At 48.5% G+C, this 71,604-nt stretch overlaps 2 protein-coding genes and 2 pseudogenes across 2 annotated transcripts; 3 read left to right on the forward strand and 1 right to left on the reverse strand.

The window, feature by feature from the left end:
* The first annotated feature begins 2,423 nt into the window (after positions 1-2,423).
* On the forward strand, positions 2,424-5,740 carry LOC149326216 (G2/mitotic-specific cyclin-B1-like). Its single transcript, XM_089564501.1, has 2 exons — positions 2,424-2,660; positions 5,537-5,740. Exons 1-2 carry the CDS (start codon positions 2,424-2,426, stop codon positions 5,738-5,740), a joined length of 441 nt encoding a protein of 146 aa, XP_089420627.1.
* Positions 5,741-12,028: 6,288 nt separating this feature from the next.
* Positions 12,029-22,090, forward strand: LOC149326217 (G2/mitotic-specific cyclin-B2-like). The gene is made up of 4 exons (XM_089564502.1): positions 12,029-12,250; positions 13,564-13,706; positions 21,518-21,626; positions 21,986-22,090. The coding sequence occupies exons 1-4, from the start codon at positions 12,029-12,031 to the stop codon at positions 22,088-22,090; spliced, it is 579 nt and encodes a 192-aa protein (XP_089420628.1).
* A 16,051-nt stretch (positions 22,091-38,141) lies between these two features.
* Positions 38,142-38,739, forward strand: LOC149326218 (uncharacterized; annotated as a pseudogene).
* Positions 38,740-40,189: 1,450 nt separating this feature from the next.
* On the reverse strand, positions 40,190-43,533 carry LOC149326219 (uncharacterized; annotated as a pseudogene).
* Between the last annotated feature and the right edge of the window lie 28,071 nt (positions 43,534-71,604).

Here is a 71,604-nt window from a genome sequence, read left to right on the forward strand (position 1 = left end):
GCCCTCCGCATCCTCCAGTCCAGCCGCCCAGACCTGCTGTCCCCGGCGGCCGAAGAGCTTTGGAGGGCGCTGCCGGCAGGGCCCCCAGCGGAGCCAGGCGCCTCGCTCCCCCAGGCGGCTCGTGAGGAGCCCGTCCAGCCAGCGGTGAGCGGCCCCCCGGCGAGCACCCCTCCCCCCTGCGACGACTCTATGGACCCGGACCCGGAGGTCATCGAACGCCTACTGGCGGACCCCGGGACGGATGTTTGAGGGGGGGGGGGAGATGTAGGGTCTGCTCGCGAGCAAGTCAAATCTCGCGCCGCTCACCGCGGATAGCCTCGGACCCCTTCTTCCCGAGTGGGGGGGGCGGGGGGAGCGAGGCTGGGAGAAAGCCTTTATAAGGCGAGACCGGGAAGGCTCGCGCTCTCTCGCTCTTGGACGAGCCCTGCCAAAGGACCACCTGACCCAGCTGCCACGACGACGACCGGCCCCCCTGATGTGAGAATAAACCGTTTGTACAAAGTCCTGCCTCGAGTGACTGCCTGTGCGTCCCCGCGCAGAGGAATTGCCCACAACGTTTGGGTAATAAATTATGGGAGCGCATTTACGCGAGGGCGTAAGTTATGCGAGTTAATAGGGTAAGATGGCCCCCTCCTTTATAATTTGGCTGCGGCAGTTTTCTGAATTTTAAAATCCACTGGTTGGCGGGCATTGATTCTTTTTTCTGATGCTGACATAGTATATTCGAGATTTTGCTTCACTATTTGACGGCTTGGTTATGGCTATTAAAAAGCTACGCAGAACTGAAAGGCTTTAAAGTTTACTGAGCAAGTACTGTCGCTGGAATTCTCGGCGCAGTGTTATGTGACAGGATCGGGCGAACAGTGGAAGTCATTTTTCTTTATAGTTCTCACTGCAATGATGCGATTGAGTAGGACAAATTTTGGTATTAAACCTGTTTGTATACTTGTTTATGTGGTGAGCGAAGAGACACTTGTTGCTGGTCTTGTTTTTAATGTTTAACTGCAAGGTCTTTGCATTTTATACGGCAGTAGCTAGTTCTAGTCCTCTTTGTTTCTATTCATTATTTTTACTGCAAGCCAATTACCACCTGTGATCTATTTTTTATTCTTTTCTCTTACACATCCAGGAGTAAACCAGTCTGAAACAGTTAACATTAATCGTCTCGGCTAATGCTTTACCACTAGTGTTATAGTCATGTATGTGGTGTTTTTGCAGTGAAGTGCTCTGGGTTTGCTTAATAGAAATAAAACGGTCCCCATAGCGTTGTTTCTTTTTTTTTTCTGATCACTTTGTTTCTCGCAATGTTTTGAAGAAACAGGACGGGTGGCGCATTGCAAAAACGCAGTGAGGCTGACAGCCGTCGTTTGCAGGACGTTCGTCGAAAGAACGAGAGGGTGGTGTCACATGTAAGGATGTAAGCGAAATTACGTTCAAAAGAATATCGGAATACTTTAACTGGAATCGAACCCATGACCTCTGGGTTTCTAGTCAGACTTGCTACCACTGAGGCACGTTTGCACGACTTGGTTAAAGGAGACCGCGTGTGTCTTGTGGTGCATTGTGCGTACGGATGTATACTAGTGACTGTAAGTGGAAAGATGCAAGGAAAGAAGTAGCTACTGGCTTTTAACCTGTCATGCATTCGTTTCAGGCGGAGCTTAACTGTTTCCGAATCTTTTATAGTCTTTCCAGCAGGCTATTTCAAAGATAACCTTGAACTCTGTAGCTGAACCAGGGCCCTTTTGTAATTGGGGCATTTCCGCCATTTGACAATTTGTCTGCGTTACTGTTTGGAGGTGTCGTAGACGTGTTTTTACTTTGGTAGCCTGAAAATATGTAAAAATTTGTCACTATCCTCAATTTTTTCGCTTCACGTCCATATTCCAAAGTTTAATTTTTGTGTAGGGGCCTAAATGATTATATTTGAATGTTTTTACCCCCCTCCGTGCACATGTTACGAAAACCTGTTTATGGAGGTCGGCGTCGTACATCGAAGCCGGCTACCCTTATGCATTTCAATATAATCTCATTCTGAGGGGAACTAAGTTCAATTGCATGCCGTAAAGCACTGGCTGAACACTGGTTCGTAATTTTTTAACAACTGCATCACAGAAAAGATCGAGCAGCGAATATTTATTGTCGACGTCGTATATAACCACTCTCAGCTAATTCAGTTCTGTATGATTGTAAGAAAAACAGGGTGCCTAAATTTTCGCTTATGCTTTTGTTTTAGTGTATCGCTCATTTCACAAATGCTTTAGTTAAGTGCATCTGGCCGCCGAACGATGAGTAGCAAGTCGGCCTCTGTAAAGCTGATGAGGTTAGCAGAATGCGCCTTGAATCAAGTACAATGAAGAGATTGTTGTGTTACGCAGATTACTAACTCCGCATGTGCTGCGGTTTTTCTTTATCCTCTCACAATGCAGTGGGGTTCAAAATATGGCGACTCAATATCGAAAACGGTGCACCCGAACCCAAGGGAGGAACACATCACCGTGGAGCAGAAACCGTCCAAGCATCCTGTCACTTCACGCGGGAGGATCGCGACATCCACACTGCCTCCGGGGGTGCCGGATATTGATGCTGATGGCGACGAGGAGCCTCTATTTAGCACTGAATATGGGAAAGACATCTCCTACAACATGTTCATGCAAGAGGTACGCATCGTTCAGTATTTTCAAGGAGCATTGCTAACGCACTGCAGCAGGCTAGAAGCACCAACAACTGTAGAAACACAGGAAGGAAAACTGTGCGCTCTAATATTTGGTCGTTCGTATGGTGATTAGTCAGGATCTTAAAACACTTGCAACCCTTTTGCCACGGGCGTCAGTGTCAAGTAAACCCTTCCTTATCTCGTAAGTCTTTGTTTTCCGATAGTGGCACAAGAAAAAGATTTGGGCATGTAGTGTATCTTAGTGACACTTCAACACCAGCAAAATGCTATTTGATGGGTGAAATTTTGTGACATGGGTAATTCGCGTGTATGCACGCGAATTGCGGGGACTTCAAAATTAAAATAAGCGGGAGCAAGAGGCAGCGGTGTTCGGAAAAGCTAGCCACCGGACATTACTCTGGTGTCAATTGTGCGTGAAAATATAACGCGTTTTAAACAAAACAGCAATCGGAGTTCGAAAGGGATCAAGCTGAGGTGACAAAAAGAGTGCTAGTGATATTTGCTCCGTCACTCGTCATCCTGCCGCACAGTTTTTGAGCTAGCTTTATTAAAACCGAAGTTATTGACGATTAAAAACTGCTCCTTCCGCCCACTTGAAGTCATGCACGCCGAAGCGCCAGAAAAAAAATGACGCCTTTTAGCGCATCCTCTTTCCCCTCCCTCCGCGCACCTTTCCACCCCGCCCACGCCACCTAGGCCCTCCCACTGAGAAGCTTCGCCGAGGGAGGGGAAGAAGGATGCGCGATGAGGCGTCGCCATAGTAGATTTCGAGCTACTATGGTCGGGTACACCTCGAGGGTGCAATGGTGTGCGCTTTTCCCCGTCAGAGGAACCCCTTCCAGCCAATGGCGTCGGCTGGTTCCCATGAACCTGCTACAGTGTCTATAAAGGGAGCTGGGCCACAATGGAGAGAACTCTCTATCCCTGGACCACATAGGGAAGAGATTTTCCCCTTCATCTAACACTCGCTGCTTTGTCACAATAGCAGCGTCATGAGAATCGTCCGATGGCGTTGGCTCGAAGGAGGCCCTTTAACCGGGAAAAGCAGCGGACTTCTCAAATTGCATCCGAGTATATGAGCAGTAATTTTCAAAAAATTATTTGTCAACTCAAAACGCTCAAGCAGAGCTTTTAAATTTGACTTGAATGTTAGCAAAGACCACCTCTACAGATGTGTTGTACTACGCAACATGGCTATCAAAACTTACTTCAGGGTCCCTGTCAGTCTGCATTAGAATGGTATATGAGCTCCAACCTCACGTGCGGGAGGCGCGGGTTTCGGTCCCAAGTGTCGCCGGGTGCCCACATCTAATTCGATGGGTACAAGCTTTCCCCTGCGTGGTGTTCGGCTGATCCAGGGTGAAATGCTTGTGATATGGGTCTTTGAGCCCACCCTGTCAACTACATTGTGCCATTTCACTGTTTGCTAAAAGCTCCCCTGCGACAAAAAAAAACAACTATCACTATCATCAAAACTGCATTGTAATGTCATCACTGCCTCCGAATGAGGGAAGACTTACAAAAACAAGGCCACTTTTGGTCCCTGTTCTCGGAACTTGGATACAAGATTCATCAAAAGATTGCCGCCCTCTGCGGTTCTCCGGCATTTCCTCCCGAGAACGACATATTGCTCCCTACGGTCACGAATGAGATTGGGGCTAGGAACAAACCAGAAAAGGTCTTGAGAGATTGCGATTAGGCGCTCACGGGAATAACACAAATTGGGGGGTGGATGGAATGAACGTTCTTTGAATCGCAGAGTAAAATATTGTACAGCTAAAGAGGATATGTGAAAACGGGTGGCAGCAAAGAAACAGCGTTCGCTCACAATTGGAGGCAAAATCTGTAAGTGCAGCTAGTACATATGAAGGACACGATTGAGTATACCGTGTAGAAAAAAGCATTCTGTGATCATTGCAAGTTGCAGAGGATGTGAGCTGTATGAGTTCAGCAGATAAGAAGCCAACCGTGGAGAAGTAGCTTCGACAGAAAAGGGTAGTGAGAAAAGACTGGTTTTATCATACCCCGAGTGGCAGCGCCCTGTTCTTTTAATCTGATAATGCACCATTATTAGAAGTACACCACAAGATTATCACTGAAGTCCTCCAGTGTGTCGTAAATCTGAAGGGATAGTTTACCACAATCTTATAGACCGCAGCACTATATGTCGAGATGTTGCAGGCCCAGTCGGCATCCGTGAGGTCCAAACGTTCTGGGATAACATAGATAATGCTAACTAATCAGCGGACTTGAGATACCGAGTTGCTCTAGACTACAGGTTACTCGAATTTCGTTTTCCAAAATGAACTTCTATATAACGTGCTTCTCTATTCAATAATTTTTCATTTATGGTTCGGAAATGAAGAAAAGAAGTATTTTTCAAGGTAGGCATTGATTGTTACAAAAATATAAGCTAAAAGTATTTCACCAGGTGATGCCTTAATGTGTTTTAGGGGGCGCTCTTATCATCCATGCATCATATGAAGATCAAATCATCGATATGTCCTTATTATTAATGGTGACCAAACCGTCGTGCTTGTTTTTGTCTTGTCTTTATAATGTCCTGCTTGTTCTCGCGCTGAGGTGCTAGATTTCAATGTTGTCCAATTATATATTCCTCACACTCACAACATGATCTGGCGGAAACTGATATTGAAAATACGGGTCAAGCTATCAATACTTATACGTGCAACTTGGTCAGGAAGAGCATTTTAGCCTTCAAGCATTGCAAGCACTCGTTTAGCTCTGAGCTGGAACCTAGCTAAACGTTGCTTGTACGTACACGCATGCGACGTGCCATTGCCTACTTGAATATTGATGCTTGTAGTTCGTGCTTTAGAATGTCCTCTTTCATTACAGGTCAACTGGCCCATCCGACCTATGTTTTTGAGATCGCAAGTAGAGGTGAATGCCTCGATACGGGCCCGGCATATTGACGGCCTGATTGCTACCCACAACGTCCTGTACTTCTTGCCAGAGACGCTGTTTCTGGCTGTGTCACTTGTGGACCACTATTTGCAGGTTGGTGATGCTCCTACCGTTACCTTTCTGGCTTGTCGCTGAGCAGCGCCTAAAGCGATACTGTAGTGCTATAAAATAGAACTTCAGAATTAACGTGGCCAAAGTGGCAAGACCATGCGAAACTGATGTACATACATATCACCTCAGCCACTATTGGGCGTTTTCTTGCGAGTTCAAAACACGTCCAACATTCTCGGAGCAAAATTTCAAAAAGTGGAAATTTGCAAGATACAGTAATGGAAATATTGAAGCTCCATTCCTTTGATATGGGAGAAAATCTTTCTTTTAACTTGCTTGCATCGATCTTATCGGGCAGTAGGACTGCCATAGAAAACCAATGCGGAAGGCTTTTGACGATAGCAAAAACGTTAATGGCAAAAAAATAACGAAAGACTGCCGTTGGCTGGTCTGGGGATATATCTATTGTTATACTAATATTTTACATTTTATTAAAAATATATGCGCTTCTAAATTAATTCAGACTCAGCAATACTTTCGCTTGACCGGACTTACTACGTCCGCCGCTATGAACGAAGGTGGCGCTGGTGAGCACTGTATAGGTTAGGTTACACGGACGTAAGTGCCGCCAAGTATAGATTAGACATCTTCTGCCGTAGACCTGTTGATGGGGCACTTTACGCGAAACTGAGAGGTCGCGGGATGGGATCCCACCATCGGCATGCAGTGGTTTCTTTCCTGTGCATTGCATTAATTATTTTTGAGCCAAAAATAATTGCACTATTGCTTTCCCGCCGTATGACACCACTAATTAAAAATAAAAAATCTATACGTATTCCTCTATGCTTTGATTAGTTTCGGTCACTGTTGGTTTCCTTGACATCTTTCTCATAATGCGCCCCTCATTTCCCTAACCTTGTTTGCTTAATAGCTTAACAGCCTCGGTTATGGCATTCTTGATGCCGGAGGCAGCATAGGAGGTTTACCGGACAGCTTTCACCCTTACTTTTAGATCACGTCGACGTTACACTCCCGGTAATAAAACACCTACATGTGCTACTACAACCGCCCCTATGGATGTGGGTGGCGGTGGTGAACACTGAAGAACATGACTGAATAGCTGCCGCTGTTGATCAGTCGGTAGAGCACCGTACGCGAAATTCAATTAAACAATTCTCTAGGGTGGAAACCAAGAGGCAGTTGACTGTTTGTTGCTGCAGCCTTGGGCTCATAATGACAGCTCACACTGCAAGCTGCGATTACAGTGGGAAAAGTGCTTTAGTCTGCTCATGCAGTAGGTAGACTGCACTATCGATGCAGTTCCACCACGAGTTGAGCAATCGCTCGTCTTAATTATGTACAGACATCAGCATGATGAAAAGCGAGCTTTTTGAGAAAACTAACGTTCTATCTTAGAACTCAACTTTAGCTCGTACCATTTCGTCGGCCATTCAGTAGCACATCGTGGTTTGTTGAGTGTAATCTCGAATAACCAATTAAGGACTTCGTGCGGCAACACAGGGCCACCATCTTCAGCTTCACACACTTGTACACCTGAGCATCGAGTAACTTGATATTGTAACGTACTTGTTGACGAAGGGGGGCTTTAATAACAAGTGCGAAGACAGACAAGGCCACGCAAGCTGGGGCAGCAAGGGCGACAGATTCCACACGGCGCGAGCCCTTCTTCGTCTTCGTCAGCAGCTATGCGCCACCTGGCAATGCTAGGTGGCATTATTCCCCCCCTTATGAAAAAAGAGCGCTGTCGACGAAACAAAAAATAAACAAGAAACGGGCAAAGTTCCGCAAGTGAACCGTTCCAAGACATCAACACGTCTGCGTCACCGAGTATAGTACGGCTTAAGCCTTACAACGTGCACAATGTCAGAGCTGGGCTGTCGGCGTCGGGGTTGCGCAACACCGTCCGGAACCACTTCATAGTTTACGTCACTCACACGCCGGATCACTCTGTAAGGGCCAAAATAGCGGCAGAGCAGTTTCTCGCACAAGCCTTGGCGACGGACAGGAGTCCATACCCAGACTTGGTCACCGGGTTTGTAGTCAACCTGTCGGTGGCGAAGGTTGTAACGGCGCGCGTCGGTGCTCTGCTGTTGCCCGATGTGCACACGGGCCAGCTGACGGGCTTCTTCAGCACGTTGGGCAAATTGTTGGGCGTCTGGGTCGAGTTGGTCATCCTCTGGGCACGGGAGCATGGCATCAAGCATGTTCTGAACTTCACGTCCGTACACAAGGCGGAACGGTGTAAAGCGCGTAGTTTCCTGCAGGGCGGTGTTATAGGCGAAGGTGACATACGGCAGGACCTCATCCCAAGTTTTGTGCTGGACATCTACGTACATGGACAACATGTCCGAGAGGGTCCTGTTCAATCTTTCGGTCAAGCCATTGCTCTGCGGATGGTAGGCTGTGGTCTTGCGGTGCGTTGTGCAGCTCAGCCGAAAGATGTGGTCGATTAGCTGCGCTGTAAACGCCGTCCCCCTGTCGGTAATGACGTGCGATGGGGCGCCGTGTCGCAAGACGATGTTGTGCATGAAAAACTCCGCGACTTCGGAAGCTGTGCCACGAGGGATCGCCTTGGTCTCGGCGTAGCGAGTCAAATAGTCGGTAGCAACTATGATCCACTTATTGCCGGCGTGCGACAAAGGGAAAGGGCCGAGGAGGTCCATACCGATCTGGTCGAACGGAGCGCGAGGGGCTGTAACGGGCTTGAGAAAACCCGCCGGCTTAAGTGGTGGCGTTTTCCGGCGCTGGCATTCTCGGCAGCTTTTAACGTAGCGTTTGACATCATCAGAAAGTCCAGGCCAGTAGTACATGTTCCGCACTCTGGCGAGCGTACGTGAAAAGCCCAAGTGGCCAGATGTGGGCTCATCGTGGCAGGCGAAAAGAACGTCAGCTCGGAGATCGGCTGGAATGACCAGAAGGTAAGGTCTATCGTTGCCTCTCGAGTTCTTCTTGTACAAGAGGCCTTGCAGCAAACAGAAGGAGCCAAGACGTCGAGAGAAGTGGCGAGGTATAGCCGTATCGCTACCTTCAAGGCCGTCAATGAGAGGGCGAAGTTCCGAGTCCGCCCTCTGCCGGGTCAGTAGGTCGGAGGCGGTGAGCGTACCAAGGAATCCGCTGTCGTCATCGGGCGCTGCGTCGCCAGGATCAACTGGTGCGCGCGACAGTGTGTCGGCATCTTCGTGTCTGCGGCCGGACTTGTAGACAATAGTGATGTCAAATTCCTGGAGCCGTATGCTCCAGCGTGCCAGGCGTCCAGATGGGTCTCGCAAATTTGCCAGCCAGCATAGGCAGTGGTGATCGGTTACGACTTTGAATGGGCGGCCGTATAGATAAGGGCGAAACTTCATGGTGGCCCACACCACCGCAAGACATTCTTTTTCAGACGTGGAGTAATTGCTCTCGGCGCGGGAGAGAGTACGGCTAGCATAGGCGATAACCCTCTCAAGGCCCTCTTGGTGTTGAACAAGGACAGCTCCAAGACCGATGTTACTGGCGTCGGTGTGAACCTCGGTATCGGCATCTTCGTCGAAGTGCGCAAGAACGGGAGATGTTTGAAGGCGCTGGCGGAGCGTAGAGAAAGCGGTCTGTTGCTCAGAGGTCCAGACAAAGGAGGTGGTATTCCTGGTGAGACGCGTCAACGGCTCGGCAATCGTAGAAAAGTCCGCAATAAAGCGCCGATAGTACGCACAGAGACCCAGGAAGCGCTGGACCCATGCAAGAGACCCCTCTAGGCAGCCGTCGCGCCAGCCCTGTACCACTCGACACCCCGGTACACCGCTTCAGTCGGAGGATCCAGGGACTGCCTCCGGAGGTAGGACTAGTAGAGAGCGGCGCCATGGAGACAGCCGCTCCTCCTCTGCAAACTGCCGCTGCCGCGCCATCTCACTACACCCTGCAGACTCCGCGGATTCCCAAGACGTTCCGTGGGGAACTTTTTGAGGATGTGGAGGACTGGCTCCTTCATTTTGAGCGCGTAGCTGCGTTTAACCAATGGGACGACGCAGCCAAACTCCGGAACGTTTACTTCAGCCTCGAGGATGGTGCTCGCACCTGGTTTGAGAACCGAGAGGACGTTTTAATCTCGTGGCATGAGTTCCGTCGTCGGCTGCTGGAGGCCTACACAAGCGCTGATCGTCGTGAACGAGCTGAGCGTGCACTACAATCTCGCATCCAGCTGCCGAACGAAACTGTCCAGATGTACGTCGAGGACATGACGCGCCTATTCAGAAGAGCTGACCCGGCCATGCCGGAAGACAAGAAACTCCGGCATTTGATGCGTGGCGTCAAAGAGCAGCTTTTCGCAGGCCTCGTGCGCAGCCCACCATCGACCGTTGCTGCATTCCTTACAGAGGCCACAACGATGGAAAAGGTGCTGCAACAACGTTCTGCGACCTACGACCGGCCCGTGCATGCTGCTGCTGTCACCGCATCGTTTGCTACCTCCGGGAGCCACCCTGACGATCTGCGTGAACTGATTCGCACCATCGTGCGTGAAGAGGTCCTGAAATTTTGCAGCCCTTCGCAGCCAGCGCTAGGTTCGATTTCTGCTCTTGTTCGCGAGGAAGTGCAACAGGCGTTCAGGGCTCCTGCTGTCGAAACACCTCCTCTACCAGGAGAATGTCACCGCCCCACCTATGCTGAAATTGCGAGGCGCCCGGCTGCGGTTTCGCCACCACCGTTTCCGGTAACGCCTCCTGAGCCGCGGTCCTCCGTGCCACCAGTGCAGTATTTCGACGATCGCCGAGCGCCCTTGCGGAAGGCCGATATCTGGCGCACACCTGATAACCGGCCACTCTGCTTTCACTGCGGAGAACCAGGACATCTCTACCGTAACTGCTCTTATCGACGTCTCGGTCTGCAGGGCTTTCGAGCCGATTCACCCAGACCCCGGTTTGGCCATCGGCCCCCTGCCATTGAAGATTTCCTAGCGGAACAGCGAATTTCAGCCCGCACGCCGCATCAGCCGCGCTCATCGTCTCCGAGGCGCTCTTCCCCGAACCCCCACAGCTCCTCGCGAGCACCACAGGGTCGCTCGCCCAGCCCTCGTCGGGAAAACTGAGACCGGCGACCTTCGGGGGCGAGGTCGCTGGGAGTCGCTGCGCTGAAGACCTCCCGTCGCCGCCGCTACGTTCCGACCGTGAACAGATGGCACCGTCATCCGACCTAGACAGCCCCGTTTCTTTGGACATACCTGTTCTTCTCGACGGTCACAGAGTCAGTGCATTAGTGGACACCGGGGCCGACTATTCAATTATCAGTGATAAATTGGCGACTCTTCTGAAAAAAGTGCTTACTCCATGTTCTGTGGTGCATCTTCGTACAGCCGGTGGTCATCTCGTTACCCCAAAGGGCATTTGCACGGCTCGCGTTCAGATTCATGGATCTACGTTCGTCATCAGTTGTGTAGTTCTGTGCAATTGCTCCCGCGATCTCATTATCGGCATTGACTTCCTGCGGGAGTATGGTGCTGTGATCGACCTCCGCCACCGAATCATCAGCTTTTCGACCAGTCAAGCCACCCACCTCGCCGACTCTTGCCACCGCAGTGCCGCCCTTCGTGTTTCTGCTGACAGTGTCACGTTGCCGCCACGGAGCAGTGTTTTGGTTGAAGTCGCCTGCAACGACTTGCATGACGCAGAAGCAGTCGCCGAGGCTAACTGTTCACTCCTGCTTACTCAAGGCATCTGTGCCGCTCGCAGTCTATTAACGCTTCGTAGTGGCCGGTCTGCGGTGCTGGTCACAAATTTTTCTAATGAGTACCGACATCTTTTTGCAGGAACCGCTATTGCTTCTGCCGAACCTTTTATCGATACTCCTGTTTGTTTTGCTTCCGCGGCAGCCGGCACTGACGAGCCCTCCCTTGAAAACGTCGACATAAACTGCCACCTGCCTCGGGAACAACGACTGGCTTTGGAGCTTCTGCTGAAGGAATACAAGCCGTGCTTCGCTTCTTCCTCGAAGGTTCGTCAAACACCCATTACCCAGCACCTCCACCAAACTGTAACGTACTTGTTGACGAAGGGGGGCTTTAATAACAAGTGCGAAGACAGACAAGGCCACGCAAGCTGGGGCAGCAAGGGCGACAGATTCCACACGGCGCGAGCCCTTCTTCGTCGTCGTCAGCAGCTATGCGCCACCTGGCAATGCTAGGTGGCAATATATTTAGTTCCGAGCAGAGCAGACAGCTTTGCGGGCGCTACATTCCGGCATGTGCACTGCGTCCGATGAACCTATGCGCGTGTGCAACTGCGCGGGAAGCTGTGAATGCGGAATGTCATGTGACTGTTTTGTGCGGCTGCTGGTCCAATTTTTTTTCCCCTCGTACAGGTGCGCATCATAGCCGAGGGCAACATGAGGAGGCTGTGGATTGCAGCCCTCTTCCTTGCGGCGAAATTTGAAGAGACGCAGGACCCATTGCTTCCTTTTTGCTTCAAGGAGACGATGGAGTGCATCTCAGATTTCCAATTTAGCGATGTATGGGAGGTGGAGAAGGACATTCTGCGGGCGGTCGACTGGTCCCTGGCACGTCCCCTGTCGGTGAACTTCCTGCGTCGAAACTGCAAGGCTGCTCAGGTTAGTGCAGGTCTTACACTGGATTTCGTTCCTTCCGTTGCAGGGTCAGTAGGCATGCTGCAGATTAATTACTATCCTTAGCGGTAAATATAGACGCCTAGTGTATTGTGGAGTGACGTTCACGTCTAGGTTTGGTAGGCGCCTATTGGAAAAGAGGAGTCAGAGCACAGACACTGCCCTGGTTTCTCATTGGTGTCACTGCATAAGAGCTGTTGTGCTAATTAATTGGCAGTAGTCATGTCTGTTTCCTTGGCGAACATTTGAAGCCGGGCAGCTGAAGCACAAACACCTAAATGCTGCGCACCGTGATGTTAATTTGTGCGACCAAAGAATTGTAGCTTAAATTGACAGAGCAAATGTTGGTTCAATGAAGAAATGGTTTTTTACATTCAGTAGTCATCACGTGTTTTCCAGTTCTGCAGGCGCACTCCACCGCGTAGCAAGTCGAGGCGATAACAGAGCATCTTGCGTCTTCAAGAAGCACTGAGAACTGTTCCCGAAAGCACGTCTAGAGCATCTGAAGTTTTCTTTGAGGGGGCACTCTGAACAACTCCGGAAACTTTTGAAATTAGTAAATCTCGTTTACATAGTTCTTTTTGTGTCAGTTTATGTTTGTCCGGCGGCCAAACTTACGTGTGGTGAAAAAATTGCATTTAAAACTTTTCCCTCCACCACATCCAAACTCCTGGCATGTACCCCGAAAACGACTGCGATCGGCAATTTGAAGTGAAACAATCTCGAAGTTACTCAGTTCGGCTTTGCGCTTAGTTCGTAGCATTCTTGGTAGTTTTACTTAGAGCGCAAGTGTGTGTAATCAGCAGCCAAACTTGACAGTTATTGCCATTAACAAAATATCTTAAAAGCTAAGCCTATTGTCCATGATCAGCGTGGCGTCATAACCTTTTATTTGCTGAATGTGTACCAGCAGTGGACTATTTCCCAGCATCAGACGAGGAGAAATATGTTCAGAGAAGTTCTACTTGGTAGATTGTCACGTTTAGGGGGTTTGAGACATAGTAATCCTGCTCTTCTTTTTCTTACTTGTTGCTTCGTAACAATAAAGAATTAAGTATTCGTACTTGATTATATGGCTGTAGGAAATTTTCTTTTTACTCTTGACGCCACAGAAGACTATTTTGACATCGCTAATATTAAACTCTAAGCTCAAACCCTTGTTTAAATTAGATGCATTTGGCATGTAGTAATTTTTCTTCCATGGACATATTTAGATACAAGAATGATTGCCGTTTGAAGCGGACATAGCTTCGGATTATTGATCTCATGGCTTCCACTTCTCTTGCTCCCGTGCACAGGCTAGCCAATTAGAAGAAATAACAGCCATGTACATCCTCGAGGTCTGCATGCTCGACTACTACATGGCTTGGCTGAAGCCTTCGAGGAAGGCTGCTGCAGCTTTGTGCTGTGAGCTGCTGCTTCTTGGGAGGCCAAAGGAATGGTAAGTAACCGCGTCCATCGATGAAAGTGGAATGGCTAACATTGTTCTTAAAAAGGTAGGCAGCGGTTAGCATCTCATATCTCAAAAAAAAAAAAATCGAACATGACACCCGCTCTTGCCGTTATTGCATGGGGCTGTCGAGCATCAGAATTAATGCCAAGAAAATTTTGTGTCATATGCTGCGCTGTCAGGATGCCGTGTGCCTGTTCAAGCTCCGACAAAAAAAAAGGAAAACCGGGAAGCACAACTCTATCCATGGATTGAGGGGGCTCGTCTGTACACGAGCATGTTAGTTATATACGGGCTATTTCATGCGCGGCTGGGTCCTAGCAGAGCCCTTTTACGGACTGGGTGCATTACGGGCTGGTTGTATGTATACAGTAGTGTATAACTCAGGAATGCCCTTAAAAGAGGACCTGCAGTTAATGGCATCGACCGGTTCTCATGACGTCGCGAATAATCCCTTAGCGTGAAATAGCATTTTACTGGCGGGTACTTCTGTCAAATCGGATTATCCGCCATGTTACGATAATCAGTCGATGCTGTTGGCTTCAGGGCCTCCTCTCAGCGGGATTTCTCGCCGCGTTCTTAGATTTTATTAAGGGATTATGGTGATGATAAAGGGTGAATCAAGATTATGCTGATGTTTTAGCTGCAAGATAATCATGGTGGTAGGATCTGTGAGTTACGGCCACGGGTGATGTGCATTCGCTATATACTGTGTCCGTAATTGTTTGTTAAAAGTGCACCAACATGGGGGCATTCTGAGCATTCTCATCGTATCCGCGGGAAAGCCCTGGTGCACACGGGAACAGCACGCTGCGCATATTGCTGATGTGTCGATCGCTTATCGCGCTGTACGAACACCGAAGACTGGGTAAGGGCTTGGTTAAATAAGGGCTAACAGAACTAGTATGGATACGGCGCTGCCTGTACAGGTGCCGTCAAAAGTAAATGGAAGGGAATATTAACGAAAAAAAATTAATTATTGCCCGCTCAATAAAGGATATTCAAAATTCCGCAAGTGTGCTTTCCCACATATTGATGTTGCCCCAAACAAGATGGCCGACTTCGCTATAAAGGAAATACGTGGGCTACAGGACAGGCGCTAAAGGTGTGGATAGAATGCAAGAGGCGTGTATTGGAAGAATCAAACAAAAAACCACTCTTTCTTGCTTCGTTTCAGCTGGAAACGCATGGTCAGCCATCTTGTTTTGGGCAAAATTCTTATGCGGGAAAGCGCACTTGCGGAATTTTGAATATCCCCTATTCATGCATCCTTGAATTTTTCAATTTCAATTTCATTTATTTTCCAGAAAATTCTGGCGGCTGCCTGGACTAAAAGCTGTAGGTATACAGCTTGACGAGGCCCAGGCAGCCGTTACAAGGCATAGGAGCAGACATTGTTGAGAACATTGACATACACACAAAAAAAAATAAAAACGAACACATAGTCAGGTTACAGTTTTCACAAAACAGGACATCCAGAAAGCACAAAATCATCAATAAATTACAATAGGAAAATACAGAAAACATATTTACATAAGATACAAGGGAGCAGCTGTACTTTGGCGCGAATTATACGTCAGGAATTATTTTTGAAGAAATAATTCACGCAATGCTTTCTTAGTAGGGTTATTTATGTCTTTATATCTATTTAAAATTACTGGAAGATTGTGCTGTAATGCTTGGAACTTATAGTCAGTGCGAAAATGGGGAACAAACCAAGTGTCTGTGTTGCGAGTATTAACTGTGTGAGCGTTCTGTTTCAATAGCGCAGTGCCTTCAATCATAGACCGAAAGGATGACGACAGATGAAATGAAAGCAATATTCGGAATTCATACATACTTTGAACTTTTAACACACTGAATGTTTCAAAAGCTTGCCGTGTGTGGCTTAGGTAATCAAGATTAGCAATGTGACGTATAGCTTTCTTTTGCAGAAGGTAAATTCTTTCTAGGTTGGCCTTAGTTGTTGTCAACCAGACTAATGAGCAATAGCTTATTTGTGAGACAAATAATGCATTATATATTTGTAGCTTTATTTTACCAGGAAGGAACGCGCGGCAACGAGCAATTGCACCTGTTACCAACGAGAGGTTTTTTATTATCTTCTCAACATGCGAATCCCATGTAAGGTGTGAAGAAAAAGTTACACCTAGTATGGTGTGTTCGTGAACAATTTCAATTTCTTCACCACCACAAGTGATCTTTTTTTCTAGACGAAAATTTTTGTTTCTTGCACAAAATAACATAACTTTTGTTTTTGTCGGATTAATTTTTAGTAGATTAATATCAGACCATTCATGAAGCCGATTAAGAAGTTGATTGCACTTGGTGACTAGTTCATTCACATCAGGACCAGAGAACAAAATCATATATGTGCTGACTAATTGTGATTGTGCGAATTGCACTGCGCACCAACAAACATGGACCATTATGCTTTAGATTTAAAGAAAATAAATTTTTTGACAATGTCGCCTTCCATTTACTTTTGACGGCGACTGTACACCTGTACGCTGGGCGACAGCACATTCATAAAAGATCTGACCTTGTTAGTTGTTAAACGCTGACACAGTACCTTAACATTAAAATCATCATAGACCTGATTCCCGTACCGCCTTCATCAACGAAGCGAACGGACTAATCGAAAGCCGACTCGCACCAAGAGATTTGGGTGGCACCCTCGATTGCGAGCTCATGAGCAGTTGGTAGAAGCTTCTGCACATTAATATTGCGCATTAATTCCGATTCCGTTGAGAATCCGCGGAAAGCTTCGTTGAAGCGTAACGGCTCTCCCTAAGGTAGTCAACTGTTGGGGGAAGCGATTATATTGCTACATATGGTTTGCTAGAGCAATCACAAATACTTCAGACAGGCGAAAATTTCGTTGTAGAGCCGTTAGTTGTAGAGGGTTGTGACAGTGTTACCCTTCGGCTCCTTATTTATCGAGATGCGTGTAACTGAGCGTAAGTAATCTCGATATCAGCTTTCAGTATTTTGGAAATGCCATTCCCGTCACGCTGCGGTGCCGGGAATTTTCTTTCCCTCTCCCAGTCGTTTGATTCCCGCTAACAGCAGCTTAGGTGTTTCAGGTTCCGATGGCAGACGCCGCGGTTAGCAACATATTTTCCTTCCATTTTTATTTTTATTAATAATAGATAGCCACGAACACCTGTTGCAGTTTCGGTTTCATGTTTGTTTTGTGGCGCCACCCGGTGCCTACGGGATAGAACTTGCGAGGCAGCAAGGCAATAAAAAGGACACAGCTCTAGGAGCTGTTGTTCGTTGCGCAGTGGAGCGCGGTGCATCATCGTCCGTTTCTTCGAGCCTAGCCGTTGACGGCGACCGCCGAGCCGGTCCGCCTCTCGGCATTGCTTGGTCCACTAACTCGTTACAAGTGGCGACGAGGAGAAAAATTCAAGTTCAAGTTCGTCTTTCCTCCGCCCCTTCTGCGCACGTGAGTTCTTCGTTGTTCTGACGAGTTCAACGCGCAAGAATTCCGTCATGCCAATGTTCGGCAACCTCGAAGCGTTCGACGGAGGAGGAGGAGATGCGTGGCTTTGCTACGTTGATCGCCTTAAAGCTTTTTTCATTGCGAATGACATCGCAGAAGCCAAAGAGAATCAGTCTTCTTTAGTTGTTGTGGACAGAAAACGTACGCTCTCTTGCGGGATCTCGTGAAGCCCGCCCAACCGCAAGACAAAACCTTGCAAGAAATTCTTTCTGTTCTTGGTGACCATTACTGCCCCAAGCCATCTGCTGTCGCACAGCGTTTTAGGTTCAACACGCGTGTTCGCGCGGAGGGCGAGTCAGTCAGTAACTTTGTGGCGTCGCTCAAAAGCCTCTCTGAACATTGCAACTTCGGAACAGAGCTTAGCAACATGTTGAGGGACCGCATCGTGTGCGGCATCAACGACACAGCCGTGCAGACGAGGCTTCTCGAGAAAGCAGACCTTACGTATGAAGACGCTGTACAAACTGCACTTGCCATGGAAGCTGCGAATAAAGATGCCGGCGAGATAGCGAGCTCAAGCCGAAGTGCGCTTCCCACTTATCAAGTGGCGGCATCAAAGGGCGTGTCACATGCTACCGCTGTGGGGACAAGCACCTCGCGTCTGTGTGCAAGCACATTAGTAGTTCGTGCAATTACTGCAGGAAGCAGGGACACATTGCTCGAGTGTGCAACTCGAAGAAAAAGCACGCTTCGCCACGGAAGGGAAAATTCACAAAGTTACATGCGTCCGCGCCTTCGGCTCGCAAAACTTCGTCTGGAACTCATCCAGTCAACACTGTTGACAACGACGTTTCTGCCGACGTGTTTGACATGTGGCCAGTCGACACCGTCGCGCCGTCACCACCCTTCACCGTAACAGTCAGCATTTGCGGTAAGCCGCTCTGTATGGAGCTGGACACCGGTGCGAGCGTTTCTCTCACGGAAAAAAATCGTCTTCAGGAGCTGCTACCGTCAGTACCTGTCATGCCGTCTGATGTACTCCTGCGAAGCTACTCGGGTGAGCTCACACAAGTTCAAGGTAGAGTAGATGTCACAGTGCAGTTTCGTGACAGAAAAGCAGTGCTACCTTTATTCCTGACTGGGGAACCTTCACCTACACTTCTGGGCCGGAACTGGATTCGAGAACTGGGCATTGAGATTGCTCGCGTGGAAGCAGACGTTCATGCTGTTTCTGATGTTGAGGACCTTCTTCAAGCGTTTCCTGAGGTGTTTGAGCAGAGCCTGGGAACTTTCAAGGGTCCAGAAGCCACAATCCATGTTTCACAAAATGCTGTACCAAAGTTTTTCAAGCCACGGCCACTGCCCTTTGCACTGAAGGTTGGGGTGTCACAAGAGCTTCAGCGCCTACAGAGGGAAGGCATCCTGGAGCCAGTCACTTCTTCAGCTTGGGCTGCACCAATTGTTCCAGTGGCCAAGAAGGATGGACGCGTCAGGATTTGCGGAGATTTCAAAATTACCATTAATCCAGTAGCTGTGATGCAAAAGTATCCAATTCCAAGAATTGAGGACCTGTGGGCCATGCTATCAGGAGGTGAGAAGTTCACGAAGCTGGATTTGAGGGACGCCTACCAGCAAATTGTTTTTGACGAAGAATCTAGAAAGTATGTTGCAATCTCCACACACATGGGATTATTCCAGTATACACGTCTTCCTTTTGGCGTGTCATCGGCACCAGCCTTGTTACAACGGGAGATGGAGAACCTTTTCCGAGGGCTGCAACATGTTGTAGTATATTTCGATGACATCCTTGTCACTGGCTCGAATGACTCGGAGCATCTTCGCAACCTCAGTGCTGTCCTATCTATATTTCGTGATTTTGGACTTAAGTTGAAGTTCGACAAGTGTCATTTTTTCGTTCGACAAGTTGAATACCTAGGGCACATCATAAGCAAACAAGGCCTGTCTCCAAGTTTGAGCAAGGTATCTGCCATCCTTCATGCACCTGCACCCCGGGGCGTCAAGGAGCTTCAAAGTTTTTTGGCACTTGTGAACTTCTACAGGCGTTTCCTACCAAACCTTTCCGGACGCCTCCGCCCTTTGCATTTACTTCTCATGAACGAGAAGAAATGGGTGTGGGGAAAAGAGCAAGAAAATGCATTCAATGCAGTGAAGCAGTTAATAACATCCGCCCCAGTCCTAGTACATTTCGACCCAGGGAAGCCACTGTGTCTCAGCTCAGATGCCTCTCCGTATGGGATCGGCACAGTTTTGGCACACCGAGACTCTAATGGTCGAGAACTGCCCATTGCTTTTGCCTCGAGATGTTTGTCTCGTGCAGAGCAAAACTACAGCCAACTCGACAAAGAGGCATTAGCCTTTGTATTTGGTGTGGAAAAGTTCCACCAGTACTTGTGGGGCAATCCTTTCACTGCTTATACGGATCACAAGCCTCTACTAGGATTACTGAATGATGACAGACCCATTCCAGTGCAAGCATCACCACGACTAGTCAGATGGGCATTGAAACTTTCTGCATACAAGTACAAGCTTGTGTACAAGCCTGGTCTGCACTTAGGTCATGCGGATGCTCTCAGTAGGTTGCCGTTGCCTGCAAACAACGTGGATCTACCTGCACCTGCTGAAATGTTCATGCTTGAACAAGCATACCCAGGACTGTTGTCACCTGCCATTGTGGCACAAGCTACAAAAAAGGATCCATTCCTGAGCCATGTAGCTCTTGCTGTCCTGCGAGAGGAAAAACTTCCAGCAGGACCAGAAGGAAATCCATTCACAGCAAGGAGCAGCGAACTCAGCCTCCACGAAGGTTGCTTGCTGTGGAGTTCCCGAGTTGTTATCCCAAAATCTTTGCAAGCCAAAATCCTAATGATAATTCATGCAGGGCATCCTGGCATTGAGAACAGCAAGACAATTGCCAGAAGCCACATCTGGTGGCCGGGAATTAATGGAGACATCGCTAAGAGTGTAAAGAGCTGTGAAACTTGCCAAGCTTACCTGCGTGCACCTCAACGCATTCAGCACACGCCATGGCCGTTTCCACAGAGGCCCTGGTCAAGGCTTCACGTTGACTTTGGGGGCCCATTCATGGGTCATACATTCCTGGTCATTGTTGACGCCTATTCAAAGTGGGTCGAAGTTTTTCCAGTGACATCAACATCAGCGGATGCTGTTATCAATGCTTTGCGAACAACATTTGCGCAGCATGGACTGCCGGATCTCATAGTTTCCGACAATGGGCCTGCCTTTCCAAGTGAACAGTGCTTGGAATTCTTGGCACGTAATGGAATACGTCGAATGCTTGTGCCTCCCTACCATCCAGCTTTGAATGGTGCGGCAGAGCGCGTCGTACAGACTGTCAAGAACAAGATCAAGAAGAGTGGATCTGGATCTTTCCAAACCCAGATTTCGCGGTTCTTATTTCATTACAGAACCACGCCACATGAAGTCACAGGCAGAGCACCGTGTGAAATGCTCATGGGAAGGATGTTCAAGACACCTTTTATTGGCCTGTAACGGTAGCGATTACATTGCTACATATGCGATTACATAGCGGGAAGCGAGTACATTGCTACATATGCGATTACATAGGGGGAAGCGATTACATTGCTACATATGCGATTACATAGGGGGAAGCGATTACATTGTTACATATGGTTTGCTAGAGCAATCACAAATACTTCAGACAGGCGAAAATTTCGTTGTAGAGCCGTTAGTTGTAGAGGGTTGTGACAGTGTTACCCTTCGGCTCCTTATTTATCGAGATGCGTGTAACTGAGCGTAAGTAATCTCCATATCAGCTTTCAGTATTTTGGAAATGCCATTCTCGTCACCGCTGCGGTGCCGGGAATTTTCTTTCCCTCTCCCAGTCGTTTGATTCCCGCTAGCCGCAGCTTAGGTGTTTCAGGTTACGATGGCAGACGCCGCGGTTAGCAACATATTTTCCTTCCATTTTTATTTTTATTAATAATAGATAGCCACGAACACCAACATCTACGCCTACGTGCGCGTGCCACATATCGGTGCACACGTCACGTGCTCTCTGCCCGCTCCTGGTCGGGTTCTCCCAGTGTGAAGATAAGAAATTTAAATCGAATTTTTCCCCAGTAGAGGGCTGGCTGTCTTTAGGGTAGACTATGGGTATTCTCTGTCGCACCACTATAAAAATGAACGTAAGCCTCCGTGCCGGGAGTTACGAAGTCAGTTTACACTACTTCTTTAAGTAGTGCAAACTAGTTCATCTGTCAAAAATATTTTGCTGTTTTGGGTTTTGGGGTGTTATTGAAGCCCAGTGTGAAGAGCGTGCGTGAGTGCCAAGCACATCATTTGTCTTTTGCAGCTGGGACCGGAAGATGGTGTACTACAGCGGCTATTCACTACAGCAATTGCGGCCATTTGTAAGACGTATGGCTAAGCTCACCCTAGACGCAGCTGAAAGTGAAAACAATGTGCGTATATTTCTGCCATTTGTTCGGCGCACAGATGTAGCGTTCCCATATGTATTGGCACTAAGATAACTAGTGCACTGTTGTGCCTTTAAAAAGGAAGCTTTTTTCCTGGAGATTGGAGATAAATTGAATGCACAAAAAGGGATAACAATGCAATTTATAGAATAACAATGTTCTTCATTCAAATGTTCAATGACGTGTGTCTTTGCAGCCGCTACTGCTGAATCTTTGGTTATGGTACACTGAAGCTGATGATGAGATCGTTGATCTTGTATTAAAGTTTGAGCACCTGTGTTAATGCGTGTGTTTGTCAAATTCGGCACCACAGGCTGAACGTTTTGTTTTGTGCTCTGTTCCAGGCTCCGTACGAGAAGTATAAGGTAGACTGGTATGGCAACGTCGGCCGCTTCTCGCAAACCATGGCGTCGAACCTTGGCCTCATCGCAAGTGGAATCTACTTATGAACATGCTGTAACATCCCAATACACCCCAGTCTGCTGACGCCGCTAAAACTGCGAACTGCTGATAGGACGTTGCAAATACTGCTGATAGTGCTGCTGCATGCTATAGGGCCTAAAGGCTGGAAACCTTATCGGTGTTTGAAAGCCTCTCGAGCAGTGCTCTGTGCAGCATGCCAGTTGAGTTGCCGGGTTGCGGCTCAGGGACCCATCGCGCACGCACCCCGAAGCCGGTAGCCTGGCCCCCTTGGTTTTGTGTGTGTTGGCTGTTTGTCGGGGCTCCTTGTGCAGCCGCCATCCCGGCGCCGCCGAAATGGGTTTGTTTTGAGGCAAACGCGGCAGATGGCGGCAACGACAGTTAACCGCAAGGGGGAGGCCCGTCCTTGCAAGGCCGCGTTCGGGCCGCAAGACGCGGCCGATGCGCGGACCCCTGGGGCTTCGAGAGGGGGTCGCGTGCAAATTTATTGCTTTTGACTGCAGACTGCCCCAAAGACGAGCAGCGAAGGGGGGAGAGCGGGGTTCGGGCTGAGTTTGCCTTCCCTGTGCCGCCGCTGGTGTTTTTGTGTATTTGTGTATTTGTGTGTGTCGGTGCTGTAACCAAGCGGAAATGCGTAACGTCTTCGTGGTATTCGCGCGGTGCTCGCGTAAACAACAACCCCGCGAGCACCGGCGTGCTATTGGCTCCTTTAGTTTGAACGAAATTCTTCTGATTGGCTCTGACAAGCGCATTTCCTATTGGTTACAAAAATGGTCCCCAGAATGCTGGGACAGTGTATTTAAGGGCGAGTTTTTGGCGCGAAAAGGGGACTCGGGGAGAGATCGGACCGGGGGGGGAGACCGGCGGAGACCGGCTGGGGATTGGAGATCAGACGGGGCAGAGACCGGAGACCGGAGATCGGACCGGGGGGGACTTTGAGATCGGAGCTTGAGAGACTCCGGAGAGACCGGCCGGCACCGGAGCGGAGACCGGGCGAGGTCTGAGTGAGGGCTCGGAGAGAAGTCGCTGATTAGCGCTACATAGTCCCGAAGAAGTATCCAGTCTATTCCGCAACGTGTCGCCGGATCACCGAACCATTAGAAGACTTCAAGATCATCGAAAATTAACTGGCGCAGTCGACAGGATGATTCCGGCGGCTTTCTGCGGAGCGGACACGGGCACGGGCACAATTGGACACCAGCGGAGAGCAACGCCTTGGTGAGAGTCCCCAGCGCTGCGGCTGATCATCGCGACACCTGGGCGCCCTTTGCGGAGAAAGTAAGCGGGCTGCTGTTGAGAGACCCTGGAGGCTGTTTGGAGCGAAAAGAGGCGACATCCTGGTGCGAGGCCTCTGGAGCTGTTGGAGGCGAAGAGGGGACGGAAGCTGAGGAGTGTCCTTGGAGGAAGACCGCTGCAACTCTGAGGAGCATCGAGGAGGCAACGAGAGGCCTACGAGCAAGAGAGTGCTGCAGGCGTTGGAAAGGACGAGGCGGCATCTGAGTGAGAAGACTCGGAGGGAGCCGCAGAAGCCATGGACGCCGACACGACGGTAGAGTGAGTCCCCCTTCCCATTTTGCTTGCCTCCGTAGCGCTCGAGCCGCTGGGTTAGTGAGCAGCAGGTGTGATGGCCGCTCTGAGGTGTTCGAGTGGGCATTACGCAGGGCGCACGTTGGGGCCCAGGCGAGGTAGTTATCTCGAAAACCAGCTGGACGGTGTGAGTTTGGAGTCTCTCGAGCTCCAACTCGCAATGGCTAAAGAAAAGTACAGGCAGATGACAGAATCTCTCCAGGAAGAGCGAAGTGCGGAGAAGGTGGTGGTACTTCCGGAGCGAACTGAGAGGCGATCACCCCCTTCAGATAGAGGAGATGCCAGGTAGGAGCAGGGCGATGCGTCAGATGAACGGGCAAGTTGCGACGGCATGAGGCCGGTTGAAACTGATAGCGTGCCAACGGAACGGCAGGTGATGGCCGCGCTGAGGTGTTCGAGTGGGCATTGCGAGAGGCGCGCATTTGGGTCCAGGCGGGATGGTTATCTCAAAAATGAACTGGACGATGTGAGTCTGGAGTCTCTCGAGTGCCAGCTCGCGGTGGCCAAAGAAAAGTACAAGGAAATGCAAGAATCTCTCCAGAAAGAGCGAATTACGCAGAAGCCGGCGGTACTGCTGGAGCGAGTTCAGAGCCGAATACCCCCTCCAGGTAGAGGAGATGACAGCCAGGGTCTGATCGGTGTTAAAGAGGTGTTAGGTAATTGCTATGGCTTCAAGTTGGTATGCAATGAGAGCGCTTCAGGCGAAGCGCAAGTCCCGGCAAACAATGCAGAGATTGCAGGCGCTGAGCTGCCGGATGTTGCTATGTCGGCAGTCGAGGTTGAAAGAGAACAGCAGTCCCTACCTGCCGGTACTGAGATGAGCCCTGAGAGAGTGCCGGGTGACGTACAGGTTGTTGTCGAAACTGTCCAGGTTGCCGACACGCGTGAGGAAAAGGAAGACATTTGCGTCGAACCGCATGAGCATGCGGATACGGGCGAATCGCCAGGCGCGAGTGTCCACTGTGAACAGTCTTTGCGCATCGATGTGGAAACAGTGTGGCGGGGGTGTTGCGCCAATGATACAGTTCAAACAGCGACCTCAGTGGTGGCGGTGTCGCCAGAGGAGCAGGTGTCGCAGCTGACTAGAGCTGATTCTGAGACAGCGGACACAGGTACAGGCAATGCTACGGCGGAGAGATTGCCGTACGAACGGAGATCAGCTGGTGGAGACACTGTCTGTGTCATCTACCGTGAGCAGATCACGGAAACACGGCGAAAGTTTGCGGCGCATCCCAAATCACGGCACGATCCTGGCGTGCATTTGCCTATTCAGCTCGAGGGGAAGGCGTCTGGCGTAAACACGCCGCCGCAGTTCAGCAAGCAAAACATGAAGAATCCCAAAGAAAACATGGCTCTGTCCATCGTGATGGCGCGTGGTCTGAGTGCATTGACCGCCGGCGAGGATCGTGAGTCAGGTAGACCACGGCGAAAACGGAGTATCGTCTCTGCGCGAACTGCCTGTGCCACACCGATGTTCCGTCGTAGACAAGTGCGTGTGTTCGACCCGGGAGGACACCGCTGAAATCGTCGGCCGCGCTGGCCAGGGCCACTCCACACTTAGCTGCTTCGCATGCTGTGATCGGGTGTCATGCGCTAGATATGCTGCACACCTAGCCTTCATACTAAATTGACACAAAATGCTCGAGTAAGCGCGGATGCAGTAGGTGGGAGTGGAGGATCTAGAGCTGGAAGGACTCAGTGTTGACTATCGACATGGACATGGCCGAATGTTTGTGCGAAAACTTTGTGTAGATTTTTCCGTTGTGCTTCAGTGATTACAGACAATGTGGTATGAACTGCTTGGAACTGTCGTCGTTTGCATGTTACAGACTGTTCGAGTGCCCTGAAAATGATGTGTCTTGGTTATAAGTTGGAATGTATTTCTCATTAGCGCTGCATGGGGGAAGTATTGTTCTCTTATATTGCATTTGTGAGGGTGCAAGATGTGCCGGGACTGTCGTTAAGACGCGAGTGTCTCTTGTTGATGTCGTAGCTGTGTGTATTATCATTGAGCTTTTCTGTATGTTTTGATTCGTATGTTCCTCCGCATATTTTTTATTGTTGTAACGTGCTTTGTGTTGTGCGTACAGCGAGTGTACGCACAACATTCTCGGTAAGGAGCAGTTGAGTTGCCGGGTTGCGGCTCAGGGACCCATCGCGCACGCACCCCGAAGCCGGTAGCCTGGCCCCCTTGGTTTTGTGTGTGTTGGCTGTTTGTCGGGGCTCCTTGTGCAGCCGCCATCCCGGCGCCGCCGAAATGGGTTTGTTTTGAGGCAAACGCGGCAGATGGCGGCAACGACGGTTAACCGCAAGGGGGAGGCCCGTCCTTGCAAGGCCGCGTTCGGGCCGCAAGACGCGGCCGATGCGCGGACCCCTGGGGCTTCGAGAGGGGGTCGCGTGCAAATTTATTGCTTTTGACTGCAGACGGCGTGACGGACGGGATGCCCCAAAGACGAGCAGCGAAGGAGGGAGAGCGCGGTTCGGGCTGAGTTTGCCTTCCCTGTGCCGCCGCTGGTGTTTTTGTGTATTTGTGTATTTGTGTGTGTCGGTGCTGTAACCAAGCGGAAATGCGTAACGTCTTCGTGGAATCCGCGCGGTGCTCGCGTAAACAACAACACCGCGAGCACCGGCGTGCTATTGGCTCCTTTAGTTTGAACGAAATTCTTCTGATTGGCTCTGACAAGCGCATTTCCTATTGGTTACAAAAATGGCCCCCAGAATGCTGGGAAAGTGTATTTAAGGGCGACTTTTTGGCGCGAAAATGGGACTCGGGGAGAGATCGGACCGGGGGGGGGGGGAGACCGGCGGAGACCGGCTGGGGATTGGAGATCAGACGGGGCAGAGACCGGAGATCGGACCGGGGGGGACTTGGAGATCGGAGCTTGATAGACTCCGGAGAGACCGGCCGGCACCGGAGCGGAGACCAGGCGAGGTCTGAGAGAGGGCTCGGAGAGAAGTCGCTGATGAGCGCTCGTGAATAAACCACATAGTCCCGAAGAAGTGTCCAGTCTGTTCCGCAACGTGTCGCCGGATCACCGAACCATTAGAAGACTTCAAGATAATCGAAATTAACTATGCCATTTCACTTTTCTCAGTTGATTTACAAGCCGTTAGAGTGCAATTACCGTATTCGATTTTAGCGATGCTGACATTTCTTTCTGAAGAAATAAAAATGGAAGTTCTTCCTTGCATTCCGTGACAACTTTCTTACCTTGATAGTACGCCACCACATCTTTTGCAGGCAGTGCATTGTTGCGCAATTGTTGGCTGTCTGGTCTATTTACCCCATTCCAAGCCCACTGTAATGAAATTATCAGGGGCACTTAAGTCTCCTCACGTGCGGAAACGCGAAAGCTGTGTGCTGTCCGCCACTTGCGCCATCTGCTATTCCAGCGCCGTACATTGCGAGGGGAGAGGTTTTCAGTGGGTGCCGCATGATTGCTCTACGACTTCACGCCAAGCACTTCGGAAATAATTTCGACCACCCGTGGATCTATAACGGGCACTGACATCGCACGGCACAGCATCGCTGCTCCCTAGGAACGCGGCCGCCGCGGTCGGGTTAGAACCCGGGTACTTCGTATCAGTAGATGAGCGCCTTATCCACCGCGCGGGTCCGTGCTCCATTTCGCGTCTCTTCAGTCCTCTGTCAATGGTCGCTCCGATATACTTGTGGCTTTCAAGCGTCTATGGCAAGTGACCCGGCCGATGACAAAGTTGATGACCGGACCTCAGGCAATGGTAGGATACGGTCGCCAACCACCCAACGACAGGTCACTTGCCCCAGACCCCTGAAAGCTGCAGGTGTATCAGAGTTACTACGGAGGACTGAATGGACGCGAAATGGACAACATCAAAATGCCCGCTTATAGAGTATGGCCCGTGGTATTGCTGGCTTTGCCTCTTCTTGAGAAGTCAAGAAGTCGCTAAAGCGCTAAATGCGTATGCATCGAATGTACTGCGTGCACAATATTGCTCCGTTATTCAATACTAATCTTAATCATTATAGGGTTGCCAAGGTGGTTCAGTGGCTTTGTCGTTCGGCTCCTGATCCCAAGGTATTTAGGTGGAGGCCAAATACGAAAACTCCGCTGTACTTCGCGATGTCAGCGCGTGTTAAAGAACCGCAGATTGCATAAATTAATAGGCAGCCCTCCCCTACGGTACCGCGTGTAGTCACGTGTTGTTTCGCGACGTTGAACACAATTAATAATTCATATACACTTCAAATACTGACTGCTTAGTTGCATCGTCATTCTGTACGAATCGAGCCCCACGCTACAACGATGGAGAAATTTTTGTTCAGCGCATAGCCACATCCTCACAGAAATGCTTTTTAAACGCCTGTGTTTCTCGGATTCCATTTACCGATGAGCGCATGAAAGTGCAAGCTGGAAAGAACAGATACTCTGCAATGGATCTTGACGAAGTCACGAATGGTGTGATCGGCAGCAGGCATCTGCGTCCGCAGTAGAAGGCAGTGTCTATACTGCTGTAGTGACTGAATAAAAGCGAGGTGAGCAAGTCTAGCATGTAATGTACAAATTACGCCAGCAACACCACAGAAGCAATGAGAAGCGAGAAGGAAGAAGAAAAGTTTTTGAATGAAGGTATATGACAAACAGGACTAATAGTTCATGCGCGTTTCCTCGCCGATAACGCTGTAGAGGCTTTATTAGAACAAAAAGTAACTGCGCAAAAGGACTGGACGAGAGAAAGAGAACCACACGGGACAAACGCAGACTGACAACTGATTTATTCCACCAACTCCTCTTTAATTCAGCAGCAAAGCGCATGCGCACCAACCACAAAAACAAAAACAGAAGCGACACTCATCTCTTGGAATCAAGGAACTCGACCTCCTTGCGGTACAGGTGTACTGAAGCATCGCTAATGCACTTATCAGGCCCTAACCTCGCGATTTCCAAGGCCTCGATAATTTTTTTTTTCTGCACCTTGCAAGTTGTCGCGTTTGTGCAATTTGGCGAGAAAAGATAAGCAAAAGAAGGTTGAATGTGGCATTAACCACAGGAATAATTTCGTACAGTGTACATGCAATGTAATTTATCAGATTCCCCTGAGTTGTGGTAGGTTCTACATAGGGCAAACTGGCCGCTGCGTCAACATTAGATTATTAGAGCACGCAAATTCCTTAGAAGATTCAAGGGGGCAGCATCTGCCTAAGCATTGTCACACTTGTAAGCATGATGACAAAGATTGTAATCCGCTTTTCGATAGGACTAAGATTATCGGACGCTCGAGGGATAAGAAAGAACGAGAAATTATCGAGGCCTTGGAAATCGCGAGGTTAGGGCCTGATAAGTGCATTAGCGATGCTTCAGTACGCCTGTACCGCAAGGAGGTCGAGTTCCTTGATTCCACGAGATGAGTGTCGCTTCTGTTTTTGTTTTTGTGGTTGGTGCGCATGCGCTTAGCTGCTGAAGGAAAGAGGAGTTGGTGGAATAAATCAGTTGTCAGTCTGCGTTTGTCCCGTGTGGTTCTCTTTCTCTCGTCCCGTCCTTTTGCGCAGTTACTTTTTGTTCTAATAATGTCGTACCAACTAGCCCCTCACCGCACTCTTCTAGCTGTAGAGGCGCTGCCTATTGCCGAAGCCACCGCGCTTTCTTTCTGACGTCATAGAAACTGCGCAGCCGTTTTCAGGCCACTTGCCGCTGCTATTCGAGCAGAATAACGGCCTGTCACTAGCGCACAGCTCAGAAAGAACAGTGCAGAAAGTTCCCTCCACGGTGCTAAGGAGAAAAATGGCGCCAAGTAAAAATTAAGGTGCAAGAAAAACGCAAGCGGCGCGTTCTTCCATGGGCAGTGAAAGGCGAGGACCAGTTTTCGTCCGGAAAAGCGGAGGACTAATTGGACCACGGCACGAAAGGGGGTAGAAGATCGCGTGGTGGCTTCACAGCAAAAAAAGAGCTGTGTTACTGTCAAGTTATGAAAGGGCTTTGCTTCCTTCGCCCCGACAGCTATATCGGTTCATTTCAGGAAGGACTGGAGTATAGTCGGATACAACTTATGAACGCAGCGGCTATTCCACGTCAAAAGCCCCCTTCCAGATAATTGGAGTACCTTGGGCAATTCTCACGACCCTGCTATGTGACAAAGCAGGGAGTGGAATGTAAAAGGAGATAATCTCTTAGCTCTCTGGTTGGGGATAGAGCCTTCTCTCCATTGTGGCGCCGGTCTCTGCACTCTCACGGTAGCTGAGTGATGAGAATCGATCGATGCCATGGGCTGAAAAGGGCTGGAAGGGTGACCAGGAAAATATTCTCTGCGGTCTTGAGTTGTAGCCGAAAAGAATCCGTCTTTTTGACAGACAAAGCTGCCTCCGTTGACGAAGTGTTTCGGGAAACATCTGGGGCTGCAGGAAAAAGATAAATGGCAGAGAAGTACTTGCAGCTCGGCTTTTGGTGCGTATTCGTGAAAGAGATCAGAGAGCACAATGGCAACATGGGCGAGTAAGGGAACAGGACGTTGTGTGCCAACTGCGATTAAGAGCATATGTAAGGGCAGAAGATATATAATCGTTCTTCCTTGAATAAATCCTGTTGAAAGTGCAGCGCACGGCTTGTTCCCTTACTCCTCCGTGTTGCCATTTTGCGCTCTCATGTCTTTCATAAATGGAAGACACTGGCCACCGCTATCAAGTTCGTAAAGAACTTTGTCGCCACGATATTGGAAGATCTTATCTCTATGCTTTGCTGTCTCTGGTGCACTGGTCCACTGATTCACGGCTTAATTTGTTCCGATAGAAGGCAGGATGCAAGCCATTTCCTTATCGGGATGCCTCTTGCTTCGACATGTGACTCCTAAGAAACACCTGGGCAGTCGTTCCACGTGGCCCCACAGATGGACGATCATAGTGGTACCAAGCACAGCGCACATACGGCGCCTATGTAGTTATTTTGAAAAATTAAGCTTGGAATAAGATGCAGACAAAAGCGGAACACACACACGAGTGCTGTCTCACAACTCGAATTCTATAAAGGGGCTACAGCATATATAGGATGAAGGCAGGAAAACAAGAAACCAGGCCAAAAAGCCACTCTGAACCCATGCTTGCATGAATTATTCCTTCATGGCTGATTTAAGGTTAGCAATCTCCTTTTGTTTTTATTTGAACTGCAAGGGTCCGCAGGCAGCGTATGACATGAGGGGCGGGCGCATAAACGGCTGTTAACAATGACTGTTGCGTGGCAGTCATGAAGATGACATGGCTTCCTCGAGGGCTGTTTTGAAACGAGCAGGATTCATTTTAACCCCTTTAAGCCTGTTCCACATTCGGAAAAAGAACTCCGAAATATACAGCGCCAATAAAATGCCCAAATACAGTTTAGCAGCACATCTAAACTGCCTGCATTCAACAAATACATTCTAACAGTGGTAGGGGGTTGAATAATGCGTGGTTTTAGGCGCTTGGGGAAACCAAGAACCACTCCCAGGAACAGCAGCGTTCCGTTGAACTCAGACTTGCAACTCCTGTGGCATACCATTCTCTCAGGTTTCTTTTTTGTGGTTTCTGTACAATTACTATTTTGTGATGTCCCCACGGAAGATGCGGAGGGCGCTTGACAATGATCATTCCTATCAATCGATGTCATATTTCTGAAGCCGACTGGAAGGCTGTGGAACATTTGGTCTCTTTGGCACAATGCTAACCTTTCCTTCGAAATATACAACCACGTTAGGTCTCTAGTTGAACGGAATACGGAGCTATAGATGGTCGCCTGTAGTAGTCATTGCCGAGCCTTAAGAAAGGCGACCCCACTTTCAAAGATAAAACTCCTGTGTGCCTCTAGTAATCAGAATAATTTCACAACAGGCTTCTAGCATTCCTACCGATACGCGTAACACAAAGACTACAGGTGAGGAATGTGTCAATCCAAGAAATTGAGGCCGGAAACGTCGCTGTGTCGAAACAAATGCACATTTCCACACCATCTGACACCCCTTTCGACATTTAATTAAGAAAAATCAAGGGATTCATAGTTCATTTAAAGCCATAGGTGACCCTTCCAGCCTTTGATAAATGTTGTCCTACTATTCGTGGAAAGAAATACTATTTATTAGTGCAAGGGGGATCCGGGTGGCCCACTTCTGCACAGAGTATTAATTTATCGTGTCAGTCTCCGCGCTGTTTTTACTAGCTCCCGTTTAATTGTTTTGGTGCCAGGTGCTAGAATGGTTGACGGCTCTCTAAGACTATCTCGGATATGCCACCAGCACATCTCTTATATCACTGCCCAAAGGGTGCAGCTGACCTTAGGGTGCATCGATGCCCGCGCTTACGCTGACTTGGCCCATCCAGGCACCCTATCTGCCCTCCATACTTTCTTCCCTGTCTTATCACCGGATCTCAGTGCATGGCCCGACGGGGAGTTAGGTAAGTGGCACGAACACGGAGCTCTGAATTAGCTATTGTCAAAGCAAAGCGAATGCAACGAATGAGCCATTCTTTAGTAAAGATCTGAACATGTGCTAGGCATGCCTGCCGAAAACAGCGGACGAGTCACGATACCTGCTGCGCTACAGAAGACGTTTAAGTTTCATTAGATAAACCCAAGGAATGCAGCGTATATCTCAAGCGAAAAGACCGGTACCAATTGAAGCAACTCAACGGCACGAAGCCAAGATCAGACAAAAAGAGAAACACAGCGCTGTGAGATCCGGCCTGCAACGCCTGCGGCCTTGAGTCGAGGAGTGAACGCAATAAGGGCAGCGCTGACAACCTACAGCACTGCATTGTACACAGATGACTCGCCCACGTGGTCTAACTACACAGCACGGCTGTTAACTATTTGCCCAAAGTGAGGCCACTGCCTCTTTGTAAAGAACTTTTCTCAGAAAAAATGCGATAGAGGTAGCCTGCTTGTCCAGCAGACCTGAAAATTGAGCAGGTGTTGTTAAGGAGATTAGTCATTGGTGTGGTATTTAGCTGTAAACAGGTCCCATTGTAAAGGACTTCTCAGAAAAGTGCCAGCAAGCAAGTCAACTTGTCCAGCCCGAGGGAGAATGGAAGGAATCTTGATAAGGGGATTAGTCATTTCAGTAGTAGTGGTATTTGGGCGTGTTGGTTCATAACTTTTCAGGAGGACACAGGAAATTAACTGTAGCAAAGCAGACATTTGTGCTAATTGGTGTGAATTCACACAGGACACAGGAGCGCAATAAAAGACACGGTAGCGCTCGTCCCTCTCTACTTCTATGTCCATGTCTTTTATTGCGCTCATGTGTCCTCCTGAAAAGATTAGTCATTTGTAGGCTACTTCTCTGTGTTCCGGTGTTCCGGCCTCATTGTAAAGAAGTTCTCTCAGAAAAAAAAAATGCGAGAGGAAGCCATCTTCTCCAGCAGGACCAAGGATGGGCGACGTGTTGATAAGGGGATTAGTCATTTGTGGGGTATTTCGCTTGCTACTGGCTGCCATTGTGCTAAATTCAGCAGCATAATAGCGGGGCCAGACAGGGACCAGAAGTGCGACATCACGTGACGACAATTTAAGGGGTGAAGTCCAGTCCAAGGTGCGACGTCTTTGCCGTGCGTTGGAGTCCGCAGTTTTCAAGCAACGCTGCTGGCTTCAAGTCTTTCGTAACAGACGGTTCGCGACGGCTGCGCAGTCGGCGTGGAAGAACGGCGGATCGTGGCTGAACCTGCAACACGGAGACCTTCTTTCTACCGGTGATTTGGGTGATTTGATTTTGCAGCTTTGATTTGTTGGCCGAGAATATATCGTTCATTTCTAAAAGCTGGTCGAAGCCCTGCGGCGATTTTGTTTTTGAAGCATTCACATACTTGTTCATTATCGTTGGCATTGGAGGTGTTTCAGCTCATAAAGCCCACGGAAAAAAGCATGAGCTATTTAATTACAAGTGAGCACCTTGGTATCATTGTTCGTCATACTCTAACCCCCAAAAGACGTAGTAGCGGAGTCCACCGGCCCACCAGTGAGAGATATTACTAGGCTACAGAAATATGTGCATGTCTTCCTCTCGACGTTTAATGTCGCATACTGGATTAATAATTACTGCGTCATTGAAACTTGACATTACCTTAGGAGGTGTCAGCATTCCAACTTTAGTCGCCACGCGACCTCGTGGGCCGCATATTCTTGGACACCGCATTGCTTCAGCGGCACTGGCTGGAGCACGTGCACTACCTTTCCGACAACGTGATGGCAGCTGCACGCAGGGTTGAAGTGCCGTGCCAATTTGTTCTCCTGCGCCTAGACGGCAATTTACGCCATTTGCAAGTATACAGAGCCAAATTTAGCATTGTCATTTGGGCAACACCGGGTGCTCGCTACGAAACGGACGCAACCGCGTTCGCATCGACACTTGGGTTCGCTCGTGGTGGTCGGCGCGGCTGTCATGTAATGCTTGTACAAGCATGAGTAAAAGTAAGTACTTTCAGCTATTATCTGGTAATATAACTTGAGCGCGGCCGGCACTGTGAACTCACCTCAGATAGCAAGCTTTAGGGTTGGTAATTTAGGGTTCCAAAACGAGAGGCGGTGATTTCGCGAACCCGTGTTAAAAAAACTCATTAAAGGTCATAACTAGCGTATGTGCGCTACATTGTCGCACATACGTCCACCCCCCCACTCGTAGCCCCCGTCCCCGCGGGATGGCATGCGCCGCACTAAGTAATAATCGCGCAAAGATACAATCGCAGTGCCAGCAGTCAGGAGCCAGTGGAGATAATACGGCGCTAAAACTGCGTCCTTGCGAAAGGCCCGGCTGACTAGCGGCAAACCGAACCACCAGCGGTTCGCTTTTTTAGGATTCCGAACACCTTGTATTGGAAAGCAACCACCAGCGCGAGTGGGCCGGGTAAATAGCGCGTGAATATAATTTTCTTTGCCGGAGCTAATTTAACAATTGAATTACAAACTTCTGGCGGGCATTGATTATTTTTTTTTGGTGCTGACATCGCATATTCAACATTCTGCTTCACTCTTCTGACGGCTTGGTTGTGGCTATTAAAAAGCTATGCAGAACTGAAAGGCTTTAAAGTTTACTAAGCGAGTACTGTCGCTCCAATTATCTGCGCAGTGTTGAGTGGCAGAATCGGGCGAACAGTGCAGGACATTTTTCTTTATATTTCTCACTGGAATGACGCAATTAATTGAATTCAGTGGGACGAATTTCGGTATCAGACCGATTTATGTGGTGAGCGAGAAGATACTTGTTGCTGCTTTTGCTTTTAATGTTTAACTGCAAGGTCTTTGTATTTTATTTATATGGCAGTAGCCAGTTCTAGTCCACTTTGTGTCCAGTCATTATATTTACTGCATGCCGATTACCACCTCTGATCGATTGCTCCCTTTTCTCTTACACATCCAGGAGTAAACCAGTCTGAAACAGTTTACGTTAATCGTCTCGGCTAATGCTTTACCACTAGTGTCATAGTCATGTATGGTGTGTTTTCAGTGAAATGCTCTGGGTTTAATACAATTAAAACTGTCCCCGCTATGTTGTTGTTTTATTTTTTTCTGAACTGAAATTAATAACAGCTTATGTACTGCAACTACTGTTTGTAGTAGCTTTCACATGTCTTTTTTTTTCATGAACCCTAGCAAATGTCTTCAGAACAATAGACCATACGCGAAATGCGCAGCGCCATCTCGTTTACAAGCTGAGAGTTAGGTCTGCCATCTTGGTTGAGGCGAGGAAGTGGCATAACTGGCATTACTCTATGGTAAGCGGAGACTGCGCAAGGCCCGCGCGGATTCACAAACCGCTGGTCATCCGCTGATCGACCCACATCATATAGCGAAAATGCCGACGCACTGCTGTGTCCCCTGGTGTAAACAGCGAGGACCCAAGGATCCAGGCGGTAATTAACAAGGTGCGTGGTATTTGCTTTCACACACGCGTAATCCGTGCCCGACAGGTAGGGAAATATCGGACGTACCCTTATTGATAGTCGTCTCATTGAAAAAAGATGACCTCGAGTTAAATACAAATGACTTCACCTGTTAGAGAAGTAACGTGTTGTACCTTAACTGATGTTAGTGAAAGTTTTGAAAGGCTTCCTTTCTTTCTCACGTCAACCCTGCGGTGTTTGTCTGCGGACCTTCTTTGTTTACCCTCGGCCGTGGCAGCAGCCTTGTCGTTGGAGCAAATTCAGATGCTGTGAATATTAGTGACATGGCGCTCGCTCTTGTAAGCCCGTGGTTACAAGGACTGCATTAATGCTTCGCTCGGCATTAATCGCGCCGCGGTAGAGATGCCGGATAGTGCGGATAAAGCGATGGGCGCACATTATCGCGCCGGTGGCACACGGGGACTTCCGATCGTGATCGCTGTGGTCCAACTAACCGAACCGCACCGAGTTTGCCGATCTCTAGCGCACAACACGATCGCCTACGATTGCGGCCGATCGCAATATCCGTATCGCGAAAAATCGCGATCGAAGGTGCCCGCTTGACGGATATGCAGCCTGGTAACAAACACTTGCACCGTTGCAGTAAAACTGTTTGTTGTCCGAAGTATTTTTAAATGTCGCGCGCAGGTCACAGTAGTCATGTATTGCACATATGGGTTACTGATGAATTATTTGTTGATGTAGGTTTTACTTACATGTAAATCTTTTGAAACTTGGTTTCATATCATCGCTTCCCAAGGGATGCCACATTATACAAAAAGTGGATCATCGCCATCAAGCGTGACGAAGGGAAACACTTCAAGTTACAAAATGCACAAGAGTGTGTTCAAGGCATTTCCTGCCATCAGATTTTATTCCCGGTGTATTCAGCGGCAACAACTTACTGCGAGATACAGCCTGCCCCAGTGTGTTCAGCTTTGGCGACAAGCAACAGCTTCGCAAGTCACCCAAGAAGCGGACACTAAAGGCCTCTCCACAGGCACGTGAGATTTCAGATCCATCTGTTGCTCAAGCACCGGCTGTAGAAGACAGTGAAGCAGGATTTTTTGGTGACCAGTCTACTGATCGATCATCTGCAGCAGCTTTAGAGTTTGAAGCACATGAAAAAGAGGGAGGCACTGAAAGCTGTCCACCTGCTTCTGGTACAACCTGTTTATTAAGTAGTGGTGAGCCTGTCAATGAAGTGGAACGTCTCAAAGGTGTGGTTGCCACACAGGGCAATGAAATAGACATTTGTTAGGTTGGGGCAACCAAAAGGAAATAAAAATAATACGCCCCTGCCTGCACCGCGTACGCACAACAGGCTTAACCCAATTGGAAAATAAAAGAATAGGCCCGTAGACAAATTGTAATTTCGCCACCCATGGGTGAAAAAGTAAAGTAAAAGGGAATAAGCTACTGTAGCGACCCACAGCGGAGAGAGCGGGCCCGGGGAGGCTCCCCTGACCTCCCCTGGGAAGTAGCGGAAAGGGAAATGGGACATGGGAGGGGAATGGGGACAGCGAGTTTTTTGCTCTGATCCTTCGATTGTCTCGACTCCATTGCTGGCCTGCCTGGCCAGGGCAGGGAGAGCATCGAGATTGCCCAATGGTGCGGCCCCACTCACGGGATGCCCGACCACCCACCATACGCAACGGCCTCCGACCGTCGGAGACAAGAAAACCTAACACGGGGTCAGTAGCTATCTGGGGCTCGTCCACGACACTAGGAGGATTTTCCAACCTGCCGGCTACTCGCCATCGAGTGCTTTTCGCGGTTTTTCAGACACCGGAAGTATGTGTGATAGTCCCTGCCAGTAGAGGCTCAGATCGTCAGCGGCCTCGGAACTGACACCTCCGTGGGGACCCATCTGTGCTTCCCACCATCCATCCATGCACTTATTTCCTCCCCTAGCTTGCTCTTCTCCTATTGAGGAGAGAGTGTTCAAGGCCGGGCGACCGGGCCACTAACCGAGAACATGGCTTAGGGTGAGATGAACCGGGCCTACTCCACCGGTACTCCTCAACATCGACGGTTTTTGCCAGACTCTTCCGAGGTCGTGCTAGGCCCCCATCCCCCGGCGTCCCGCAAGGCGGTTAAGCCTGCGGCCGGCCGTGAGGCCGCTTCCCCGAAGCAGACAGATATTATTTTGGGCTTAAAAAAAAGAAATAAGAAAAAAGTGCCCTGCCCGCAGTCTGTAGTATAAATGTGAAGTCCTCCAGGAGCAGCTGCTCCAGACGAAGACGGATATGCACCTATGTCTGCAAGAAAATCGCCGCCTCGCTGCACGTCTTGAAGAAAAAGAAATTAGAACAAGCTTTTGCATTGACCGTTTTAAACACTCAAATGAGGACTTTCTTGCTTACACAGGAATACCATCATACCAGCACTTCCTGGCATTGATGACTTACATCAACCCCGGAAAGAATGGGAGTAATGTTTTGAGAAATGCTGGCATCAAAGCCAGCGGAGGCCGACCGCGGAAGCTGACAGCAGAGAATGAGCCTTTCCTCGTACTTGTAAGGCTTCGTCTCGGCCTCTTCGAGCATGACCTGGCACACAGATTTGGGATCACTCAGTCAACAGTGTCACGCATATGTGTGTCATGGGTTAACTTCATGTACATAAGACTCTGCAAACTACCACTCTGGGTGTCAAGAGCTGTTATAGATGCAACAATGCCTGCAGCATTCAGGACGTATCCAACAACAAGAGTTATTTTGGATGCAACAGAGATAAAGTGTGAGGTGCCCTCCTCACTTTCTTTCCAATCAAGCTCTTACTCTGCTTACAAGTCTTCAAATACTTTTAAAGGCCTCATTGGTGTTTCACCAAACGGCTTAGTGAGCTTTGTGTCAGAGCTCTACACAGGTTCTATCTCAGACAGGGAGGCCGTACTGAAAAGTGGATTTCTGAACCTCAAGTTTGACAGAAATGATTCCATCATGGCAGACAAGGGATTCTTGATTGAGGACCTTTTGGCAAGCAAAAATTTGAAGCTGAACATTCCACCATTTCTGCACAGGAATGCCCTGTCTGAACAACAAGTCAGGGAAACTAAGGAGATTGCTTCATTGAGGATCCATGTAGAAAGGAGAATAAGAAGGGTCAAATCATTCCATATATTTGACCGGCCGATCCCACTCACACTGGCTCCCATAATCAATCAAATCTGGACTGTGGCTGCTATTCTCACGAACTTTCAAAGCCCTTTGAGCAAACCTTCACAACCAAGCACGCAACAGCTGGCACTTCCACCATAGCTAATGTGTGAATAACTTAGAGGATGACTTCTATAAATGCTGCCTCAAACCATGCAGCAAGATAGCACAGGTGCAGAAACTTCCCTCACCCCAGCAATCAGGAGAGGGCACAAGGACTAGAGTATTATGACAACAGATTCTGTGCAATCCTGTACGAAAAACAAGTGTAATAAAGAGAAACTACAGTGATGCACTAAATTTACCGTTCTTTACTGATGGGTCACACTCATGAAAGCGATCACTTAGCACCGAGAAGAATGATCAAAATTTTGCTTCTTAAAAAGGGCTGGTGCCATCATGGCTTTAGGAATTTCGGCTTGTTTTGTTTGGGAAGTGGCCACAAAATGTAGGCTTGCAGACTATGCAGGCATGCCTCTGTTAGTCTGATGAAATTTCAAGAAATCAATAAGTGAGCATCTGTCCAATTTTTTTCTTGCCCCTATTCAGCACTACAATATGTTTCACCAACTAGCCCAAAAACCAACCGTTTCATTCTATACCACAAAACCTGCTTTCAACAAGAGTTACTTCTTAAAATTAGCTTTCGTGTGACTTTCTTTTATTTATTCAGGAAATGCAAAAATATACAATGGGTGATCAAAAGACAAGATAAGGAATGGACAGTTATACAAAGGAAGCCATACATACAAAAAATCACTAGGTGCAATATGTGTACATCACTACAATGAAGAAAAACGAATGGTCAAACCATTCGATGAGTCAATGAGTCAAACCATAGATGAATGCAATTTCAGTACAACACATTCTCAGAATTCTCACACGACAGCAGTGTCGCGAGCAGCAAAGTAACGCAGAGCAGTACTGAAAAAGAACTCATCCAACTGTGACTTAACATTGTCCCACTTCCCTTGATCGAAGTAAATGCGCTCCACAGCCATCCACTTTTCTGAGAACACAACAAAGTCTGCCCATTTGCATTCTGTGACAGCCATCTGTCCTAAAACTTGATAAAAATATTCATCATCTCTCTTGAGCTGAGGTGTACCATTAAGAAATTCAAGACAAAAGTTTTTTGTAGGTAGTGTCAGCTTCACTGTCTTTCAAAGAGTAAGGGCATTTAATCTCTATGACACCACATGGTGCCTTCTTCGGGGTCAAAGGCCAACCTATCCGGGCTTGCACCCAGCCATGGAGAGCCAGGGTGCACAGCAAGACCACAATATTGCAGGGTCACGTTGTGTCCTGCAGCTCTCACTGTAGTGGCATACCGCTCCGCTGCAGCAGACTCGTTTATTTTCCATACTGTATAGCCCGTACCCGGGACAGATCTTTTGGGTCCAAGAGATTCCTTAAACCTTTCTCTGTCCATTCTTTTCGCCTCATGACCTTGCCAAAGGTAGATTCTGTGAGGCGGTGTCGTCGTGCTGAGTGCCACTTGTCGCTCAGGGCCTGCTCCTGGTATTTGCTTCTAGGTCCTGGGCTTCCTCAGGAGCAAGCTGAAGGTGCTAGGAAAGAAAAACAGTATTATGTATTTCCCGCAAGTCTGCACGTTATTGATTTTCAGCGGTTCTCAATAATCCTGCTTGGTGCACATCCAGCCTATTTCGACTTTTACTCGTAAAAGTGCATCAGATGACGCTAATGTGAGCATGCAAAATGTTGATGGATTCAATGGCCAAACTGAAATTTTCACAGTTCGCTGCAAGCCAGACATCTTTCATGCCTTGTGTGAGCCGCCGCACAACTGTTTGTGTTGTTATATCATGCTGCAGAGCTATTTTAATTTTTGGCCTATTCTATGAAGTATTAACAAGACACCACCTTACACTAGACCATCTATAAAGGATGGGGCAGGAGAAATAAAACATCCTGTGTCTCAGGCACCGTAATTATCACTGTACAGTATTTGGCCACGACCATGGCAACAGAAAGTTCGAACTGTTGGCTGTGCAAACATGCGGCATGCTTCACGGCTTAGTATTATCAAGCACTTCATTCTGAGAGAAAACACGAGCTATGAACTGATGGTCAATCTTGGCTGTAAAGGGAAAGTACACACCCACAACCAGTCAAAGAGAAGTGCTGCTTCATTGCGAAATGTAGGTTCACTTTCACCACCAACTGGTATTTTTGGTGAATTATGAAGCTACAGTGCATTTAGCAAAGGGCTGATTGCATGGCTTAACATGGCTACTACTATGGTTGATAAACAAGCATATTAAAATTCCGGTCCCCATGCTGGTTCTTTACCCTGTACGACTGCCCCTGGCACTCGTCGAAAGTAATATGGCAGCTAGGTGAGCTCTGACCGATGCTCATTACTTTCAATGCACATTATGTGAATGACAAATTGACCAATAAAAAACCGGAAACTACAACAAAGAAGAGAGCAAGAACATGCAGCTGGCTGTGAATCAGTCAATAAAGTGAGCAGTTTTAGCTGTCCACATAGGAGACAAGAATATTTTAAACAGTAATCGTTCCCGTGAGCCAGTTCATGAGATAAAGAGCACTTTATGCCCCACCGATTCAGAGCAGCAGGTCTAAATGTATAGTATAGTCAGACATGCATGCTTTGAACACTGTCACAGCACTTGCCGATCGCCAGACTAAATGGCCTTGCAGCCTGGATGGTGCTATCACAGCCAGTGAACTTTTGGAGGTTACATTTTAAACCTTTTAACAATATCAGTAGCAACACTTTCCATGACCTGGCATGTAGATGGTGTGTAAGTGCCAGCAAGGCCTCGTCAACGAATGTTAAATATTTACCAGACATGGTGCTCAATATGTGCTCTTAATCACTCAGACCTGAATGTAAATAGACAGTAAGCACTAATGCACAGTTAGGACAGCAGAAGCATTTCAACAAGCATGCTTACTGTCATATGTAAAAAGCACTCGCTATATGCTAGACAAATAAATAACACTTTTGCTACCATAAACACATGGCGAACCTGCAAAAGCACCCTGTAAATGCAGTGAACGAAAGCAACAACTAATGTGCTAACCATCAGGATTTGTTGTTCGTCAGCTGTGAAAACAGCAACAAATGTGTGCGGCACTGCACCAGAGAAAAGCTGCAGTCGTGGGACAGCACAACTGGTGCCTGCACCAGGGGCTATGGTTGATGACAACAGAGTCTTGAAATCATGCGGACTGTCCGACTGCTGGTAGGTCAATGGCGAGTCTACTGGAGCAAGACCTGCCTTTGTCTTCACCAGTGGAACCTGCACGTCCCGCAAGACAGCGGCGAAAGGAAGGTCGCCCGTGCCTCCCGCTCTGTACCAAGTGACTGGATTGCGGCTACTTGGCTAGCTTCGTCTTGGTAGTCCAAGCTTGCATCCAAAAGGCGAGCAGTCACTGGCAACTGCGCACCGCCTTCCCGTGGGGCTCGCCAGTCTACGTCAAGGACACTGGCAGGCTTGATGCCTTTCTGTCTTGGGCGTCTCCACTGCTGAGGCAGCTCTGTGCAGGCAAGCTCTGGTGGTGGCTCTGCAAATCCCTTCTGCTTCAACAGGGCTAGCAGGCGTACTGCTGCAAGGACATGGCTGCAGGCCCCACTCTTTCCTGCTGGGCATTCGCAGGTAGTGGTACGAGGCACGCTAGCGGCAATGTGAAAAGACAGCTGCTCATTGTAGGGACGGCCACTTTTCTTTTGACTTCGGAAACATGTGCAATGCACGTGGACGATACCAAGTCTGAAAAGAAAATCCAGAATAGTGCTGTGGTACTCATGAAGTTCAAAGCTTATCCTATAACACTGGTATGTGCACTGATGGGAGAGTGCCCAAGAACAAAGACATCTCAATGCATGTAAGATACAACTCTTGCATAAAGACCTTACGGCCAGTGTTTGTTTCATGATTAAAGCGGCAATTAAAACTGGTTCTAGCAATCAAACGCTTTTCTGGGTGTTTCTGTATAGGTAACGTAACCGCACCAAAAACCACGAGATGAAACTAAAAAAAAAAAACAAATCCTGGGGCTTTGGGTGTCGCAACCACCAAGGCACGCCGCAGTGGAGTGCTCCGGATTAATTTAGACTATCTGGGGCTGTTTAACGTGCCCTAGAACGCAAGTAAATGTACAAGGGCGCTTTTGCATTTCGCCTCTATCGAAACGAAGCCGCCGCGAGCGAGACTCGATCCCTCAATCTCGCACATAGCCACAGAGAGCCTTAGCTGACTAACCCGCCGCGACGGGTGAGAGAAAACTGCGAGAACCGATTTGCAAGGCAATATGCACCGCTCTGGGCACGCGGCCTTTCGATCGAGTATCGGTGCGTCTGTTTCGCAAAATGTTTCTGCGGCGATTCGGCGTCCGCCCCTTCAACATATAGAAACCGGCCTCATCTTATCAACATAACGTTACTCGAGCTTGTTGCTTCCGCCCACAAACGCTCCTTGAAACGAAGAAAGAGAAGCCCCCACTATTCGGTTGCGACGGAACTTCCATATCAAATGAGCGAGGTACGAATGTGCGTGTGCGTGTAATGGAAGAGTACAGAGCGCCGGGGCAAGGCTGCCGTCAGACGCCGTTCGCAGAGTACGCCTAGAGCGCTACAGCAACGCTACAGCAAAAAGTTGCTTACCCCAAGTCACACGCGTTCGTGCGAAGCGATGACGGCGAACAATAGGCCTCGATGGCAAAGCTGTACGCTTTCTTGCGTTGTCGAGCAGAGGGGACTTTCTGGTCGCACAGCCATCCTAATGTGCGCTCCGAAATATGGGGAACGACGGTCAAATCCGTCGTCCAACCTGAGCTGTTCCGACTCGGAATGCATAGCGGCTGGTATGCGACGAGAGGACTTGCCATCGTAAAACCTTTCGCTCAAATGCAAACAACTCTCAATACGGCGTACAGGCTGCCAGCTCAACACTCGCCGCAACCAAGATGGAGACCGGACTTCCGGTGCCCAATGTTGGCAGATGGCCAAGCAGTTTTGCATATGGACTATTGCAGTTCTTTTAATTAATTCTGGCCTGTGGGATCCGTTGCAAACAAAACTGCTCTAAGTCGCATTTAAATGTCACCAGTTTGCTCCAAAAGTGCTCCGAAATAGCTTACCAATTGCTCCAAACCGTTTCCAAAATTGAACTTTTGCTTCTCCCGTGCCTCCTCTAAAAAGCTGGAGCCTGCTTCCACCCCCGCTACGTGTTTTGCCAAACATGGCGTAATAATTCCCTAGTGAATATTCAACAAAATTGGCTGCTAGCCTTGTTTTCTCGCATTTTTTTTTTCAGCGAACTATGGCAGGTGCCTCATTGCAAAAACACAGTGAGGCTGACAGCCGTCGTTTGCAGAACGCTGGTCGAAAGAACGAGAGGCCGTTGTCACATGTGAAGACGTAAAGCGAAATTACGTTCAAAAGAATATTTGAATACTTTTTCGGGAATCGATCCCCTGACCTCTGGGTTGCTGGTCAGACTTGCTACCACTGAGGCACGTTTGCACGACTTAGTTAAAGGAGACATTGTGTGTCTTGTGGCACAGTGTGCGTACGGATGCATACTAATGACTGTAATTTTAAAGTTGCAAGGAAATAAGTAGTTACTGGCTTTTAACGCTGTCCTGTCATTCGTTTCAGGCGGAGCTTAAGTGTTCCCCAATCTTTTAGTGTTCCCAGTAGACTATTTCAAAGATAACCTTGAACTCTGTAGCTGAAACAGGGTCTTTTTGTAATTGAGGCATTTCAGCCATTTGATTATTTGTCTGCGTTAGTTTTGAGGTGTCGTAGACGTTCTTTTACTTTGTTAGCCTGAACATATGTAAAAAATTTGTCACTGTTCTCAGTTTGTTCGCTTCCCGTTCATATTGGTTTGGTTTATGGGGTTTAACGTCCCAAAGCGACTAAGGCTATGAGAGACGCCGTAGTGGAGGGCTCCGGAAATTTCGACCACCTGGGGTTCTTTAACGTGCACTGACATCGCACAGTACACGGGCCTCTAGAATTTCTCCTCCAAAGAAATTCCAGCCGCCGCGGCCGGGATCGAACCCGCGTCTTTCGGGTCAGCAGCCGAGCACCATAACCGCTGAGCCACCGCGGCGGCCGTTCATATTACAATCCTTAATTTTTTGTGTCGGGGCCTGAATGCCTTCGGCCACTTTGGGTATTTCGTGGCCTTGTATTGTAAGCGCCTGATCAGTTGTATCGTTAAAAATCATCACACCTAATTTAGTTGCGCTAAAACTGAATCCTAGAGTGTCTCCTTCGTCTCCACAGCAATTAACCAAAGTTTGTAAATCTTGCAGTGTTCCGAACAGCGGCGGCACCTAGAGGACAAGCGGCAAACTAAAAAATGTCGACACCAGCGGCTTCACCTTGGTCTATGGAGGCGCGGCGCAGTAAGCACACTACGGAATATTCTAGTTCACTGTAGTAATGGTTCCCAACCTTACAACCAGATGGCGCCACTATATGCTGAGTTTATTTTTGCCTCTGTGATAGCATACGCTGAACTAAAAGTGAGAATGCGCCCGCGTTTGCAGACAGCGTAAATTTATGCCCCGGCCCGCTGTCGCTTTGTCGTGGCGTTTGCTGAGCCAGGCGAAAGTGCGCCTCTTCGGACTACTAATTCCTCCTCTGTTCACATTCATGTCGCCAACTCCGCTTTACTGTAGAGTCTTGGTCATCCATTGAGTGTTTATGTCTGTTGCCTCCGTTTCTAGACTTTTCGTGTTGCTTTTCTGCCATGATGCAGTCGCTTCCCGCCGCTCAGGGTAGAGCGCTAATTCTTGTAAGTATAAATAACTCCTAGAGACATGCACATGTGACTTATGGTTATAGTCGAGCTGTTCACTAAGCCATACACTTTTACGGTTGCGCACTTAAAAAAGGTTAGAAACACGTGAAACTTAAAATTATTCCACATGTACTTTTTTTTCGGGTGACTTCTTGCGTCAAGTCGCAGGTGTAGCCTCGAAATGCATGCCTGTATTAACACACGCTTGAACAATACACTCATGGCCACAAGTGAACAGCATCGCACAAAAACGAAATATATCACCTCATCGCATGGCCGGAGTGCAGGAAACGAATTCCTCGGTTTCCTTCACTCTCTGATTTCTGTTACTATAATTTTACTTGGTCGATGAGGCAGACAGCGTGGTCACTTATTCCTCAGTCGCTGTCACCATAAATAAGGCTAACAATATTTCTCTTACATTCTTGTTCTTGGTTTTGCGATTACAGTTGTTTTCTCAAAATTCAGCGCATATTTCCAGTGCAATATTTTCTCAATAGGCGACATGACACGGCGCAGATATGCAGACGCACGCTACGTGTGTTTTCGGTGCTCTAGCTTGCGTTCGTGCGGGTGGGCGTGTGTATGTGTAGCATAGCGCGTGTGTAGCGAAAAATACGGCGCCGGAGAGACACGGTACACTGTGTACCACTGCGTCATGTTTCTACCACGATGTAGCTTTTTCTTTTCTCTGCATCATGGAGACACCTTTTGGAAACCTTACAACTGGTCTGAAAGAATCGCGGAAAGCATCCTCGCCCCCTCAAGCAATTCAACAAGCCCGTCAACCATCTTGCCCTTTCTGTCCCCTCTTTCTCTTCCTACTAGGCGTCCTTCTCAGTATCCGACTACTGAACATGCATTTGCCAGGCGCAGAGAAGGCTTCACGCCGCATTGATACTTTTCTTTCGCCCGCAGAGCCCTTCCTGCTCCCCCCTCCTCCCACAGTGTTGAAGGTATTCCGAACAAAGGTTCACCCGACCGCCCAACCCCCCCCCCCCCCCACCCCGGTGTTCCCTCCCGTCTGCCCGCGAGCGGCTACGCGAGGCAGGAAAGGGAAAATAAAAGAGAGAGGAGGAGGTCAGGGTGAAGCGGCCCTTGGTGGCACTGCCGAACTAAACGGCCATGTCCCGGAAAGCTGGGCTTGATTATATTTGAATGTCTTTACCCTTCTCAGTGCACATGTTACGAAAACCTGTTTATGGATTTCCGCGTTGTACATCGAAGCCGGCTACTCTTATGCATTTTAGTATAATCTAGTTCAGTATAATATAAGGTTAATTGCATGCCATAAAACACTTGTTGATACTTAAGGGCCTATTTAAGCTCACGGAGATTACAAGTGTTCGTAATATTTTAACGCCTGCATTGCAGACAAGATGGAGCAGCGAATATTTATTGTCGACGTCGTATATAACCACTCTCAGCTAGTTCAGTGTTGTATGACTATGAGATAAACATTGCGCCTAAATTTTGGCTGATGCTTTTGTTTTAGAGTATCGCACATTTTACAGATGCTTTAGCTAAGCGCTTGCCGCCAAACGATGAATAGTAAGTCGGCCCACTTGAGTCGGCCTCTGTAAAACTGATGAGGTTAGCATAATGCGCCTTCATTCAAGTACAATGAAGAGATTGTTGTGTTACGCAGATTACTAACTCCGCATGTGCTTCTGTTTTTCGTTATCCTCTCACAATGCAGTGGGGCTCAAAATATGGCGACACAATATCGAAAACAGTGCACCCGAACGCAAGGAAGGAACACATCACCGTGGAGAAGAAACCGTCCAAGCTTCCTGTCACTTCGCGCGGGAGGATCGCGACATCCACACTGCCTCCGGGGGTGCCGGATATTGATGCTGATGGCGACGAGGAGCCTCTATTTAGCACTGAATATGTGAAAGACATTTCGTACAACATGTTCATGCAAGAGGTACGCATCGTTCAGTATTTTCAAGGAGCCTTGCTAACGCACTGCTGCAGGCTAGAAGCACCACCAACTGTAGAAACACAAGAAGGAAAATTGTGCGCTGTAATATTTGGTCGTTCGTGTGGTGATTGGTCAGGATCTTAAAACACTTGCAACCCTTTTGCCACGGGCGTCAGTGTCAAGTGAACTGTCTTGTCGCGTACGTCTTTGTTTCCCGATTGTGGCGCAAGAAAAAGATTTGGCACATAGTGCATGTTAGTCATACTTTAACGCCAGCAAAAGGCTACTGATTGGTGAACTTTTGTGACATGGGTGATGCATATGTATGCAGGATATTAAAGGGACTGCAAAATTAAAATATGCTGGATCAAAAGGCAGCGGTGGTCTGAGAAACTATCCTCCGAGCATCACTTCGGTGTCATTTGTGCGTCAAAATATAACGTCGTTTAAAGCAAAGTCGCTATCGGAGTTCGCAAGGGATCATTAAATAATATTTACTGACGCCAGAAAAAGATTTCGAGCGATATGTACTCCGTCACTCGTCACTTTGCCGCAAAGTTTTCGAGCTAGCTTCATTACAACCGAAGATATTGACGATTAAAAACAATGCTCCTTCAGCCCCCGTGAAATCATGCACGCCGAAGCGCCAGAAAAAAATTAGCTAAGGTTTAGCTCTGGTTAAACCGGCCAAGTTGCGTTGGCAGGGTGGAGCCAGGTGGAGCGCGGCTAAAGCGGTTGCTATCGCAACGGCGCTCCATCTGTTTCACCTCGGCCACCGCCGGGAACTACGCGACGGCTCGAAATCTGACGCAGTAGTTTTTTTTTTCATTTTTCATATTTTACTTTGTTTTTCCTTATCTTTATTCTGTTTCATTTCTAATTCTTATTTTTTATTTGTTTTGCTTCTTTCTTTTCTTATTTTTATTTTTGTTCTATTTATGAAACCCATGCACTCACTAGATGAGCGTTTATTCATGCTCAAACCCTGAGCCTTCGTTACGGAGTTGTGGCATCTCCACCTGAAACGCCAAAAGCCCTGGTTCCATTCCCAGCCTCGACACAGTTTTCTTTTCAAGGTCAACCGTGAACACGCAATGTAGGTCAACCGTGGCCTCCGCCGGTCGCTACGCGACGGCTCGGAACCTGGCCCAGTATTGCTTACGCAATAAAAAATGAGGAAGCAGGTCAGGACTGCACTCCTCCGCGCCCCTTCCCATCCCGTCCACGCCACCAAGGCACGCCGACTGAGAAGCTTCGCCGAGCGAGGGGAAAGTTAATGCGCGATGAGGCGTCGCTTTAGTACATTTCGAGCTACTATAGTCGGATAGAACTCAAAGGTGCAATGGTGTGCGCTTTTCCCCGTCAGAGGACCCCCTTCCATCCAATGGCGTCGGCTGGTTCCCATGATCCTGCTACCGTGTCTATAAAGGGAGCTGGGCCACAATGGAGAGAACTCTCTATCCCTGGACCACAGAGGGAAGAGATTTTCCCCTTCATCTAACACTCGCTGCTTTGTCACAATAGCAGCGTCATGAGAATCATCCGATGGCGTTGGCTCGAAGGAGGTCCTTTAACCGGGAAAAGCAGCGGAGTTCTCAAATTGCATCCGAATATATGAGTAGTAAGTTTCAAAAAATTATTTGTAAACTAAAAAAGCACAAGCAGAGCTTTTAAATTTGACTTGAATGTTAGCAATGACCACCTATACAGATGTGTTGCACTACACAACATGGCTATCAAAATTTTCAGGGTCCCTGTAAGTCTGCATTAGGATGATATATGAGCTCTAGCCTCACGTGTGACAGGCGCGGGTTTCGGTCCCCAGTGCCGCCGGGGGCCCACCTGTAATTCAATGGGTACAAGCTTTCCCCTGCGTGGTGTTCGGCTTATCCCGGGTGAAATGCTTGTGATATGGGTCTTTGACCCCACCCTGTGTGATTAAAACTACCTTGTGTCATTTCACTGTTTGGCAGAAGCTGCCCCTGCGACAAAAAAAAACAACTATCACCATCATCAAAACTGCATTGTAATGTCATCACTGTCTCCGAATGAGGGAAGATGCACAAAAACAAGGCCGCTTTTCCGTCCTGTTCTCGGACCTTTGCTACAGATTTATCAAAAGATTGCCGCCCTTTACGGTTCTCCTGGATTTCCTCCTGAGAATGGCATTTTACTCCCTACGGTCACGAATGAAATGGGGGCTAGGAACAAACTAGAAAAGATCTTGGGAGATTGCGATTAGGCGTGCTGGGGAAAACCACAAATTGGAGGGGGGGGGGAGGGATGGAAGGAAGATTCCTTGAAGCGCAGAGTAAAACATTGTAGAGCTAAATAGGATATATGAAAACGGGTGGCAACAAAGAAAGAGCGTTCGCTCACATTTGGAGGCAAAATCTTTAAGTGCAGCTAGTGCATATGAAGGCCACAACCGAGTATACCCTGTAGAAAAAAGCATTCTGTGCTCATTGCCAGTTGCAGACGATGTGAGGTGTATGAGTCCAGCAGATAAAAAGCCGACCGTGGAGATGTAATTTAGACAGAATCATACCCTGAGTGACAGCGCCCTGTTGTTTTAATCTGATAAGGCACCACTATTAGAAGGTCCCCAGGATTACGGCCCATGCGCCTCGGAAAACCGGTCGTGCCATCTCGCGACAGCCGGCGGCGCGGCGGCGCGTAACTGAATGGCGACGAAAAATAAGAAGTCAATATCTCGTCACGCATAACAGTTACAAGCGAGCTCTGAATCTGAAGGGTTAAATGCCTCATAAAGTTTCTTTTAATAAAGTTCCATCACTGTGGCTTGCATAATGCGTTTACCCTGCGCGATGAGATATGGTATGACGAGGTCTCGAAAGAAACCCCACTTGTCCTCACTTGATCACTCCCGCTGCCCTGATTTACAATATATCGGCGAGCTCTAGGAGCTTTAGGTAGCGAAATGTCCCGTCTTTTAATAGATGTAAAGTATTTTACATTTGAAAGAGGCAAAGTTTTTCCCTGGCTATTTTTCTATTCATCCTGCATCCTCAGCACCGGCAAGAAACGAGTGGCGCCCTCTCTCGGTGCGTTTGGCTAGGCGCCCGTCTACGCTTTTCTTGCTTGCTTTAGGGAGATCAAGTCATGTCGTATGAATGTGCGCTTTTATCAAAAGTGTCCCCATCGGATGTAAGCACACAAACATTGGCCGCTACAAGAAAGCGCTCGCCATGTATGGGTATTAGGATTATAAGGGAACTTTGGGGCTTGACAGGTACATTTACTATTGCAAGCGCATACAGTGGCTATTTGAGGATGAGTGATAGTGGAATTGCGTGCTCATTAACAATACAAAGCCACGATACTTAGGTATTAGCCCATTAATCGCTACATCTCAAAGCTCAATAGCTCTTCGAAAGTTTAGGCGATGTGGTCAAAATGCAGCAGGGATGCGTTGAAATCAGTGTACCTCTGTAGTCTTTTTATTGAATATAATGTAATGGGTTTTTCGGGCACAGAACACAAAACACAGCACGGCACAAAACAATAAGCGCGGAATGGCGTTCACCGACAGTCAGCGGTTCCAACAGAATCAACAGGAGGCACGCGCTCGCCGAGAGCAGTTCCGCTGCCGCGCGGGCACTTCTTCGTCATTACAATAGCCCCCGGCGAAGGAGGAGCCATCCTGGCGACTCAGGGCGTGGTACACATCACGGGTTCGTGGTAGGGCTTGAGACGGCTGATGTGAACGGTTTCACGGCCACGGCGGCGGTGGTCAGAGGAGGGTGTCAACGGCTCCACAACGTAGTTCACGGGGGAGCTCTGGCAGACAACACGGTAGGGGCCGTGATATTTGGTGAGGAACTTGAACGACAGGCCAGGAGGACCAGAAGGGACCCATAGCCAAACAAGGGAGCAACAGGCAAAGCAACCAAACAGGCAAAGGGTTGACCTGAATCACGGCGGTCTTTCTGAAGATGTTGATCGTGGGACGTGAGAGATCGGGCTAGTTGGCGGCATTCTTCGGTATACTGGGCTATTTCAGAAGCAGGGGAGCAGTCGGAAGCATCAGGATAGTAGGGGAGGATGGTGTCAAGCAGGCAGGTAGGTTCGCGTCCATAAAGAAGGAAGAATGGCGAAAAGCCAGTAGTAGACTGGACGGCGGTATTATAGGCGTATGTCACAAATGGGAGTACGAGGTCCCAGTTGGAGTGGTCAGGAGTGACATACATGGTGAGCATGTCACCGAGCGTCCGGTTAAACCTTGCGGTCAGCCCATTCGTCTGAGGATGGTACGCCGTGTTTGTTCTGTGAACTACGCGGCATTCTTGTAAGAGCGCCTGGACAACATCTAATAAAAACACGCGGCCACGGTCGCTAAGAAGCTCGCGAGGAGCACCGTGGCGAAGAACGAGATTGCGCAGAATGAAAAACGCTACGTCCCTGGCTGTAGCCGCCGAAAGAGCGGACGTCTCGGCATAGCCCGTAAGATGGTCGACGGCGACGACAATCCAACGGTCACCAGAAGTAGAAGGCGGAAGAGGCCCATAAAGGTCGATGACCACACGATCAAATGGACGTGCAGGGGAAGGTAAAGGCTGCAATGGTCCGGAAAGGCGCTGCGATGGTGACTTGCGGCGTTGGCAGTCGAGGCATGAGCGAATGTACTTTCGTAAAAAGGTGTACATGACGCGCCAGTAGTACCGGTGCCGAAGTCGCGTGTAGGTTTTTAAGAGACCAGCATGAGCGTTCTGGGGTTCGGCATGAAAAGATGCGCAGACTTCAGTGCGTAAGTGGCGAGATATGACAAGTAGCCATCTTCGACCATCTGGCATGTAATTCCGGCGATAAAGAAGACCGTCTTGCAGAGAGAAGTGGCGGGCTTGACGACGAAGGCAGCGGGAGTGCGCATGTGAAGTGCGGTCGCAAAGGAGATGCACGAGAGAGGTTATCCAGGCATCTTTGCGCTGCTCCAGATGCATGTTTGGAGGGCGTAACGAAGAGACCACGGGTTCAATGCTAGAGACGGTCGCATCGTCGGCAAGTAGCGGTGACCGGGAGAGGGCGTCGGCATCAGAGTGCTTGCGTCCGGAACGGTAGATGACTTGGATGACTTGGAGGTGGGCTCGGTGGCTGTGCAACCGCACAGTCTAACCCTTTCACTTCACTTCACTTCACTTTATTACCTTAAAGGCCCCCAGGATTGGGGGTATTACATAGGGGGTGGGTTACATTAAAAAATCCCATTAAATAAACAAAGAAAAAACGTAAGATACAAATATTATTTGCTGTTAAAGGTAGCAGTTAAACAGTTCGCAAATGTTGATGGACAGGTGATTGCGGCGATGTCGTGTGGAAGGCTGTTCCAGTCCTTGGCTGAGCGTGGAAAGAATGACGATGCAAATGTAGTTGTACGCGTACATGGCCGGGCTACTTGAAGGGGATGACCAATGCGGAGGGAAATGCGTGCCGGCGGATTGATGCAGGGAGGACGACGAAGTGAGCTGAAATAAAATTTGTGAAACAAGCACATACTAGTAATACGACGCCTACAAGCCAGGGATGTTAATCCTGCCTCTGCTTTTAGTGCTGATATACTGACATTATATGAATAGCACGAATGTATGAATCTTGTGGCTTGATTTTGTACTGATTCTAGGGAATTTATTAGATAATTTTGGTTAGGGCTCCAAATACCAGAGGCGTATTCTAATTTAGAACGGACAAGTGATTTGTAGGCAAGCAATTTTAGGTTTTGTGGCGCATGACGTAGATGTCGTTTCAAGAATCCAAGGCTTCTGTTAGCGGATGATATGATTTTAGTGACATGCGGGTTCCAGGTTAGATCATCGGACAATGTTACTCCGAGGTATTTGTAAGTCTGAGCTAATTCTACCGTGACGTGCGAGATTTTATAGGAGAAGAGGACAGGATTACGTTTTCGGGGAAATGACACGACTTTGCATTTATTGGGGTTTAGTTCCATGAGCCAGTTGTTACACCAGTCCTGTACGCTGATTAAGTCATTCTGGAGGGCGAACTGATCAGAGGCGTTGTTGATGGTGCGATAGATGACACAGTCATCGGCAAAAATACGGACGTTACAAGAGACATGCGTTGGAAGGTCATTAATGTATATTAAAAATAATAGCGGACCAAGGACTGATCCTTGCGGGACACCTGATGTTACCGGAACAGAGCTAGAGGCTTGATTATTAAAGTTAACAAACTGGGTGCGGTTAGCCAGGAATTCGCTTATCCACTGTAATATGTTAGGATGAAGGTTTAATCAGGACAGTTTTAGTAGTAAGCGTTTGTGGGGTACTTTGTCAAATGCTTTCGCGAAGTTCAGGAATATTGCGTCAGTTTGTAGGTTTCAGTCAAGGTTCACATCCGATTTTTTTCTGTTCATCGTTCGCGTGGCCATCCCCGCCGTGCTGTCTGCGCGCCCTGGAACCGCAGTGCTTTCCACGCATGCCGACGCCAGAAACAACAACAGCCCCTGCTGCAACACCGCAGCCATCATCTCTCCATTTCCCGGAGCGCCCCTCGGGCAGCACTGGACACTGCCTTACCCCTGGCAAGCGGAACTGCGAGCGACATCAACAGCGGAAGCTATAAAGGAGCAACGCCCGTCCGCTCAACTCTGTGGGCTCGGTGGCTGTGCAACCGCACAGTCTAACCCTTTCGCCTTCCTCATGCAGGTTGGTAATTTCTACAGTCTATTTGCTAAGAAAACTAGCAATTATCTCTTACTACAGCTACCGAGCCCACAGAGCTGTGTCTGTATTGGTGTTGAATGCGTTCAGGTTGTTCGATCCTTGTTACTTTTGGCTGGGGATATTGAAACAAACCCGGGACCTGATTTTGAAACCGTGCTTGCTGAGCTAAAGAAACTGTCTTCCGGGCAATCTACACTTCTCTCAGAGTGTTCTCTCAGGGCAATCTACTGACACGGCAATCGCAGACTTAACAGCACGCATGTGTATCCTTGAGGCACGAAACCAACTTATTATTGAGCTGCAGTTGCGACTAGACTCGATGGAGACAGCGACAACAGAAATGTGTGCTCATATAAAAAACCTTGAGGCTCGTGTTGACGACGCTGAGAACCCGTCACGTCGAAACAATGTAATATTTTATGGTATCCCTGATAATGACCCTGCAGAAACTTACACACAATCTGAGGAAGCTGTAATCCATCTTTGTTCCACTACCTTAGATATAACAGTTGATTCAAACGATATTGAGCGCGCCCATCGCCTCGGCCGTCACACAGCTGGCAAAACCAGACCAATAATCGTAAAATTTCACTCCCACAAGACTAAGCTGGAAATTCTGTCCAATGGAAAAAAAATTCAAAGATACTGCATATAGCGCCGGTGAAGACTTCTCGCCTGCCGTTAGGAAGGCCCGAAAACAGCTTATCACCTTTGCAAAAACCAAATCTACAGCTTATAAACTGAGCTACAAAACCTTGTTTATCGGTCGCGCACGGTACGTTTATGACGAATCCTCGGAAACTGTTAAGGAAATATCATAGTAGCCATCTAGAAAAAGCACCCCACAGCCTCACCCCGCGCCCGCGTCCCGGCAATCACCTCAGTCTACTCTTTCTTTTTCCGTACTTTTCACTAATGTCCGCAGTTTCATTTCTAAGCAGGAAGAAATCTCGAGTCTTGTTCGTTCGTCCAATAGCAACATCTTCGTGCTAACTGAAACGTGGCTGACTAGCGAAATTAACGACAATGAGGTCCTGGCAGACTTATCTAACTTTAAGCTTTTTCGTAAGGACCGTCAGGGGTCTCGTGGCGGAGGAGTGCTCATTGGTTTTTCTAATGATTTACTATTTTCCATCATTTCCATTTCGTCTGATCTTGAAATAATGTGGCTTTTTTGCCGTAGTCCTCCTCAGTCGGTTCTTCTCGATGTTTGTTACAGGCCCCCGCATTGTACTCCGGACTTTTCAGAGAAACTTAATAACTTGCTGTGTGAACTTACTGCTAAATATCAAAAGTCGCATATACTTCTCTTTGGTGATTTTAATTTCCCGGATATTGACTGGAGTACTAACACTGCTTCAGCATCAGGCACGGTGGAAGCCAAAAATTTCATAGAAGTGTGCCTGAACTTTGGCCTTACACAAGTTATCTCGGCACCAACAAGAATAACACAAACGAGCGCTAACATATTAGACCTACTACTCGTCAGTCATCCCGAAAGTGTTAAGTCAGTCACGATCCTTCCTGGAATAAGCGATCACGAAGTAATTCATACCGATATAGCCTTAACTCCGCTTCGGAACCAAACTTTCAAAAAGACGATCCGTTTGTACGATAAGGGTGACTACGCAGAGATTAATCGCGAACTGGACGCCTTCTTTCAATCTTTCCAAACTAATTTTCATATTCGGTCTATCGAAGAAAATTGGACTATATTTAAGAAGAAAACCACTGAACTAACTGATCAGTTCATTCCTCAGTTCACCTTCCGAGAGAATTCACAGAAGCCATGGTTCACTAAAACGCTAAAACGTTTGGAGAATAGAAAGAAGCGTCTTTTTCGCGCAGCCAAAGCAAAAACTATCCAGGCGGCCTGGGATTTATTTATTTATTTCATTTATTTCATAATACTGCAGGCCACTGCTTGGCCCAAGCAGGAGTGAACATACAATGTTACATAACCAAAAGAATAAAGTTATTCAATATTAGCAGCACACGGAAACCAAAAGAATAAAACCAAAAGAATAAACTTATACAATGTTAGCAGCGCACGGATACCAAAAGAATAAAACCAAACGAATAAACTTATACAATATCAGCAGCACACGGATACAAAACATACATATAATCAATATTAGCAGGTAAGTAGACGATTTAACGCATCAGAAAAATTTTGCGAGGAAAAAACAGATTCCGGTAACGAATTCCAATCTTGCACTGTTCTAGGGAAAAAACTGTATTTAAAACTGTTAGTTTTGGCGAAAAGGGGAGTAAGTGACTGTTCACGAACGTTCCGAGTCCTTCTCACTAGAGGACGCTTAATGCACTCCGGAAGCTTCAGTTTATTTTTACCTGTTAAACTATTAAACAAGAATACCAATCTATTAATCTTTCGGCGGACTTCTAGTGTAGGAATGTTATTTGACATTATTAACTGCAATGGAGAGTCTTCCCTTTTGTATTTTCCGTATATAAACCTAACCGCTTTCCTATTTACTTTTTCAAGGACCATTATGTCCTTTTTCGAGTACGGGTCCCAAACGACTGAAGCATATTCAAGTAAAGACCGCACACAAGTTTCGTAAGCCAATTTTTTCATGTGTGCTGGGGCAGTTTTTAGCTTTCTTCGTAAAACCCATAGCTTTCTCAATGCGGCTGTAGAAATATTAGTAATGTGTGACGACCATTTTAACTTACTGTCGAGTGTTACACCTAAATATTTATATTTCTCAACTTCCAAAATCCTATTACCGCGAATAAGGTAAGGCAGCAAACTTGGAGACTTTTTTCTAGTTATACGTAAGACAACAGTTTTTTCACTATTAAGTTCCATAGCCCATTTAAGACACCATTCTTCAATGGCAGAAACTGCTTTTTGTACAGAGCTGTGGTCATATTCGGATGAAATTTGTTTAAACACAACACAGTCGTCTGCGAATAACTTAACAGAAACATCTACGGATAAGTATTACACAGCCGAAAAGGCATATAATTCATCTGCTCGGAACGCCAAACGTTCCTTTTTTAACAAAGACTTGCCCAGAATACTACACACTAATCCTCGAAAATTCTGGGACACCATCAACCCAAAACACAAAGGCGATATCAGTGTCACAAATGAAGCGGGAGACGTGCTTAGTCATGCAGAGTGTGCTCACATGTTCAATGTTGCCTTTCAATCAGTGTTCACTAATGAATACGATGCCCCCTTTTCTGTGCCAACCACTTTTCTTTATAATGTTATGTCACCTGTTGAATTTAACGCGTCGGGAATTCTGTCACTAATCGATAAAATGAAACTTTCATCTTCGGCCGGTTTCGATAATGTCAACGCCAAATTTCTTAAGAATACGAAACTCACCAGTGCCAGTTACTTATGTTTGCTATTCCGGCAGTCACTCTCTTCTGGCCAACTTCCTCGTGACTGGAAAAATGGGAAGGTCATTCCAGTCTTCAAATCCGGTAACACAAATTCTCCATTAAATTATCGCCCCATTTCTTTAACAAGCGTGCCTTGCAAGCTAATGGAACACGTCATATTCTCCCATGTCATTGCCTTCTTGGATTCGAACAATTTTTTTCATCCTGCGCAGCACGGGTTCCGGAAAGGCTTTTCTTGCGACACTCAACTAGCCCTTTTTATTCATGACTTGCATGCCAACCTAGATCTTAACCTGCAAACTGACGCTATATTTCTTGATTTTAAAAAACCTTTCGATAAAGTTCCCCACAAAGGCCTGTTGTACAAGTTATCTAACATTAATATCGATCCTAATGTTGTTGCATGGATTAAAGAATTCCTAACTAACCGCACTCAGTTCGTCTTTGCAAATGAACACACTTCCAGCTTCCTTCCTGTAACATCTGGCGTCCCTCAAGGTTCCGTACTAGGTCCCCTTTTGTTTTTAATATACATAAATGATTGCCCTCGCATGTGTCCTGTAAAATTCGCATGTTTGCTGACGATTGTGTTATTTATGAAACAGTTAATAACAATTCTGATCAATTATCTCTCCAAAACAACCTTAACAAGATTCGGGATTGGTGTAAAATTTGGCTAATGGAGCTTAACCCTCACAAATGCAACGTACTCTCTTTTCATCGCCGCCGTATCCCGCTCGTACCCTTCTATCACATAGACTCCGTTCCCGTGCTGCCAGTAGAATCATACAAATATTTAGGCGTAACCTTGTGCGCTGACCTCTCCTGGAAAACGCATATAACTAACATCATTTCTTCAGCTAACAAATCCCTTGGTTTTCTAAAACGTCATCTCCACGATGCGCCCATGGATGTTAGGTTATTAGCTTACGAAGCACTTGTGAAATCGAAATTAGAATACGCATCACCCATTTGGCATCCACATCAAGCTTATCTAACCAACGCATTAGAAGTTTTGCAAAACCGCGCAGTCAGATTTATTCATTCTTCATATCATTACAGCACGAGCGTTACGTATCTGAAATCGCTTTCAGGCATACAGCCCCTCGAGCTGCGCCGCCGCACAGCCAGTCTTTTATTATTTCACAAGTTATTTTACAGCCATCTACGAACTGCACTCTACATGGTCCAATCGGCACGCATATCTCACCGCACTCTCCATCAACTCCAGATCAGCCGTCCACGTGCACGCATCGTCACCTTCGCAGCTTCATTTTTTTCACGCACCGCAGCGGACTGGAATGGCCTTCCCGCTGACATTGCAACAATAACCTGTCCCGCGAACTTAGCACGCAGAGCTAACAGCTTTTTTGTCATCATCATAACGCTTGATTACTTTGTCTCACCATACGTTGTACCCACCCCTTATGTAATGCCCCTGAAAAGGGGTCTTTAAGGAAATAAAATTGATTGATTGATTGATTGATTGATTAATTGATTGATTGATGTCGTACTCCTGAAGGCGCAGAGCCCAACGACCAAGTCGGCCTGATGGATCCTTCAAGGACGACAGCCAGCATAAAGCATGGTGGTCGGTGACTATACGTCGAATTGACGGCCGTAGAGATATGGTCGAAATTTGGTTATTGCCCACAAAATGACCAAACATTCTTTTTAGGACACGGAGTAGCGGGCGACATGTGCGGCAATGCCACAGGCAAAACAAATGGGCCTGTTGTCGCGAGTGCGCCATGGGCGCCCGTAGGGAAGGGGCGCCGTGTGCGGCGCCGGGGCGGGAACCCGATACGACTGAAGAGGTCGCGGTGCCAAAGGCGGCGGAGCTGCTGTCGTCGGAGAAATTCCCCGAGGGATGAGGAGCCGGGCGGGACAGGACGGCGGCGTAGGTAAGCGGGGCAGCCACTGCCTGTTGAGGGACGGGTGGCACGGCATCCGCGCTCTGCAGGGCGTCTACGACCTGTGCCTGGATGGTCTGCTGAAAGGCCGGCGGAAGTGCTGGTGACTAAGCTGGAGCGCCATGCACGAGCGCGAGTTGACGTGCAACTTCTTCACGGATGAACCGTTTCACTTCCTGCATGAACTGGGGCTCTCCAGCGACCACAGCATCAACGGATAGTACCTCAGCCTGTCGTATAGGGCGCCGAGCGAGGACGTGTTGCTTGCGGAGCTCCTCGTAGCTCTGGCACAAGCTGATGACGGAGGCAACGGTGTCGGGCTGCCTGGCAAGAAGCATTTGAAAGGCGTCCTCGTCGATGCCTTTCATAATGTGCCTGATTTTGTCGGCCTCAGACATTTCAGAGTTCACGCGCTTGCACAGGTCTACGACGTCTTCCACGTAGCTGGTGAACGTCTCACCCGGCTGCTGCGCCCGCTCTCGCAAGCGCTGTTCAGCGCGGAGCTTGCGCACACCAGGACGGCCAAATACCTCCGCGAAGTTCGTTTTGAAAGCCGACCAGTTGGTGATGTCCGTTTCATGGTTGCGGAACCAGAGGTTGGCGACGTCAGCGAGGTAGATTATGACGTTATTGAGCTTCATGGTATCGTCCCAGCGGTTGTGCGTGCTTACCCGCTCGTAAGACGCCAGAAATCTTCCACATCATTGTCGCCGGTGCCGCTGAAGACATCTGGGTCCCGCTGCCGAGGCATGCCAGCGCAGATAACAGGTGCGGGCGGTATCGATGGCGGCGGCGGTGGTGCTGTGTCCCTCGGCATTTGGGTGGTAACGGTGCCGTTTCTCAGCTCCAGGACGGGATCAGAGTCCACGTCCACCACTTGTAATGGTTTTTTTGGGGCACATACCACAAAACACAGCACGGCACAAAGCAGTAAGCGCGGAACGGCGTTCACCGACAGTCAGCGGTTCCAACAGCACCAACAGGAGGCACGCGCTCGCCGAGAGCAGTCCCGCTACCGCGCGGGCACTTCTTCGTCATTACAATAAAGCCATTTCTGTAGGGGTACAAGCCCAATCAAGCCGAATTAGTTCAGTTTCTTAGTGTACTCCTGTCATCTATAGATATACAGATGCCCATGTTGCAAGTACTGCAGCTTTCAATGCAAGGAACCTGGTGCTCCGTTTCGTGCTTGTTTCACTAACTCATTGTGCTCATTAGGCAATTTGTCCAGTGTAACAATTCGTAGTGTGGTAATTCACAACATTTCTTCTAGGTTGTTAAAGTGCCTCCAATTATTCGATCGTTCGCCATCGCTAAGGGCTTTGCCATTGCCGTAATCGCTGCTAATTTCCTCATTCATGTAAAAAGTGTGTGCAAACTATGAAGCGATAAAGAAGAGTTCATAGAACGGCATGTTGTGAACTATTCTGACAAATTTGCCATTTGCTGTGCAGGAAGCTACGCCTTTTCCCAAAGCTGCAACCAAGAGGCAAATCCAAGTTAAATTTTATGATTGTAATTTCCATTTAAGTAAGAAGTAAACGCCAGCCAAATAAGTTCTTGTAGGATAACACGACGTTTAAAAACTGGCTCTGTTTCTGCTTTAAGGCGGCAGCTGGGCGCTCCATCCGGGCCACTTGCACAATGCGCCGCTCGCGCTGTCCATTAGCGACAGGACGCTACGTGCACGGGGCCTTGAATATGCGGTGAATTTACGCCTGTCGTAAATGTGTACAACAATGCTTAGGCACTAGCTCGCGAGCGGTGCGAACTTGATACTTTTTTGTATTTTGTAAATTGTGTACAAAGCTTCCCTGTCTCTTCTGCCGGTCGCTTTCCTGCGTACTTTTCCTCGCTATCCTGTCCCTGCGACTTTAGTTCCGCCGGCTGCAGCTCTCGTGATTTCTTTCTGTATTTTTCTTTCAGTAAACCATTACTACTACTTCTTGAAAGTGCGACTGCGGGCGCGTTGCGGAGGCTTTTTAAGCCCACGTAAAGTCGACCGCAGGGTCACGGAGCTTAAACCGTGGATGTAGAAAAGGGAGTGGTTCCCAGAGAACATTCAACATTCTCCTCCGTCATGACTCAAGTAGAAGGCTTCTGCACAGTTTGGTTCTGTTTCCAGCACAATAGTTCCGTCAAAGTAGCCCCTGTGGTGGCATGGCTGGGAAGTACGGCCACTGCGCTTCTGTTCATTTGCTTGACATAAGCTTTGTGTTGCTTCACCCTTTCCGTCATATTGTTGGTGTCCCCAGCCTAAGCCTCGTTTACATAAACCGGACTGCGGTAGATCGAATCGGGGGGTCAAGTTGTGTAAGGTCAGCCCGACTCGACGATTGCGTGTTTACATAACTAGATTTTAGCGAATCGAGACCGGTTCAACTGCAGCGACACCAAGCGTCGAGCAGCGCAGCGGTGAGGGCAGTGGCAGCCTCCAAGATTGCGCCACGGCACAGCTGTCTCGCAGGCGCGATGGCTCAAGCGTAAAAATAGGATCGCAATAGACCTCTCCCGGCCTACGTCATCAGCGCACGTGTTTCTGGTCCGATGGGCAAAACTTGCGGCGTACCGAGAAGGCTCACACCGGGAGAAGAAAGGCTGCGCGACGTTTCGAATCGGGCGACAAAGGTGGCGGTGGAGCGCTCGGCACCAGAAAAACCGGTTCAGAACCGAAAGTCGACGATTTTGCCCATCGGGGCACACCTTTTTGGCGTCACACTGTTTACATCCTCTTCACTCCCGCTAACCCGACTCTTCGTCTCTATCCGGTTTACATGCTATTTTCCGTTGGGATTGAACGAGTCAACCCCCCCCCCCCCCCCCCCCGGCAGCGGAGTTGACTGGACTCACTTCCCCGGCTCCCGGAACCGACTGTGATGTGTTTATATGAAACCAGTAACCAGTTTTCTGTAGGACGACGGGTCTTCGGAACAGTGGAGGAGGCGCCTGATAATGATGTCCGGCTGGTACCCAGTTTCCACCGCTTCCTTTCCGAGAATGCTGGCCAAGGTTTTGCTGACGCCTTTTTGCGTTTTTGCTCCTGGCGTGTACTTAGCCTGTCCTGTACTTAGCCAGACATAAAGACGGACCTAGGCGAACACTAAGATTGAAAGCCTCACCACCGGAAAAAAAAAATCGATCGCATCAGGTCGCTGTTGTTCCACTGCCATGTGGAGCGAGACCTTTCTGCGGCCACGTAATTGCTGGAAGCTTCGGAAACCACGTGTCCTATGCCTGTGTGTCAAGAAACCAGTCGCATGGAGCAGGGTGTCCATTTCTCTACAGATCATTTGTAGATGACGAAAGCGACACAGCCGGAGGATCTGGTTGCGTGTTGCGTTCTCGAATTTCTTATTTACGAGTACACTATCAGAAGAGAGACGCCTGCACTTGCAAAGCATCACGTCCTGTGCCGATCCAACACCTAACCGCTGGTAAGGCTCCACGAGTGCTGGTGGAGGCCTATCAGTGGTCTAGCTCTTAGGCCCATATCAGCTGTTAGGTGTGTGTGTGTGTGTGTGTGTGTGTGTGTGTGTGTGTGTGTGTGTGTGTGTGTGTGTGTGTGCGCACGCGCGTGTGTGTGTGTGTGTGTGTGCGTGCGTGCGTGCGTGCACACACACACAGAAAAGGCAGCGAAGAGTGTCAACAAAAAGGTGCGTGAATGCAAGCGCTATTCCTGTGTAAGCGCATCAAACTATATCATATATGCGACGGCAAATCTCATGAAAATGGATACACGTTTCAGTAGAGCTATCTCCATAATACTGCACTCATGCAGGACACGGGCGCGATGCATATTGTCTTTCTCCGTTTCGGAGAAATCAAAAAAACATGGAGACTGAGGTTAAACGTAGATGTGAAATACCCCAAATTCGCCGCATGTCCTGCTGCATGTATCCGGTCACCATACGAGATCAGCGTACACTGACGGACCCATATGACTGCAGCCTCTTCGAGCAAAAAGAAAAAAAAAGTGAAAACAAATCCGCAATGCCGTGTTTTCACTAATGCTTATGCGGCCGTTAGTTTGTTCGTTAACAGTTTTGCGTGGCGGGTATAGCATGCGGTAACATCTGTCCTGCTATAGGCAATCAGTCCCTCCTCTGCGTCTTGAGGCAAGCTCGTTGTACTTTAGGCGATGCGGGCAGGGCAGTATTATATTTTTAACTGCCTACAAGGCACCTATCGAAGCCCCCCCCCCCCTCAAAATTAACCCCGGGCCGCTCTCGAAAAAAATTCCCGCCTACGTGCCTGCTCGCCGCACTACTTCATGTACGCTGAGGTGTTCACGCTGTAACTGGGCTTTAAGCTTACGACATGTGTTTCTGATTAGTCGATATGACAGTGATCTGCAGAAATTATTTCCTCACAGAAAAATCCAAATAACTGATATGGAAATAATTTTGTAAATACAAAAAATCATTCGTACTACGTAGAACATGTGCTGAACGCAATTAGGGACAAAATTGTGCGTTTAGACTACCTCAATTTCCCGCGACTCAAAGCAATCTGTTTGCGTGGTTCTTAAGTTTCTTAGGTTCCATTTTTCGTTTGATTCACTGTGCACCTAATGGCTATCCAGGCTCTTAATTTTTAGTGATACGCTTTCTCTCGGAATGTGTATGCGCATTTACCTTGTTCTTCATACTTTAGAGAAGTTGTCGATGGTGTTAATGAGAGCAACTGCCGGGCTTTTAGGGCGCCACTGTCTGGTTATCGCAGCAACAAGGTTGTCTTTATCAGCCGCTTTGGCATTCTCCTTGTCTCGAAGTTGTGAACGGCTTTTGGAACTTATGGGTATTGCTTGTATTGTATGCAGACTTGCATTATTAGTACGAAAGCACTGTCCGGTGTGTAAATCCCGAGCAAGGTCTTGCTATAAATGTAAGTTTGTGCCAAGAACATAGCAACTGCAACATAGCATCCGCAACCGCAGCGATATAGCAGCGCTGTAACGTAGTTATGTAAACAAATTAACAAACAAACAAAAGAAATATTGACGCGACGGAGTTTGAAACCCGCGGCAGTGCAAACAGATCAGTCTCGCTGGCCTGTACACGAGAGCACTATGCTCTCGCCGCAGCCGATCACGCCTCGTGCTAAACTGTAACACACTCTCACGCTGTGCTTTGCGTCTCGTCGCCTTCAACGACTTTCATCTGTGCCCAAGTCACGAAAGAAAACAGCTACGCGGCGTTGGTGTCCACATGCAAAAACTTGCTTTCGCAAAACATTTCGTAGGTAGCAGTGCCAAACCACGATCAATTTTTCGACGAAGACGGCATGCGTACACTGCACTAGCCACGGTCCGGCTTCTTTTCTTTCACCCCAGCAGTAGGGGAGCCACACAATCAGCGCGCCTTGAACACGCTGAGTGACAAAAGAATAAAAGAATCTCAGCCGGGGCCCCGAAAAGCTGAGTTCACGTGAGCGGAGTACACACAAAGTGGACAATGGGGGAAGGGGAAGGCATCTCTCTCCCAAACCAGGAAGGAGGAATGTAAGAGGAGAAGGAGGAGCTCAACTTCATGCGGCGCGTGGTGGCAGATTTGTGAACTAGGGGCGCATGAACCAGAATCCTGACCATGAAAACAAGTTTTTCGATTTTCCGAGAACATATCCTTAATTATGGCGCGTTCATAGCGACCAAAAGTGCAATGTGCTCTCGTGCTGTACGTGTTTGTGATAAATACCAGAATAATTCCACCTGATCGAGAGGTGGTCCACGAGAGAAAAGCGTCGACTTTAAATTGCCGAAGAAATGATAACACTTCTGCTGGGGTGCAGAAAGTGCATTCTTGCATAAAGCAAGTCCATTCCTACTGAGCGAGGGAGGCGCAGAACTTCTCGCTGTTTGCCCGTATGTCGAAAACCTCTGACATGAAAGGTAACAAAGTGAAATTCAGCCATCTTTAGGCAATGAAACAAAACCACCAATCCGCGGGGCGAAGGTGCAGTGAAGGGTGAGTGCCCACCGCCTCATAAACCGTGTGGTGTGGCGGGGGTGATGACGCATGCTATGGTCCCGGGTGGAGGGCGTTGGTCAATGCAAGGGAGAACCCAAGGGGGTAGCTGCAGGTAAGCCCCGTAGCCGTCATGTCTATAACGGCTTGTTTTTCATTCGCGAAGTGTCCGCTTTCGACAAATCCGCCGCAAAAATTCGGGTGGCACGCATTTGCCGTAATGAGCGCAATGCACTCTGGTACATGGAAAACATACTGCACACGCCACTCACACATGCGCGTTCCTTCATCAACTTTATGCACGTGTGACGGTTGAAGCACGTGTGACGGAGACATATGCCGAAGGAACACATCGACGCGGTCGTCTATGCACCAACCCACAACGCCGTTCACACTGTACCAGTCCGTTATCGCGTCCATCGAACGTCGATGAAGGCACGTCGAACCGCTGCTGATGTTGACGGGAGCAGGTCGCTATCGGCGCGAGCCGGGCGCGTGGCACTAATGCAGCCACCGCGATAAATGCGCACACGAGGAGGATAGGGTAGCCGAGGAGGCTGGTGGGGTGTTTGAGCGGAGCCATGGTTGCTACATGTCGGAACCCGTGGAGTGCATCTGGACTTCATCCTTTCCCGCTGTATTCGCCTCTTTGGAGCAGCGGTGACTTTCGACGAAAGCACCCTTACCGGTGAGGAGCGCTGACGTTTGGCTCGTTAGCCTCGTGCCGTTGCTGCAATGGGCATACACAGGTCGCTCGGGGGCCCAGGCGTTGTGTCTTCGGGGCGCTGGTGTTCGTTGGAGGGAATGCTACGGGGATGGTGCCCTGTGGCACTTTGGCTGCCCTGAGCAGGTCCGCTATTTGGCTGATAGAGTTGACCAGGCGTGGATCCTTGTAGGGAAGGAGGGGGGCTCGATAGTCGACGACTCCGTCTCCGTCTCCGTCCTGGGCTGGGCTGGGGTTTCCGGGCTGGGGTTGGCTATGAGCACAACAAAGCAGCCTCTAGGTTTTCCACGTCGGACAGTGCGGTTGACGACGGTGAAACCCTCGCGACCTCCTCGGAGGAGGCTTTTTTCCGCCTCGTCTGTCTGAAGTGTCAGGAGACCCGGAGTCCTCCGAGTCGTCAACTATGGTAGTCCTGGACGCGGTGTCGTCCACTGCGTCTTGGCGAGGAACCGGGGTCCCTCGAGCGGGGCTTTGGATGGCCGCTTCGGGCCTGCGAGAGCGGGCACTTGGGAATGCGGTGCGGTGCAGTCCTACGGAACGTGGTTTCCGCCGCACCACTTGCAGGCCGCCTGGCACGAGTCCGTCTAGTGGCCGTACGCGGCGCAACGGCGGGAACTCGCGGCGGTGCAGGCGGCACCCAGATGACCCTCCGCGCCGCAACGGGCTCGCACCTTCCTCGTGCCACGGTACTCCAACATAGCGCGGTGCGCGGCGACGGTGATGAAGTTCGGCGCCACCCGCTTCATGTCGAGCTTCACCATGCGAGCCCTGGTGTGACGTGGCTGCTTTAGTTAAAAATGGGTTCCTTGAAACCGGTGCTGCAGATACTGGCGGCCCCGGACACCGACGACCTCTTCGATGGCGTCAATGATGTCGTCCGCCGGAACGGGTTCCGGCACGTTGACATTGAAGCATTGCGCCTTTGAGGGGCGCGTTGCAGGCGGAGGAATATCCATTTTAACCAAGCCCTGGACAGCACGGCGGTAGGCCTGGCGCCAGGGCATGTAGGGCAGGGCCTCCGGGAACACTGGGAGCGGGGGCCGCTTGCACAAACGCGAGCCTCTAAGTCAAGACTTATATCCGAATTTCGTCTTATTTGAAGCTTTGTCCGGACTTTACTGCAGACGTAGGGCGCTTGCACGAATCGATGAAACTGAACTAGACTCCAGACTTACTGCAGACGGTAGGTACTTCTAGTATCTAGGCGGGAAACGTAGCCGCCGAGAGGGAATGAGACGGGGAATGTGCCGGAAGAAGGTTTCTGCTGCGACAGGCGTTCGCGCTGTCGAATAGATAAACCCGATTCAATATCAACACTCGGCTGCACTGCCGCGTTGCCCGCGCTTTTTGAGCAGCGGCTCTCGCGAAAATTGTAGCGTTTAAGCATGGCCTCACAACCGCCCCGCAAGCGACTCAGGTGCAAGTATTGGAGTGAGGACGAAACACTGGAGTTACGGCCTTGTTTAGTGCATTCAATTCGGCTGTCTAAAGAAAAAAAAACGCGAGCAGGCATGTGCAGACTTTGCCGAAAATCTCAGTTCGCACCATTCAACAAAGGCGAAAGCAAAATAACTAAAAAAATGGCTGAGGCTTAGCTAAGGTTAAGCCTAGTCAGATGCGAAGCATATTGATGGCTAGGCTTGGTAATACATGGCTTTCCTTTTGTAGAACGTTGTCGCCGAGCCGTATATTGAGCACGCCGCTTAGCCAGACGTTCATCCCGCTCTTCATCGGTCTCTGTGGCACGCTGAAGCTTTCGCTTCTCGTTCAAATCAGCCCTGCTTCTAGGCGGCATCCCAACACCTGGCCGCCTCGTAAGTGCCCGGAGAGCTAGGCAAGCTCAGCTTTATACCGCTGCTGTAGCGTCACGTGGTCAGCTGCAGCGCCTCTGATGTGGAGCCTCCACCGCCGCGGCCGACCGCGCGAGCCGGCAGCCCATCTCTCCTCTGCTGTGACGTCATGTTGTCACGTGGTCAGCCGCCGCGCCTCTGATGTGGAGCCTCCACCGCCGCGGCCGACCGCGCGAGCCGGCAGCCCATCTCTCCTCTGCTGTGATGTCATGTTGTCACGTGGTGTCACGTGGTCACGCTAAAGGTCAATGGTAGCTCCACCGCCGCGCTCGACGGGCTGTAGTGTAGCTCTAGTAATATGCTTCGCATAAAAGGTCCCAGAACCTGAAGCAAAGGCGGCCATTCAGCGCGGTCGTTGCCACGAGTGGCAAACCGGTAAGTGCTCTTGACATCTGTTCTGTTTGTAGTGAAACTACTGCGGCATTAGCGATCACCGCAGCCCATTTCATGGAAGTTTTAGGCAATAGTGACACTGCTTACGATTGAGTGCAGAACATGCGGTTTGCTGAACCCGCATTCAGGACAGAAAGCGAGCGTTTGTTTAAGTGGCGTTCAAGGGATTCATTCAGAAAATTCGTTGCGTTCGATGTTGTAATCATTGCTCCCTTTCGAATGCACCTGCAGCTTCGTCGTTGTTCGGGCGATCTGGACTAGAGCTCCACACACTCGCATGAGTCTGAAATAAGATGAGTATGCATCGCTCCAGCGTTTGGACACCGCGGTTACACGGGAGCCGCGTCGTACGCACGTATGCAATTACGCCGGTTTCGTGAACGAGAACCCAGCAATCCAGAGAGCGGTGGAAGCCTTTTCTCTCGTTTACGTTACGTTCCTGCATTCCGGCAAATACGAAATATTTGTGGGAATAAGTACACTTTACACTTCTTGTTTATTTGCCGAAGTGCAATGATTCTGACGTCAAAGGTTTAAAATTTAGATGTGACGTGCTTGCTTATGATTACTATTTATTGTAAACTGCAAGAAATAAGCGTCTTGTTTTTCCTTCCGTAAATCTCTCAGAAAATAGCAAAGGCAGCAAAGCGCGCCTCGCAACAATAATAAGCTCTCCGAGCGGTTCTTCCACTTGCACCACCTACTTTTTGTGATCTTGGGTAGCAAGATTTTGAAGCCAATTGTTGTCCTTAATTCATGATGCACTGAAAGCGCGTGACCAATGACTGACACTCCAGGCAGTCGATGCACATGAAGCAGAACACAACATTAGAGCTCCAGAATACACAGGAAAAGTTTATTGAACAGAAATGGACGAAAAACGAATTTTTGTTTTTTGAAGAAAGTAGAAAAGTAACATACATAGCAATATTTGGTTGAGGAGTACTCATAGGGAACAACCAATTTCAAAGACTCAGAAGGCACTCAACAAAATTGGGCACTCAGCATAAGACAAGCAACTGTTAGCAAGCAAAAATCACAAAGTGACGTTCCAAATGCATAATTAGCATCACTGGTGAGTAACTTCTGTATGGCTGCTGCATGTGCCATACTAATGTACATAAATAAAGTGTACAGTACAGTATATTTGCTGTGACAACTGAGTCAGGGATTTCATAGTTTACGGCTCATAATGCTAAGCGTTTAATAGTATGTTTGTGTGAAATTCCTGAAACATTTGAGAATCTGTGCAGGGACAGGTCGCGATGAATACAAGCTGCCAGCCCTGCTAGAGGCTCTCAGAGGCATCATCACCCTTGGGATTTCCGTGCTGGAGGGCACCCCAGACGCTGCAAACCTAGCCAATTGAGCATAATAGCTTCCTCGGCACAGTGAACCGCACTTACCCACAGAGATCATGTCAATGACTAAAAAGAGGTGTTGCAGTGTGCCAATTGGTGCTACATACTTTGTTGATGTTGCTGTGGTGCAACCTTTGCTAAAACAGGACAGCACTGGACAACACAAATACACACACGCACACAGAAAGGGGCACAAGCCAGATTTTTCTTTTTACATTTCAAAGTGTGCCTTATGAGCAGCTATCCTGTGTAGCAATAGCAAATTTCTCAGGAAAAGGTACCAACTGTGAAACTGCCACATTTTTGAGATTCGATGCAGGCGATCAAGAAAGATAAATGAAAGCGCAAGCTCACTGTGTTAAACCACTTCATGTATAACACATCTTCAACCTAAAGACACAAAAATTTGGTCTGCGCACAGAAGCTTCGTCTACTAGCAGAAATACGTTTCCGCCAGTGGTCTTAGCAGCCTAAACTCTCCTGTTGCTGTACGCAACAACTAGAAAGTACAAATTATTCCCACATGTCTTTCGAAGGCTGCGGCGTCCTGTGTATATCATGGCCTTCTGAGGAGCCAGAGTAGCAGCAAGACAGCAATCTCATGGAGGTTTTAGTGATCATGCACTACCACGGGACGCAGTGGATGCAGGGATGTTTTACTTTTTTGACCCAAGAGAACTAGATGGCAAAGTATGGGCTCAGAAGTCGAAAACTAAGGCAGCCAAGAACAGGATGACACATCAGGCCGGCATGAAGGGCGGTCGCCGCCAGTTCAAGAGCCAAAGAGGGGGCAAGGAGCAACAGTCACGGCCACCGCAGGGCAGTCCTCAGCAGCAGCAAATCAAGCACCTCCGCCCACAGCGGGGCAGCAAGCAGCAGTAGCAGTGATGCCTCAGCCTGCATGTTCGCCCCGGCCAGCACAGCCAGCCTCGAGCCTTCACAAGGCCATTCAGCTCAACAGGAGCAATGTTGAGCTGGAACAGACACTACTGCGAGCAAAACGATCTAAAGACATTGAGTCAACTAGTGCAGACGCATCAGCAAAAGAAGCAGACACTACCAACTCCTGCAAAGGCCTCAGTGGTGCCGGTGCCACTGAAACATATATAACAGATAAATGTCGCTGTACTGCAGATGCACTTAAGGCGTCTGCACAAAACCATGCACAAGGCTCAACATGCAGCAAAAAAGAGAGCTGCATAAAGCACACTTGAAGGAAGAAATGCTCCAGCTTGAAAAACAATGCCGTAAACTCGAGATCAGCAAGACTGAGCGGCAGCTAAAAGGGCAATAAATCAGAATAGTAGGACATCAAGGTAAATCTAAGTGATGCACCTTTTTTCTATTTTCAGTGTTTTTGTACTCACTAAATGCACCCACTATAATGGGTACATTGCCCATAAGGAAAGGCAAGACTCGGTGTATGTCGCACTATCTACAGCCCTTGAAGAAAGAGGGGAAACAATCATTTTTAGTACCAAAGGTTAGCAACCATAAAATGCCCAAAACAGCAAGTGTAATTATAAGGTTTCTTGTTACCGTTTTTATCCCGGCCGCGGCGGCCAAATTTCGATGAAGACGAAATTCTAGAGTCCCGTGTACTGTGCGATGTCACTGCACGTTAAAGAACCCCAGGTGGTCGAAATTTCCAGAGCCCTTCACTGCGGAGTCCCTCATAGCTTAAGTTGCTTTGGGACGTTAAACCCCAATAAACCAAGCCAACCTTGTTACTGTTTATGTACAATGAAGTTAAAGAACAATTTTGCCTGTTTCTAAAAGTGACACCACCATGTAAATTTCACATCAGTTCAATACCACTTGGTGCTATTGAACTGATGTGAAATCTACCACCTGAAGGAAGAGGGAAACTGTCCATCATTTTTAGCACCAATGGTTAG

This window comes from Amblyomma mixtum, chromosome 10 (genome assembly GCF_055824585.1).
Source record: "Amblyomma mixtum isolate Tamu chromosome 10, ASM5582458v1, whole genome shotgun sequence".
In the NCBI taxonomy this organism is placed as follows: Eukaryota; Metazoa; Arthropoda; class Arachnida; order Ixodida; family Ixodidae; genus Amblyomma; species Amblyomma mixtum.

Excerpts from the sequence above, each read along its gene's own strand:
- LOC149326216 (XM_089564501.1), top strand. The coding sequence starts at position 2,424 with ATGCAGTGGGGTTCAAAATATGGCGACTCAATATCGAAAACGGTGCAC. Across the intron at positions 2,661-5,536 it reads ACAACATGTTCATGCAAGAG|GTCAACTGGCCCATCCGACC; the intron begins GTACGCATCGTT and ends CTTTCATTACAG.
- LOC149326217 (XM_089564502.1), top strand. The coding sequence starts at position 12,029 with ATGAGGAGGCTGTGGATTGCAGCCCTCTTCCTTGCGGCGAAATTTGAA. Across the intron at positions 12,251-13,563 it reads GAAACTGCAAGGCTGCTCAG|GCTAGCCAATTAGAAGAAAT; the intron begins GTTAGTGCAGGT and ends TCCCGTGCACAG. Across the intron at positions 13,707-21,517 it reads CTTGGGAGGCCAAAGGAATG|CTGGGACCGGAAGATGGTGT; the intron begins GTAAGTAACCGC and ends TGTCTTTTGCAG.